Genomic DNA, 72,089 nt, shown 5'->3' with positions numbered 1-72,089 from the left:
GGCATGTCAGCTATGAGAAATGGTACGGTAAAAAATAAACTAGGGCAGGGGGTATGCAGTGCGTGGAAGTGGGAGCTATGATGAGACAGGATTTTATCGAAAAGCTTTAGGATACGGTGGTAAGGGAAGAAGATTCTGGAGCCAAAGGACCTGGGTTCTTATCCCATCTTTCCCATTTCCTGTGTGTCCTTAGGCAAGTCATTTAACCTCTTGGTGCCTTGGTTTCCTCATCTGTGAAACGGGAAGGATATTTGAACCTACTACGTTAATGATTAAATGAGTCTATGATATATTAAATATTTAGAACCATGCCTGAGCTCACAGTAAGAGCTCATAAAATGTTAGCTATTAACACTACTGTTGCTTCATTAAGTGTTTACATAGCACTCATTAACCTGATAGGTGCTGTAAGGTATATTAAGACAATATAAGATGCATTCCTGACCACTCAAGAAAGGAGTGCACACAAAAAAACACAATACAAGGTGGTATATACCCTCTAATCTTGCAGAGGGGGACATCACACCCATAATGTCGTTCTTTACAAGATTATCAAGGTGCTCTGAAAGCATCTTCTCATCCAGGATCACTGTCATGAGAAATACTATTTCCTCCATTGCAGCTGCAGGAGAACAGAAACACATAGTTATCACCTGAATCCCTCCCCAGCCTTAGTGGCTCAGCCTGGAGGGGCAGTTGAGGTCAAGTGGCAAGTGCACTGGCTCCGAGTATGACCTTTGACACTGCCCAAACCTGTATTTGAATCAAGGACTACTAATTCATTAGCTGTGTAACGTTGGACAAATGACTGCATCTCCCAGAAAAGCTCAGCTTTCTCATGGGCAAGGTAAGGACAATTAATCCTAGCTGCATCAGTTTCATGCAAGGATGAAATGAGAGGATGTATTTAAAGCACTGTGGAAATCATTCAGCCCATAATAAGCACCCAATAAAATGGTAGCTTTAAAAGAGAAAAAGACAAAACACCTCTCTCTCTCTCTGTCAGTTTGTACTTGGGGAGCACTTTGCATGAAGCCTCCAAGTCACCTTTAGATTCATGAGAGGTCACCACACATACAGCAAAGTATATAGAAATGAAATGCCCGAGTCCATGAGAATGCGTTCCTTCTCAAACCTATAATTTCATGAACTTCTCGTTTGTAGCCTATAGTGCCAAAAGACCACACTGTTTTTTATAGAGATAAGGTTTTTCTTTTTTTTTTTTTTTGAGATCTGCACTTAAGCTACATTAGCCAAAGATTCTGAAACAACACAAACTAAATAGTGCTTTTGTCCAAAGATGAGCTCTTGAAAAGCTGTGTGTAAATTGGGTTTTGTAAATCATCTCAAAGTTTCAAAGGAAACTTTAAACATAGAGAATCTTGGGAGTGAATCCTTTTAAAAAAGCAATGGGTCATTGCTAGGTTGACTGAATGTATTATTTCATCGTCTTTTAATGTATAGATTTTAAACATCTAGCTGAGCTAAAGTATCACACTTGACTTCAGTGGAAGCCAGAACTCTTTCTCCAGGAGAAAAGAACAAGGAGAGACTGCAGGGTGGTGGTGCCTCAGTGGGAAAATAAGGCTTGTTTTCAATGGCAGAATCAAAGCTTAGGAAAGTTAACTTCCACAATTTGGGGGAAGCTCTTTGTAGAAGACTTTGTGGCTGGAATAGGTTCTTAGAAATCGGCATCTGCTCTGAGATTATACACAATGACCTGGTACAAACTGCTCAGACTTCAGCACCCTGCAAATAACTGACATCAGTAACTCATTCCTGAAGTCCCCTTACATGTCTCAGCTTGCAATGGAAAAAACAGTGTGATTAGTAATACTTCCCATTCGTATCGAGCTGCCTGTGATCTTTGTGCGTTAGAGAAGACTTCGTGGAAGATGGAAATGCACTGGTCTGAACCATTGGCAGCATGGGCAGGAACCTAATTAAAAAGTAAGATGAAAGAGGAGACCTGATATTTTTACCAGGTTCTAGCAAGATGTGAAGATGCTGATGTAGAAACGGATAAGCAGAGCACACAGGAGATGTGTATTCAAAGTAAATTCTCCTCTAAGTGGCTTTGATGGTTCAGTTAAATGCAGTTGAGGCAATTGCCATTTAAAATAATCTTTGCCAGACCATATTCTTACCATGTTTTGCAACCTGCTAAATTGGATCTTTTTTTTTTTTTTAAGGCTTCTAGAAGCTGGTCTAAATTCCTGAAAGAAAAGGAGGAGGAGGGGGACTTGATGGGGACAGGGTGGACGGCTGAGGGAGGGGATAGAGGAAGAAGCTCAATCATTCTCTCACACACTGGAGGACACCTGCTAGGCTGCACTCCATCATCATGTGGCACTGGACTAGGCTCTTAGAGTACCAAGATGGCTCTTGCTCTTGGAATAATGAGGCCCTTCTAGCCAGGGGCTTCATAGAAATGGGTGGCTGCTCTGGTCACTAGTTGTCCTAGCAACAGCCTGGCTCAAGTCTATGGGCATTAGGGCCAGGGAGTCCAGGGTGTCTGGATCCTGGTTCCTCTACTCACTAGCTGTGTGATTTCAGGCAGGTTGGTTAACATCTGTAGTATCTGTCCTTTTCTAGAATACTGCAATCGTGACACTATACATAGGACCTCATAACTCTGTTGTGCACCTGAAGGAGATAATATACACACAGCCCATCGCCCAGAGCCTGGCACAGAGCAAGAGCTCTGCATGTCAGTAATAGGCATAGATGCCATTCAAGCAGCATCAGGGGCCCTCCACTCCATGGAGCCATTCCTGGCATAATGATAAAAGATAACAATCACAATACATGTTAAGAAAAAAAAAAAAGACAGGAGGGGAAGAATGAAAGGGAGTAAATCGGAGGGCGAGACGAACCATGAGAGATGATGGACTCTGAAAAACAAACTGAGGGTTCTAGAGGGGAGGGGGGTGGGGGGATGGGTTAGCCCGGTGATGGGTATTAAAGAGGGCACGTTCCGCGTGGAGCACTGGGTGTTATGCACAAACAATGAATCATGGAACACTACATCAAGAACTAACGATGTAATGTATGGTGATTAACATAACAATAAAAAATGTAAAGAGAGAAAAAGAAGATAACAATCACAGAGCACCTACTAAATGCCAGGTGGGCCATGTTCTGAGCGAGTTACCATGAATTAACTCATTTAATCTTCACAATGCCCCTAAGAGGCAGGTGTGATTGTTATAGGACAATTTTATGGAGGGGGCGACTCACCCCAGGTTAGTCTATAAGTGAGACAGAGGCAGGGTTTGTGCCCAGTCTGGCTCCAGAACCCATGCATATATCCTCAACACTGTGATACTGCAGTAACATGCCATTTACAAAAAATAAAACAAAGTGACACGTGGTGGTCAGTTTAGCAAGTGGGGTCAGTATGTGTGTCAGGTCAGTATATATATACAAACATCAAAACTCCATTCCTAGCATGGAAGAACTTGCACAAATCAACTAGCCATTTGTCCACAGCATGGGTGGCAATGGTTTCTTTAAACTATAATCTGAAAATAAGAGGAACATCCAGGGTGATTTCCTATGGTCCCTATGGCATCATCAGATGTCAACCACTTAAGTCACGGAAACCAGAAACCTAGCAGTCACTTTGAATTCCACTCCTTTGAATGTTCTCATCCTATCCTCCGGCATTCTATACATCTATAGATTCTGTATCCAAGATTTCTCTTGCATCCATCCCCTCTTCTTCACTCTCAACACCACTGTTTTTAGTTCAAGCTTTTCAATTCCTTTTTGGATAACTGGATCAGACTTGGAAACTCTCTCCCTGACAACATTCTTGCACAGCCCCACACCCAAGAAATCCTTCTTCCTTATGGTGTTGAAAAATCATTTTAAAACACAAGTCTTACAATGTTGAGTCTCTGCAGAAAGCCCTAGCATCTACAGAATGAAATCCAAACTCCTTGCATCCCTTTATGAGCTGACCTTTCCATCTCTTCCCACTCCCCCAGATATAACCACACATACTTAGTAGATGCTATTTCCTCTGAACAAAAGCCCTAGCCCTTCCACATGCCCTCCCCCATAGTTTCCACCTCCCATAGCCTTCATTTAGAAAGCCCTACTCAGTCATTAAGTCTCAGCTCAAATATCACCTCCTCCAGGAAGTCTTCTGTGATTCCCCCACGCAAAGTTAGCTAGCTGCCTTCACCTTTGTGCCTACAACAGCCAAATCGTAACTTTCCCCGACATTAGCATATAAGTTCTTGATGGGGAGTGCTGTGTATACACAATGTATTCTCAGCCCCAGAACAGTCTCTGGCACTAGAGGGAAATCAACACATATTTATTGTATTATAGCCTTGCCTATTGCAGTATAGTTGTTTGTTGAGGTGTCTGCTTCCTCTGCAGGAATGTTAGCTCCTAGGGGCAAAGATAATCTCTTTTGCTTCTGTATCCCTACACCTATCACAGTGCCTGGCAAAAAGTGAGTACTCAAAGTTTGTTGAATGAATTAATGCACAAATAAATGAATAAACCGCAGAGGCCTCTAGGATTCCCTTACTTGTCAGTATAACCCAAATCTATTGTTCTGGTGTTGTTTAGAAGGAGCACTCTCCAAAAGCAAGTCCACCTGGAAGATGCCATTAAAAAACAAACCAGATTCTAAGAGACCAAAAGGTACACTGGTTGCACGTGTCATGAACATAAATAAAAGTGTTTATATGTAAAATCCCAATTTGGAAAAATAATAGCTTTTGCAGGATGCCTATTCAGTGGCATTTTTTCATCTAAGGGAACTTCAAAGAGCTCTGATTGATGGGTGGTCTACAAAGGGCAGAAGTCCCACTCAGTTGAGGGCTTATAGGGAACTTGTTTTCACAACTGTTCCCGGGAACTTTTGCTTTCATTACATCATCTTGTGAAGCGGGTGTTAGGATCACCACTGTTGTGGATGAAGAAATTCAGGTTATAGAATAAACCTCCGGTATAGCAGACTCTGGGGTCCCATATTAGGTCAGGTGTCAGTAGACCAAATATGCCTAGTTATGTCCCCCAAACTCGACGGTGACAGAATGTTGCCCTAAGGTGGGACCTCATCTCCTGGAAGAGGTCTTGGTACATCTGCCACATGCATTTCTGCTCACCTTAACACTTGAGCTGGCTGTGGAAACAGTGGAGTTGTTCAATCTCATTTACTTCATTGAGCATCTACTATATTCATTATCTACTGTGTCTAGCACATAGTGTGATTTCTGTAAACGGCGAAGGGCAAAATGGCCCTGAAAAACAATGTATAAAGAAATGCGGGGGCACCTGGGTGGCTCAGTCGTTAAGCGTCTGCCTTCGGCTCAGGTCATGATCCCAGGGTCCTGGGATCGAGCCCCGCATCGGGCTCCCTGCTCAGTGGGAAGCCTGCTTCTCCCTCTCCCACTCCCCCTGCTTGTGTTCCCTCTCTCGCTCTCTCTCTCTGTCAAATAAATAAAATCTTTAAAAAATAAAAAAAGGAAATGTGTATGTATAGCATACTACTGTGATATAAGATGATATTCCTTACTCCAGCCTACTGCCAAAATATTTGAAAGCCACCAACCAAAAAGATTGTTATTATGAAATCCAATTTACAGATGAATAAACTGAGATTCAGAGATCTTAAATAATCCCAAGGCCACACAACTAACAAGTGGCAGGACCCATTTTAACAATGTATAACTGTCTCTGGGGGAAGCCAAGGCTTACTGATAAATAAATGAAAGATCCTCCAGAGAAGAGACACATGTGCTAATAATTGTTTTTTAATAACACTAGTTGAATGACAGTGTAATGCAACTTCCTAATTTTACTGAGACTTAACGTTTTCCAGACTTACTGATTTATTAACCCTCATGACCCTAGCCACAGTTTGAATTCCAGCTAAATTTTCTTTCCACTTTCATCACTCCTAAGCTTAGCTGGAACACTTATGCTGTGGCTCCATTTTGTTTTGATTTCTTTCCTTTGTTATTTCAGGCACATCATTTCACCGGGAGGAGCTATAGGCTCCCACCCTGGATCCCCCCAACTTTTCTGTGAGGTGCGGCCTTCCCGTGACTAAGCCCACAAGCCCAGCACACACCTGGCCATGTTGGCAGCCCTGGGTAGCAGAGCGTCTGAGTGGATACATATGCACATGAACGCTGCACCTGGACAAACAGGATTTGAACTCATTGGCTCCAAATGCAATATTGCTCTGCTGGATCATTTTACTGACTACAATCTTGGTCATCTCACAGAGAAATTCCTTCCCAACTCAGTGTCTGTAAAACCCCAAGAATGCCTCTCGTTAGCAAGACAGACTTCAGAGTGGTTTTGACAAGTTGGAAATACCTCTAAAATGATAGCTTAATGATTTTATGTGTGTTTCTTCTTGAGCCTCCACTATTTCTTCAAGACCTAGAGATTTATTTATTTTTTTTACTGTGGCAGAGCAGAGCCCTAATCTTGTCCACAAGATCCTTTTGCCTAATGAAAAATGATCAAGCAATAGTTCCCAAATCCCAAAAACTTGGAGGGAAAACCTTACACAGACCACCCCAGTCATACTCATAAAGCCAAGGAGGTTTCCACTTGAGGGTAGGCATTATTTTGTGGGATGGTGGAGCATCCTTGAATGAAGAGCAGTCACAAAGAGATGGGATTATGATAGAATAGAACTCCCACTAATCAGGTTGAATTTACTGGCCATGCTGTGGGGGAATTGGGAAAAGTTTTGGTCTCTGCTATAGGGGTAGTTGCTCTTTCAGTCTTGCCTTCTCTGGGAAGATATGGGCTCTAAGATGAGGCAGTACTGGCTACATAAACTTTCAGATGAGTGCAAAAAAAAAAAAAAGGTAAAGTCTCTTGTTGAAAAATAAGAATTTCAAGATGGCAACAACAGAACATTAAACCAGTCACAAAACACTTTGAGACCACACAGGTTGCATATCCATGAGACCCACCCTGAGGCTGAATTTTTAGCACTCACACTGGCCCTGTCACCTGGAAATTGAGGCATTAAGATGAACATTCCTCTTACCCCATCGCCTGCTACCATGTGTACACATTTTACATGGACACTGTGCTTATCATGCTCCAATATGATTATATAATGTTTACCTAGCATTTAATATATACCAGTTTCTGGACGAATCATTTTACATGCATTACCTTATTTAATCCTGACAAAATCCCTAGGAGATCAGAACTGTCATTCCCATTTTGTGGATGAGGAAACTAAGTCATAGGGACAATAATTTATTTGCCTAAAGTTATAAACTAGAAATTGGCTTTAAGAAAATAACAAATATCCAGGGGGAAATAAGTGAAATAGAGACTAAAAAGACAATAAAAGATCAATGAAACTAAGCTGGCTTTTGGAAAACACAATGGACAAATCTTTAGACTAACCAAGAAAAGAGAGGACTCAAAATTACCTTGATACCCAAACCAGGCAAAGACACTACAAAAAAAAAAAAAAAAAAAAAAAAAGGGAAAGAAATAAAAAAAGACTATAGGCCAATACCTCTGATGAACGTAGATGCAAAAATCCCCACAAAATATTAGCAAACAAAATTCAACAATACATTAAAAAGTCATTCATCATGATCAAGTAGGATTTATTTCAGGGATTCAAGGGTGGTTCAATATTTGCAAATCAATGTGATACATCACATCAACAAGAAAAAGGATAAAAACCATATCTCAACAGATGCAGAAAAATCATTTGACAAAACATAACAACCATTCATGATAAAAACTTCCAACAGAGTGGATTTAGAGGGAACATATCTCAACACAATAAAGACCATATATGAAAACCCCACAGCTAACTTCACACTCCATGGTGAAAAACTGAAAGCTTTTCCTCTAAGATCAGGAATAAGACAAGGATGTCCACTATGGCTACTTTTATTCAACACAGTACTGGAAGTCCTAGCTGCAGCAATCACACAAGAAATAAAAGGCATTCAAATTAAGTAAAACTGTCACTATTGGCAGATGAAATGATACTATATATAGAATCCATAAAGATGCCATCAAAAAACTATAAGAACTGATAAATGAATTCCGTAAAGTTATTGATACAAAATTAATATACAGAAATCTGTTGCATTTCTATCCACTAATAATGAAGTAGCAGAAAGAGAAATTAAGAAAACAATCCCATTTACTATTTGTACCTAAAAGAATACCTAGGAATAAGTTTAAACAAAGACATGAAAGACATGTACTCTGAAAACTATAAAACATTAATGAAAGAATGACACAAACAAATGGAAAGATATTCTATGCTCATGGATTGGAAGAATTGTTAAAATATCCATACTACCCAAAGAAATCTACAGATTCAACGAAATCCCTATCAAAACACCAAAAGCATTTTTCACAGAACTAGAACAAATAATTGTAAAATTTGAATGGAACCACAAAAGACCCCCAAGGAGCCAAAGCAATCTTGAAAAAGAAGAACAAAGGTGGAGGTATCACAATCCCAGATTTCAAGATATACCACAAAGCTGTCGTAATCAAAACAGTAGGGTACTGACACACAAACACATAGATCAATGGAACAGAGAGTCCAGAAATAAACTCATATTTATATGGTCAATTAATCTATAACAAAAAAGGCAAGAATATGTAATGCAGGAAAGAATCTCTTCAATAAATGGTGCTGGGAAAACTGGACAGCTATATACAATAGAATGAAACTGGATGACTTTCTTACACCATATACAAAAATAAACTCAAAATGGATTAAAGACCTAAATGTAAGACCTGAAACCATGAAACTCCAAGTGAAACACTCTTCAACATTGGCCTTAGCAACTTCTTTCTAGATATGTCTCCTCAGGCAAGGGAAACTAAAGCAAAAACAAATGGGATTACATTAAAACAAAGAATTTCTGCACAGCAAAGGAAACCATCAACAAAACAAAAAGGCAACCTACTGAATGGGAGAAGATATTTGCAAATGATATATTTGATAATGGGTTGGTACCCAAAAAATATATAAAGAACTCATACAACTCAACACCTAAGAAACAAATAATCTAATTAAAAATGAGAGGACCTAAATAGACATTTTTCCAAAGACGACCTGCCATTGGCCAATAGACATATGAAAAGATGCTCAACATCACTCATCATCAGGGAAATGCAAATCAAAACCACAGTGAGATATCACGTTACACCTGTCAGAATGGCTAGAATAAAAAAGACAAGAAATACCAAGTGTTGGCAAGGATGTGGGGAAAAAAAGGAACCCTTGCAAACTGTTGGTGGGAATGTAAATTGGTGCAGCCACTGTGGAGTTTTCTCAAAAAATTAAAAATAGAGGAGTGCCTGGGTGGCTCAGTCATTAAGCAGCTGCCTTAGGCTCAGGTCATGGTCCCAGGGTCCTGGGAAAGAGCCCCGTGTTGGGCTCTCTGCTCAGTGGGAAGCCTGCTTCTCCCTCTCCCTCTGCCAGCCTCTATGTCTACTTGTGTGCTCTGTCAAATAAATAAAATCTTTAAAAATTTTTTAAAAAAGAATCACCACATGATATAGTAATTCCACTACTAGGTATCTGCCCCCACCCCCCCAAAAAAAACCCAAAACACTAATTTGAAAAGATATATACGCCCCTATATTTACTGCAGTATTTATAATATCCAAGATATGGAAGAAACCCAAGTGTCCATTGATAGATGATGGATAAAAAAGATGTGGTAAATATATAATGAAATATTACTCAGCCATAAAAAAGAATGAGATTGTGCCATTTGCAACAACTGTTTGCAAGTGAAATAAGTTAGAGACAAATACCATGTGATTTCCCTTATATGTGGAATCTAAAAAACAAAGAAATGAAACAAACACAGACTCTTAAATACAGAGAACTGGTGATTTCCAAAAGGGAGGTATGTGGGGAGATAGGTGAAATAGCTAAAGGGGATTAGGAGGTACAAAATTCTGGATATGAAATAAATAAGTCACAGAGATGAGAAATGCAGCACAGAGAAAATAGTCAATAATATTGTATAATGTAGATGCGACAGATGGTGACTACACTTATTGTGGTGAACACTGAGTAATATACAGAATTGTTGAATCAGTGTTGTATACCTGAAGCTAACATTTTGTTAATTATACTTCAATTTTAAAAAGATGAAAAAAATTAAATGAAATTTTAAAACAAGTTACTAAGAGTAAATCTTAAAAGTTCTCTTCACAAGAAAAAAATAACTATGTGTGGTGATCGATGTTAATTAAATTCGTTCTGGTAATCATTTCACAATATATACATATATGAAATCACTATGTTGTATATCTAAACAAATACAATGTTATATGTCAGTTATATCTTAATTTTTAAAAAAGCAAGGGTTGATGAGGTTTGGAGAAACTGGAACCCTTGAGTATTGCTAGTAAGAACGTAAAATGATGCAGCCACTTGGAAACAGTGTGGTGGTTCCATAAAAAAGTAAAACACATTATATGTTGGCTAACTGAACATAAAAAAAAAGTTAAACACATGAGACACCCAGGTGGCTCCGTCGGTTAAGCGCCCGACTCTTGATTTCGGCTCAGGTAATAATCTCTGGCTTGTGAGATTGAGCCCGGCATTGGGGTCTGTGCTCAGTGCGAGTCTGCTTCTCCTTCTCCTTTCTGCTCCTCCCATCCCAGCTCATGCATGTGCTCTCTCTCTCTCAAATACATAAAATCTTAAAAAAAAAAAAGTTAAACATAGAAATACCACATGAGGGGGTGGGGGTGGGGGGATGGGTTAGCCTGGTGATGGGTATTAAAGAGGGCACGTTCTGCATGGAGCACTGGGTGTTATGCACAAACAATGAATCATGGAACACTACATCAAAAACTAATGATGTAATGTATGGTGATTAACATAATAAAAAATTAAAAAAAAATACATGATCCAGCAATTCTAGTTCTAGATGTATACCCCAAAGAAGTGAAAAGCAGGGACTCGAAGAGGTGTTTGTATACCCATGTTCATAGCAATTGTTCACAATAGTCAAAAGGTAGAAGGAGTCCAGTGTTCACTGACTGATGAATGGATAAAGTGGGGTGTATACATACAATGGAATATTATTCAGCTTTAAAAAGGAAAAAAATTCTGGGTGGTGCAGTCGGTTAAGCATCGACTCTTGGTTTCAACTCAGGTCCTGGGTTCCAGCCCTGTGTTGGGCTTGCATGCAGTATGGAATCTGCTTAAGAATTCTCTCTCTCTGCCCCTCCCCTCCTCTCTCTCAAATAAATAAACCTTTTAAAAAAAGAAAAAAATTCTGACATATGCTACACAATATGGATCAACTTTGAAGATATTATGCTAACTGAAATAAGCAGTCTCATCACAAAAGGATAAGTAACTATACGGTGTCACTCATGTGAGGTGCCTAGAGTTGTCAAATACAACACAGAGACAGAAAGTGGATTGGTAATTGCCAGGGGCCATTGGGGAGGGAGGAGGGGAGGAGTTATTAGTTAATGGATACCGATACAGTTTAGGAAGATGAAAAGTTCTAGAGATGAATGGTGGTACTAGTTGCACAGCAATGTGAATGCACTTAAATGCCACTGAGCTGTACATGTAAAAATGATGAAAATGGTAAATTTCATATTAAGTAGTTTTGCCACAGGAAAACAGCACTGTTTTTGGGTGGGAGTGGCATTCAGCCTAAGTGTGGAGTATGGGGTGGGACTGGGGGCAGGCAAGAGAGGCACATGCCATTGGAGAAAAATTTAAGGGGACATAAAAGAACTCACTAATCAAATTTGGATTTAATGCAATCTTTAAACTTTTTTGAGATAATTGCAGATTTGCATGCAATTGTAAGAAATAGTATTCCTGGTACCCTTTCCCCAGTTTCTTCCAATGGTAACCTCTTACAAATCTATAATCAAATATGACAACTAAGTTATTGATGTTGATACAGTCAATATACAGAACATTTCTATCTGCACAAGGATTCCTCATGTTGCCCCCACTTCCCTCTTCCCACCTATAATCTAAAAGATCCCCAAAGCCCCACCTCCCCACCTGGAGAATTAGACAATGTGGCAGGATCCATTCCCTGAAACACTTTGTATCTCTGATGTTATTTCTACCTCTGGTAATGTGATTTATATGCATTTCACAAGAAAAGCCATTGGAACACCTCTCTGTTAATACGAGGACTATTGTCAGGGTGATTATTCCTTCTCCTTAAATCCTTCACTAGAGCCACAGCACTGTCACTGCCCAAATTTGTGGCTGTAGATGCCGCTCTGACCCCGTGAAATAGACACTGTTGTTTGCCTACCCAACATATATCTGTGCACCTGCCATTTCCTCTAATAGAATCGTATCTTTTGTTGTATTTGTACTTCTCTGAGCATCTTGTTTCTAGAAAGGCTAGTCTCATTCAAATCCACAGAGAATTCTTTTTTATCTGGCTAAGCCAATCATGAGGACCCATTTCTTTTGCTTTGGGTGTAGACATGAACATGTGATGAAATTTGGGCCAGTGATTCATAAGAACCAAAGCCTGGAATAAGTGGCCATCTTGTTGTGACTCTGAAGACAAAACTAACATAGATGAAGGAAGAACTCAAAGAAAGAAAAACAGAAATGAAGCCCAGACATCCAGTGCCTAGAGTTGCCCTCTCTCTGGACAGGTGGTAGGTGAGAGAATCAATACTCCTATTATTTGATATGGTGGGGTTGTAAGTTTTTTGTTACTTGCAGCAAAAAGTATCTTATCAAATAGATCCTAATATCCTATATAAGGTTTGGACCCAGGCACAGAAGATTCTGTATCCTTTTTTACTCTGACACCACAGGTATATCTGATACCAAAGTCCATATTAAGCCTCTCTATTGATCAATACACATTACCAATTATTATATTTTAGGACTGTTTAAAAAATCATTCTGCAAATCTTATTTAGTATTCCTTCTAGGTGTTACAATGGTTGGACATTTCCCTGGCTAGCAACAGTTTGAAAACTATATGCTTCTTAATAGGAAAAGAATCACAACAATCCTAGATGCAAGTCCTCACAGGTGATTTGTGTAGAATGGGAGAAAACCTCACAGGTAACCAACAAAATGATACTGCATCACGCTACCTTCACCCTTGTCTGCCCATTGTGTTACTTTAATAACAAACATATGAAAGAACAAATTAGTGGATTCTCTAGGGTAAGCCAAGTAGGCACAGAGCCCAAACCAGAGAAATTCCAGATTTACTCAATAAGGCCATATTTTCCCGGGGTGCTTTAGGCAGCTTATCGATGACACAGCTGCAGACCTTGGCTGTTTTGGTTTAGCTACCCCTACTGCAAGAAATCGCCAGGCAGAGGTAATGATCAGTTGGTATGAGTGTGGTTCTCAATGCCTGTGGAGTTGTTTTCCCTCTGTGTTATTGGACCACCTTCATCCATTCCCCTTATAGCTATAAACCCTGACTGTTGGCCAGTCAACACAAGCTTTGTTAACATCCACAAAATGGAAGGGGAGAAATACGGTAGTTATTAGAATAGTGCTTCTCAAACATCCACAGGATGCAAACCACCTGCAATGTTGTTAGAATCCAGATTTTGATTATGTCCCGAATAGGACCTAAGTTCTGCATTTCTAACAAGCTCTCAAGTGTTGCTGATGCTATTCAGCTGTGGACCACTCTGAGTAGCAAGGACTCACCTCACCAGTACCTGTGATTGAATTCCTTGGAATTAAGTTCAGGCTATGATGAAATGGGTTTTTTTTTTTTTTTTTGTTAGGGGGCTTGGATGGACCTGGTTAGACAGACAGCTTGTGGTCAGCCAGACCCTCCCCAGGGGAGGAAATCAAGACATGTGGAAAACTAGCAGGCCTCAGTGAGAGTACGTGAAAAGGACTGAAGATGGGCACTATTGGATTCCCTGGTTTCACTGGCTCCTGAAACCCTGCTGAATCCCATGAAGACTGTTCAACACTTCATCAAACTGCCAGAGCCAATAACTTCCTCTCATTGCTGAAGCAACTAGAGTTGGATTCCTACTACTTACAACCAAGATTCCTAACATTTAAAAGTTGTATAGTGACTAACATAATAAAAAAAAAACCTATATAATATACTGAAAATAGGAGCATTTTACCATAGTTAATTATACTTCAATAAAATTGACTTAAAACACACACACACAAGTTGTAATGTAATAGCTAAATAAATTATGATATATCCCTATAGAAGAATCATACAGCTTTCAAGAAGCATTATTTCAGAAAACATATTGAGATGGACAAATAAGGTTAAAGTGTTTTTTTCAATACAGAGAGAATAGAATTATATAAATGTTTGAAGAATATTAAGTCACTACTCAAAAACATAAATAGCACTTCTGTAGGCTAAATAATGGGCCCTCAATATATCCATGTCCTGATCCCCAGAAGCTGTGAGTGTAACCTTGTATGGGAAAAGGGACTTTGCCAGTGTGATTAAATTAAGGATCTTGAGACAGGGAAATTATTCTGCATTATCTGAGTTGACCGTGTGTAACCACAATGGTCCTTATCAGAGGAAGACAAGAGAGGAGAGCCAGAGGAGGTATTTGATGAAAGAAGCAAAATTGAAGTGATGTGACTTGAAGATGGAGGAAAGGCATCACAACCAAGAAATGTGGCTGGCAACTAGAAGTTGAAAAAGGCAAGGAACTGGATTTTGCCCTCAGAGCCTTCAGAATGAGCCAGCCCTGCCAACACCTTGGCTTTAGCCCAAATTGATTTCAGACTTCTGATCTCTAGAACTATAAGATAATAAATTTGTATTTCTTAATGCTGCTCAATTTGTGATAATTTGTTACAGCAGCAATAAGAAACAATACAGTAATTGTCTCCATACCTTCCTCTAATCAGCGTGTTACTTTTACAAGAAACAATTTAAGAGAAGGAATAAACTACTGCTTGCTGTAAAATACTAAAAATACTTTTTTTTTTTTTACATTTTAACATAGCTTGCTTACTGTTGTTTTCTAGGACTACAAAATACAATCACAGTGTAGTCTTATTTTGACTCATATTTCAGGAGAACCTCACTCTGTACTAATAGAATTCTGACCCCGTCATGCTGCTGAAAATCTCGTGACTTCTGCTGGCAATATCCGACAGTTGACTTAAAATTCCTAAGATTGACATCTGATGAAAGCCAAAAAACCCACTGACATATTCAAGTCACAAAGCACATCAAAGGTAGAGCAATGCCTAACACCACTTGGAATTCTCCACTCCCCTGTCAGTGTATTCCCAGCACTGTCACTCTGGAATCACACTTAGAATCACCAAGAACAACAAAGTGGCATGACCACCATATGCTTGCTAGAGTCTAGTGGAATATTAAAGATCTTGAAACTCTGAACACTGCTCATGAAACAACTAAAAGAGGCTGTAGAGTACTGATCTGGCATTCCCAGATCCAGGCTGGGATCACTGACTTCTCTTCTGAGCTCTCATAGTCCTCTGTGTACATTGTTTTTCGTTTTTTGTTGTTGTACTTAGTCCACTCTCTCATAATTATTTGTTTATGCATCCATCTCCCCAACTAGACTTTTATTTCCTCTAGGGTATATTTATTCCTTTTTTGATTTCCCAGCCTAAGACAGTGCCTAGTACAGACAGGACATTTCATAAATGTTTGGTGAATTAAATTGAATCCTAGCCTCAAACAGAACCTTAGGACTCTTACCCAAGATAATAAAAATTCAACTTTCTTGAATCTATATTCAAAGATACTATCACCCTAGCATTCTATACCTAACAAAAATATATTTCAAAAATGAAGATGAAAGAAAGACTTGTTAGATGAACAAAAGCTGAAATAATTCATCACCAACTAATCTGCAATGTAAGATATGTTAAAGAGCTTTAGAAAGGATGAAAGTGATATCAGATGGAATGTGAATCTAAAGGGATGAAGAGCTATGGAAGAGTGCTATGTGGGTAAATATAAAGATATTTACTATTTAAATCTCTTTAAAATATAATTTACTGTTTAAATAAAAACAACAAATTCTGGGGTTTATAACACAGAATTACATAACAATAATAGTACAAAGGCCAGGAAGTTTGTATAGTTGTATAGAGCTGAATACAGTTGTAAGGTTCTTCTATGATACTTGAAGAAGTTTAATACTTGTTGACAGCAGGCTATGAATTATTAAAAATGCATAATGCAAAACCAAGAGCAATCACTGAAATAACACAATAAAGAGTAACTGTCAACAAACTAATAAAAGGGATAAAACAGAATCATAAAAAATACTCAATCCAAAGAATGAAGTAGGGAAAGGGGAAGAACGGATGAGACAAACAGAAAGCAAATATATGCATTTAAATTGGTAAATTTAAGGGCGCCTGGGTGGCTCAGTTGGTTAAGTGACTGCCTTCAGCTCAGGTCATGATCCTGGAGTCCCGGGATCAAGTCCCACATCGGGCTTCCTGCTCAGCGGGGAGTCTGCTTCTCCCTCTGACCCTCTTCCCTCTCGTGCTTTCTATCTCTCTCTTTCTCTCAAATAAATAAAATCTTTAAAAAAAATAAATTGGTAAATTTAAAACTAACCATATCAAAAGTCACAGTAAATATAAATGGTCTAAACACCCCAACGAAAAGGTAGATGTTATCAAATTGGATACAAAAAGCAAATCTATCTATATGCTGACGAAAAGAAACTCACTTTAAATAAAAGACACATATAGGTTAAAAGTAAAAGAATGAAATGCACACACACCATGATAACATTTAGCAAAAGAAAGCTGGAGTGGTTATATTAATATTAGACAAATTATATTTTAGAGCAAATACATCATCAGGGATAAATAAGATAATTTCATAATGATAAAATATTAAGAAGACATAGAAATCCCAAATGTTTATGAACCTAGTAACAGAGCTTCAAAATACCTAACAGAATTACAAGAATTAGATAAATCTACAACCACAGTTGGAGATTTCAACGCCCCCTCTCCCAATATTTGCTAAAACAAGCAGACAGAAAATCAGTAGATATGATGGTTAATTTTATACATCAGTTGTACTAGGGTAAGTGATACCCAGATCGCTGGTAAAACATTATTTCTGGGTGTGTCGGTTAGAGTGTTTACAGAAAAGAATGGCATTTGAATCAGTAGACTTAGTAAAGAAAATCTCACCAATGGGGATGGACATCATCTAATCACTTGAGTGCCCAAATAGAACAAAAAGGTGGAGGAATGGTAAATTCCCTCTCTTCTTGGGCTGGGATGTCCCTCTTCTGTTGCCCCTAGACATCAGAGTTCCTGGTTCTTCAGGCCTTCAGACACCAAGACTTTTATCTGCAACCCTCTGCTTCTCAAGCCTTGGGACTCAGACTGGATTATACCATCAGCTTTCCTGGCTCTCCATTTACAGAGGCAGACTGTAAGACTTCTCGGCCTCTAACTGTAGAAGCCAATTCCAATACTAAGTCTCCTTTGTATAAATATCTTATTGATTCTGTTTCTTTGGAGAACCCTGACAAACACATTATGGATATAGAAGACTTGAACAACACTGTTAACCAACTTTACTCAGTTGATATTTATAGAACATTCCACAAAACAGCAGGAAACATCTTTTCTAGGGCACATGGAATCCTTACCAAAATAGACTATATTCTGTCCCATAAACAAGTTGCAATAAATTTAGATAACTTCAAAATATATAAAATATGTTCTCTAAACATGAGGGAATTAAATTAGAAATTCAAAAAAGAAATTAGAAATGCATAACAGAATAATACTAGAAAATCTCCAAATATTTGGAAACGAAATAACACACTCCTAACCAATTAAATGGGAAATTAGAGGGGCACCTGGATGGTTTAGTCAGTAAAGCATCCAACTCTTGATTTCAGCTGAGCTCATGATCTCAGATTGTGAGATCCAGCCCTGCATCGGGATTTATGTTGTCCCTAGAGCCTGCTTAAGATTCTCTCTCCCTCTCTCCCTGCTCCTCCCCCCACCCCTGCTCATGGTCTCTAAATAAATAATAGGAAGTTAGAAAGTGTATTCAATAAATGAAAAACAATGTATAAACATTTAGTAGGACACAGCTAAAGCAGAACTTAGATGGAAATTTATAGCATCAAACACCTATATTAGAAAAGAAAGTTCTGAAATCAGTGACATCAGCTTCTACCTTAAGAAACTAGAAAAAGAACAAGTGAAATCCAAAGTAACTACAAGAGTGGAATTCAATGAATTAGAAACCATAAAAAGAATTAAGAAAATGGATTACACAAAAGCCAGCATTTTGAGAATAACAATAAAATTAATAAATGCTAGCTAGACTGATTAGGAGGATGAAAAGAGAGAAGACACAAATTACTATTATCAGAAATGACAGCTGGCATTACTGCAGATACTACCAATATCACAAGAATAATAGCTTATAAATTATGAATAACTTTATGCTAATAGAGGCAACTTAGACAAAATGGACAAATTCCCTGAATGAACAAATTATCAGAACTTGCAAAAAAGATTATCTGAGCTTTTTTGAGAGAGAGGGAGAGAGAGAGAGGGTGGGGAGAGAATCTTAAGCAAGCTCCAGACCCAGAGTAGGCCTGATGTGGTTCTCAGTCTCACAACACTGAGATCATGACCTGAGCCAAAATCAAGAGTTGGACACTTACCACCCAGGTGCCCCTAGCTGTTTATCTCTTAAAGAAATTGAATATGTAGTTTAAAATCTTTCCACAAAAAAACTCTAGGCTTACAGTTTCCCTGGTGAACTCTGACCAAACATTTAAGGATAAAATAATATCAATTCTACACAAACTTCCAAAAATTGAAAAGGAGGGACTATTCTCTAGATCATTCTATAATGCCAGCATTACACTGATATTAAAACCAGACAATGCTATTGCAATAAAACCTTACAGACCAATATCACTAATGAACAGAGGCAAAATATCTTAACAAAATTTTACATATAATAGCTTCTCACATAGTTACCTTTGTGTGTGTGTGTGTGTGGTGAGAGCACCTGAGATCTACTCTTAGCAAATCTGCAATATAGAACACAGTTTCCACTATAGTCACCTTGCTATACATTGGAAGTCTAGAACTTATTCATGCTACATAACAAATTTATACACTTTGACCAATACCTCCCCACCTCTGATAACTATCATTCTACTCTCTGCTTCTATGAATCCCACTTTTCTAGATTCCACAAAGCTGGAAGCATCACACTTTCTGATTTCAAACTATACTACAAAGCTATAGTAATCAAAACAGTATGGTACTGGCATAAAAACAGAAAAGTAGACCAATGGAACAGAGTCAAGAGCCCAGAAATAATCCCCCACAAATGGAATCAACTAAAATTTAACAAGAAAGCCAAGAACACGCAATGTGAAAAAGCCTCTTCAATAAAAGGTTCTGGAAAAGCTGGATACCCACATGCAGAAAAATGAAATTCGACCCCTGTCTTACACCACTCACAAAAATGAACTTAAAATGTGTTAGAGACTTAAGCCTAAGACCTGAAACCATGAAACTACTAAAAGAAAACAGAAAAGAAGCTCCTTGACAATTTTTTTTGACAGGACACCAAAGCACAAAAGCATAATAAATATGTGGTACTCTACCAAACTAAAAAGTCTAGACAGAAAAAGAAACAATGAAAAAAATGAAAGTGCAGCTTATGGAATGGGAGAAAATATTTGTAAAGCATAGATCTGCTAAGTGATTACCAACCAAAATATATAAAGAATTCATGCAACTCAATAACAAAAAAGTCTGATAAGAACAAAAATGGGCAGAGGATCTGAATTGATATTTTTCTAAAGATGACATCCAAATAGCCAACAGTCATATGAAAAGGTGCTCAACATCACTAACTGTCAGAGAAATGCAAATCAAAACCACAATGAGTGGTTTTCCACACCTCACACCTGTTAGAATGGCTAGACTCCAAAAGATAAGTGTTGGCAAGGGTGTGGAAAAAAGGGAACAATTATGCACTGTTGGTAGGAATGCAAATTGATACAGCCACTATGGAAAACAGTATGAAGCTTCCTCCAAAAACTAAAAATAGAACTATCATATATATAATCCAACAATCCCACTTCTGTATATATACCCAAAAGAAATGAAAACAGGATATCAATGAGGTATCTGCTGCACCAGTGTTCATTGTAACATTATACACAATAGCTATGCACGCATATATACACAATGGATATACACAATGGATTGTTATTCAGCCATGAGAAAGAAAGAAATCCTGCCATTTGCAACAACGTGGATGGACCTTGAGGACATTATGTTAAAGGAAATAAGTCAAAGTCAAATGCTGTATGATATTACTTATATGCAGAATCTAAAAAAGCCAAACTCATAGAAACAGAGTAGAATGGTGGTTACCAGGGGCTGAGAGGTGGGGGAAAGGGAAAGATGTTGGTCAAAGGATACAAACTTCCAGTTAGAAAATGAATTCTGATGATCTAATGCAGTGTTGGAATTGTTGTTGACAATAATGTATTATATACTTGAAATTTGTTGAGAGTGGATCTTAAATGTCCTCGCCACAAAAAAGTGATGGTAATCATGGAACAGGATGGAGATGTTAGCTAATGGTAAGGTGGTAACCATTTTGCAATATGTAAGTGTATCAAGTCAACATGTTGTAAACCTTAGAGTTTCATCTCAGTAGAACTAAGGGAAAAGGAAAAGATATGAATATTTTTATGTAAAATTCCACAATGTTTAAAGTTGGCTACCAGATCAACATATTTAAATGCTGCCTAGGACCAAAAGACAAACTACAAATGTCTCCCAACACCAGCCTTGGCATTCCCTAGTTTGGGACAGTCGGAGACTGAAAAGCAATGAAATTCCAAGCGGTTTTCCTCCTCTTGGTTCCTCACTGAGAAACCCCCAGGTGTCAGACTTTTTCTTGGTCCCCAGGGAAGCCCAGCAAGCATTCTCCATTAGGTTGAGGAAAACCGGCTCAGCAAGCTTGTCCACACCTCTAAGCCATTACCCATACTAAAGCAGAATTCTGCTTCACACCCTCCCTAACTCTTACACATCCTACAGAGCTCAATAGGTATCACTGCTTCCAGAAACATTGCCTGATCCCCCAAATCCCTACTAACTGCTCTGTGTTCCAATCCTGGTATCAGTTTGTGTTTCAATTATGTTTTTAATTCATCTTTCTCTTCCAAGTTCCCATAATGGGGTAGGGACTGTGTCTTGGATACCACTAATCTCCAGTGCCTAAGCCAGTGTCTGGCAAGTAAAAATATATGGACTAAGTAAACATACACATCTCAAGCTATTTTCATTTCAGCTAGGTTTCTTTCTTAAACTCTCCCCTCAAAGATAGAAATTCAGCTTTCAAGATGGTTTCCCAGAGACTTTCCCTTAAAAAAGAACTATAGGTTTTTTTACTTAGTTATACAACTTTTAAAGTTATTTCCATAAGAAAATTGCTTTTGTTAAAAAAAAGTAAACACATGTCATCTGTGAAGAGTGAAAGTTTGACTTCTTCCTTGCCAATTTCGGTGCCTTTTCTTTTTGTTGTCTAATTGCTGAGGCTAGAACATCCAGCACTATGTTAAATGTTAAATAACAGTGGTGAGAGTGGACATCCCTGTCTTATTCCTGACCTAGGGGAAAAACTTGTTCCCCACTGAGGATGATGTTAATTGTATATATATTTATATATATATTTTTATATATATATTTATATATATATATTTTTATATATATATTTATATATATATTTATAAATATATATATTTATATATATATTTATATATATATTTATAAATATATATATTTATATATATATAGCCTTTGATATTGAAGTATGTTCCCCCTCTCCCTACTTTCTTGAGAGTTTTTAAATCAACAGTGGAGGGGCGCCTGGGTGGCTCAGTCAGTTAAGTGTCTGCCTTTGGCTCAGGTCGTGATCCCAGGATCCTGGGATCGAGCCCCAGGTCAGAATCCCTACTCAACGGAGAGCCCGCTTCTCCTTCTCCCTCTGCCTGCTGCTCCACCTGCTTGTGTGTGCTCTCTCTCTCTCTGGGTCATATAAATAAAATCTTAAAAAAAAGAATGGATGCTGTATCTTGTCAAATTCTTTTTCTGCATATATTGAGAGGATATGTTCTTTTCTTTTATTAATGTGATGTATTACATTGATTGATTTGTGAATATTGAACCACCCCTGCTGCCCAGGAATAAATTACACTTGATCATGGTGAATAATCTTTTAATGTACTATTGGATTTGATATGCTAGGTTTTTTTTTAAGATTTTATTAGAGAGAGAGAGAACAAGTGGAAGGAGGGGCAGAGGGAGAAGCAGACTCCCTGCAAGGCCGGGAGCCTGACTTGGGACTCGATCCTAGGCCCCTAGGATCATGACCTGAGCTGAAGGCAGATGCTTAATCCAATAAGCCACCCAGGCGCCCATGATTTGCTAGCATCTTGTTGAGAATTTTTGCATCCATGTCCATCAAATTTATGGCCTATAATTCTCCTTTTTGGTGGGATCTTTGGTTTGGAATCAAGGTAATGCTGGCCTCATAGAATGAGTTTGGAAGTTTTCCCATTTCTATTGTTTGGAACAGTTTGAGAGCAAGTATTAACTCTTCTTTAAATGTCTGGTAGACTTCCCCTAGGAAACCATCTGGCACTGGACTTCTGTTTGTTGGGAGATTTTTGATTGCTGATTCAATTTCTTTGCTGGTTATGGGTCTGTTCATATTTTCTATTTCTTCATTTGTTTTGGTAGTTTGTAGGTTTCTAGAAATTTATCCATTTCTTTCAAGTTGTCCAATCTGTTGGCATGTAATTTTTTATAATATTCTTATAATTGTATTTCTGTGGTGTTGTGATCTCTCCTCTTTCATTTTGATTTTACTTGGGTCCTTTCTCTTTTGTTTTTGATAAGTCTGGCGAGTCCCTTCTACTTTCTGTACACTTATATATCTTACATGTGTACACACACAAGCATCTTATTTTTTAAACATACATGGAATACTAATGTTCTGATACTTGCTTTTTTCTTATGTGACTTAAAGCTCTTCCTGTATTAATACACATATCTTTACTTAAACTTCTTCATGGCTACATAAATTCTATAGAAATGTGCCAAATTTGGGGCACCTGGGTGGCTCAGATGGTTAAGTGTCTGCCTTCAGCTCAGGTCATGATCCCAGGGTCCTGGGATCGAGTCCCACATGGGGCTCCCTGCTCAATGGGGAGCCTGCTTCTCCCTCTGTCTGCTGCTCACTCTGCTTGTGCTCACTCTCTCTCTCAAATAAATAAAATCTTAAATCTTAAAAGAAAAATGTGCTAAATTTTATTTAAACAGTCTCTTAGTGAGGACTTTTAAACTCTTGACTTTCATTTTTCAACTCACATTTCTATAGTTTTTTTTCAATAAATATGTAATGCTTTTTATGGGAAAAAGGAAAGGTTAAAAACAAACAAAAATAGGGATGTCTGGCTGACTCAGTCTGAAGAGCATGAAATTCTTGATCTCTTGGTCCTGAGTTCAAGCTCCACGATAGGTGTACAGATTACTTAAAACTTAAAAACATGGTCTCTCAAGAGCTAGAAGGCTGGTCATCCTCAAGCACGGGAAATGCCAGTCCCTGGCACCCCAGGAATATTAGTCATGGCATTCTCTTCCTCTGCAGGCAAGTCATTTCAATCATTCACATACTTCAAATTAGACCCTCCAGTTCTAACGGCCTTAAGCTACATGCGAATTTTAAGAGAAGTGAAATTGTTATAACCAATCTTGTCATTTATAAAACAAGGTTAATAATGTTCACATCATAGGGTTGTTATAAGAAGAGATGGCAGACATAAAGGGCAGCCCCTAAGATCTTTGGTGGCTGCCTCCCAAGAAAGCCAGGAACTACAGAAGGAAAGTCTAAGAATCTTTTATCTTTCTTAAAAGATTTTAGATTTAAGGTACATAAGAATCATAATCATCTGGGGTAGGTATTAAAATTGTACATTCTAGGCCTCACCCACAAAGGTTGTTATTTCTTTGGTGTGAGTGAAGCCAGGAATCTGCATGGTAAGCAGGTGATGCTCCAGGTGATGCTGATACAGCTGGCCCATAGACCCCACTGGACAAACTGGCTTCACCGGAGCTAAGTCTGAACAGGAGCTATGCTGCTGCTATGTGATGCCCAAACTTAACAAGGTGAGAATGAAGAAAAGAGTGGTCCAGCTCTCATCTTAGGCCTGTCCTGTGACTTCATGAGGAAGGACCTGAGAATATTCAGAAAAGTAACACCAAAACACAGTTCATCTTGAACAAATACTGAGAATGTAACCTAGGAACGTTTCTGGTCGAATACTAGGAAGTCTTTAGAGAGGACCTAACATAAAGGCTGGGGGTATGAAACCAAGGCTACTGGGACATGATCATAACTGTCAAACCTTGAGTGAAAACAATAGAACTATTTGGTCTATATTTGGTAGTGTATGCTGCATTCAGTTATTGATTCAGTTAACCAACTGTGCCTATTTTATAATGAAGCTTCAACGGGGCTTTTTCTACCAGAGTAAACATTATTTAAATAAGGTGGTCAACTTTTATACACACTATTATACAGGCATTAAGAAAGACCAGTGCTCCCTTATGCTATTGATTCATTTAAGAAACATTTATTGAGGGGCGCCTGGGTGGCTCAGACGGTTAAGCATCTGCCTTTGGCTCAGGTCATGATCCCAGGGTCCTGGGATCGAGCCCCATATCAAGCTCCTGACTCAGCAGGGAGCCTGCTTCTCCCTCTCCCTCTGCCTCTCCCCCGGCTCATGCTCTGGGTCTCAAATGGATAAAATCTTTAAAAAAAATTTTATTGATGGGGCGCCTGGGTGGCTCAGTTGGTTAGGTGACTGCCTTCGGCTCAGGTCATGATCCTGGAGTCCTGGGATCGAGTTCCGTGTCAGGCTTCCTGCTCAGCAGGGAGTCTGCTTCTCCCTCTGACCCTCCCCCCTCTCATGCTCTCTATCTCATTCTCTCTCTCAAATAAATAAAAAAAAATCTTAATAAAAAATAAACTTTAAAAAAATTTTATTGACTACCTCCTTGTCTTTGGTATACACCTTTACTAGGTTACTTTGAGTCTTTCTTCAAATGTCACTTCCCTTGCCAGGCTTTATGCTCCCATGAATAATGAATTTTTTGAAATGATTTATATATTTATTCATTTATAGTTATACCTTGACTTGTGCCCCCCAGAAATTCAGAAATTGATGTTAAATACTATACAAAGAATTTTATGACTTGAATTTTATTATAACACTAATCCCAATGTAATATAATTCACTATTTACATATCTGTTCCCCAGACAGATCACACATTTCATGAGACTAGCTTATTCATCCTTGAATCTCAACACATTAAATGTTCAGTAAATGAGTATAGACACACATCTGTAAACACGACCAAGTAAATGTCCTTCAGGGTAGTACCTTGGGATACAGCACATATTTCCAATAATGCTGACACTGTATAGAATCCCTCCCAAATTGGAGATGATCTTCAAAACAAATTTCAAAAGTATACAAAGAAATATTTATTTTCCTTAATGATTTTTCCCTAAAACATCTCTTTTTCAAAGTTGATTAGAAGTTACTTTAAGCCATTTCCAGTGTCGAATTCCTCAGAGGATTAGGAATCTCCACAATCAAAGGTGTGAATCTTGTTTAGATAGCCTCTAAACATTTTAAGCCTGACCTACCTCAATGACTTCCACCCCTGTCTCTCGTCCTACCCATGCCCAGAGAGCTACTCTGATTTATAAACTCGAGCTCAAATCCCAGTTCTGCAGCCTGTTATCTGTTTATTCATGGGCAAGTTACTTGAACTCTCAGAGTTTCAGTGATGGTTAATTTTACTGTCAACTTGGCTGGGCCATGGTGGTACCCAGATATTTGGTTAAACATTCTGGATGTGTCTGTGTTTCTGAATGAGACTAATATTTGAATTAGTAGATGAAATAAAGCAGGCTGCTCTCCCTAATGAGGAGTAAGAAAGAATTCACTTTCTCTGCCTGTTTTCTAGCTGAGACAATGGTCTACTCCTGCACATGGACTGGAACTCTACTACTGGCTTCCCTGGGTCTCCAGAGGGCAGATCATGGGACTTCTCAGCTTCCACAATCATGTGAGCCAATTCCTTATAATAAATCTCTAAATATTTATATCTGTCTAGATAGATATAAATATTTATCTGTCTAGATAGATAGATATCCTATTGATTCTGTTTCTCTGGAGAAATCTAATATACTCAGTTTCCTTTTCTGTGAAATAGGGAAAAAAAGAGCCATATATCTTAACACTGTGCTAAATATTTTATATGTATTATCTCACCTAATACTTTAGCCCTTATATGATGTAGGTACTATTAATATGATCATCTCATTACATTCCTGCTTATTGAAAGTTTTTGCTTCCTTGAGGCATCAACTTCACTTGGAGTGATAGCTCCCCGCCACTGATTGACCAATTTTCTTTGGATCTCATAGTCAAATCCCAAGGTGGGGGGCAGAATTTATTGGATCCCAGTTAGTGATTGGTCCCTTTGGGGAAAAATTCTCAGACATGGCTAATCAATGATCTGACCTATTTGATGGGCTTCTTTGACCAGATTCCCAAACCTAGGCCATTCAGCATCATTCAGGGAAAATTGGCAGTGGTGGGGAGATGTTGGCCTCATGTAACACAATGGCACTTTATACTTAAGAATCCACTCTTGTCGGAGGGGTAGGACCTAGACTCCTGGAGACTTGGAGGCTATGGACTTGGTAAGCTTGCTGAGGTTGGACCTGTATTTAGTCCGAAAAGGTAAAGTACACCAGGGTATGTTCTTCAGAAAACAGTGACCTCCTATCACTGGTCTACTGCTATATGCAAACCTCTAGAACTGTGCCTGGCACCTGGCAATCTGTAAAATAATGTGTTAAATGGATTGCTAAATCGAGCAACTCCAGGCCTAAGAGAGGCAGCTCCAAAGATCAATAGCACTGAACTAGTCTTTCTATGGCTGTATGGTCAAGACAGAAATCAACACACCTAGAAATATGTTCAGTAAATGTTTTTGCCCTTAACAGATTCTTCATTTTTTCTCTTGAGGTGGAATAACACTGAAGAGAATACTGATGAAACCTCTGGAGAAGGGTGGAGCTCCCTCTAGGGGTGAAAATAAAGTATCCTCAAAAATGCAGCACTGGCTCTGTAGGTAATTTTTTAAGAAAAATGTTTTACTGTCATAAAATATAGAACCATCACCAGAACAGCTTCACAGAGTGACAGATTTAACAATATTCCTTTGCCTACACAGTCATTCAAACGTTAAGTATCCATTATACACCAGGATGATATTTGCATATTTAAGTTGAGGATATGGGAATGTGGAGAAACAGGAACACTTGTACACTGTTGGTGAGAATGTAAACTGGTACAGCCTCCATGGAAAACAGTATAGCGGTTCCTCAAAAAACTAAAAATAGAACTACCCTATGATTGAGAAATCTCTTTTGTGTTCATATCCAAAGGAAATAAAATCAGGATCTCAAAGAGATAGCTGCACCCCCATGTTCACTGCAACATTATTCATAATAGCCAAGATTTGGAAACAACCTGTTAATTAACAGATGAATCGATTAAAAATAATTTAACACACAATGGAATATCATTCAGCCTTAAAAAAAGAAGAAAATCCTGGCATTTTTGACAACATGGATGAACCTGGAGGACATCATGCTAAGTGAAATAAGCCAGATGCATAAAGCCAAATACTGTATGATATCACTTATACGTGGAATCTAAGATAGTCAAACTCACAGAAGCAGTATTGTCAAAAAGAAATCACAGGCCTCAGATGGAGTCACTTATGCGAGACCAAATCACTAAGCAGGGGCTTAATACCTAAATCAATCAGTTTCATCTTCTCTCAGCAAGGTAGTCAGGAATTTTCTGGCCAGTACTACTGAGGTAGTCTGTCACATGCATCCTCTCTATCCCACAAAGGAAGAGGAGATAATCTGCATCAAACCCCCTGCTCTTCCCCAAAGGGAAAGTGACCCTGCCTGAAACAATTCTTTCTTCTTCCTAATAACTTTTGTCCCACTCTCCTTCCTATAAAAACCTTCCATTTTGTACAACTCCCTGCAGGTGCCCCCCCCCCCACACACACACACTCTTGCTAGACGGATGCTGCCCAATTTATGAATCCCTTAATAAAAATCAATAAGATCTTCAACTTTACTCAGTTTACTTTTTGTTCTTTAATAGAATGGTAGTTGCCATGGGCTATGGGTGAGGGGAAAATGCGTAGATATTAGTCAAAGGGTACAAAGTTTCAGTTATGCAGGATGAAGGAGTTCTGGAGACTGAATGCACAAATACAGTGACTATAGTTAATAACACTGTCCTGTATACTAGAAATTTACAAAGAGTAAATCCTAATTGTTACAAAAAAGTGTTAATTATATGAGGTGATGGATATGTTAACTAGCTTGATTATGGTAATAATTTCACAGTGTATATGATATAAAAATGTCACATTATAATGCTGATGTCAACATCATGGAAAATTAAGACATTCCTTTTTACCTCCCCTTTTCAACAAAGAATCAGACATCCAAACACAAAAACACCTTGATAGGAGCTGTGGGATACAGCAACATACCCAAGAAGAGTGTCTCCCACCACTCTCACCTCGGTATAGGGTAGAACCAACAGAGCAACAAACCTGTACCAACTCCTCTGATTGTGGTGGGGAGAAAACTTGGGGAGTGGTGACCTGGGCAGATATCCATGGTTGAGAGAGAAAATTCAGAAGTGCATCCTACCTGAGGAGAGATTCTGGATCTTCATTAGAACAAAGAATTTGGAGTAGCACAGAGATAAGAACCTCCCCCACTCCCACCCCACAGGCAACACGGCATGGAGCTAAACTCCCAGGTGGCAGCAATCTCTCCCACAGAGGAGGAAAGTGGTGAGTAACCCACTAGTGGTGCAGTGTAGAACGCAACTGAAGAAACCCTTTCTCTCTAGCAGCATCAGAGGACTGAGATGGGACCTCCATGATTGGGAGGAGGGGGGAAAAAAAGATCAAAGGTCATTAAAGACTAGCTGAGCAGGAAGTCCACCCACAAGCCTCTGGGAGTACCATACCCTGGGATCTATCGGTAAAGGAGATATTAAAACAAGCTTTTGGAAAACAAAAAAGGGGTGCCCCATAGTCAGCCTGGTGAGTTGTAAGAACCAGAGAAGACAAAAAAGTTTAAGAATTCTGCCACAAGAGGGAGCAAGAAGAGTGGAACAGGTATACCCACACAGAGGCAGAGAAAATCCCAGATAATAAAGCATCAGCAAACAGAATACCCCCACTGAAGAGAGTTGCCAAAAATTTAAAGTATGTTACTTCAGAAACAAAACTACAGAACCAACATAAAACTACAAGGAACATGAAGAATCAAGGAAACTTGCACAGATAGCCCCCATCAAATCAACCCAACAAGGTCCACACCAAGACATGGAATAATACAAATGGCAAAAGGTAGTGATAAAGAATTTTAAGAGCAGCAATTGAAAAGAAAACAGTTATATACAAGGGAAACCTCATAAGGCTATCAGCTGATTTTTCAGTAAAAACTTTGCAGGCCAGAAGGGAGTTGCATGATATATTCAAAGTGCTGAAAGGAAAATACCTGCAACCAAGAATACTCTATCCAGCAAGGCTATCATTCAGAATAGAAAGAGAAAGAGAGTTTCCCAAACAAAAAGTTAGAGGAGTTCATCACTATTAAACCAGCCTTATAAGAAACAAAAGGAATTCTTTGAGTGAAGTTATAATCATGATTAAGAAAATTCGCGGGAAAAATTCAGTTACATAAAACATAATAAAAGTAGATCAATTACTTATAAAACCAGTATGGAGGTTAAGCACAAAAGCAGTAAAATCAAGTATTTATAAAAAAAAATTAGGCAAAGTATTCACAAAATAAAAGGATGTAAAGTATAAAATATACATAAAACATGGGGGAGGTGGTAAAAACTTAGTCCTTTTAGAATGCTTAAGTGGCTATCGATGTAATATAGACTGCTATATGCATAGGATGTATGCATATATGTATACATATGTATAAAAACCTAATGATAGCAATAAAAAACCTGTAATAGATACGCAAAAATAAAGAGAAAGGGGTCCAAGCATATCACTAAAAAAAGCCATCAAATGACAAGGCATGAGAGCAAGAGAAGAAAGGAATAGAACTACAACAACAAATATAAAACCAGTAATGCAATAAGTACATACTTATCAATAATTACTTTGAATGTAAATGGACTAAATGCTCCAATCAGAAGACAGAGGGTGACTGAATGGATAAAAAAGACCCATCTATATACTGCTTACAAGAGATTCATTTCACACCTAAAGACACATGTAGATTTAAAGTGAAGAGATAGAAAATATTTACCATGCAAATGAAAGTGAAAAAAAAATACTGGGGTAGCAATACTTAGACAAAACAGACTTTAAAACAAGACTGTAATAAGAGACAAAGAAGAGCACTACATAATCATTAAGGGAACAAGTCAGCAAGAAGATATACCAATTGCAAAACATTTATGCACTCAACATAGGAACACCTAAATCCCTAAGCAACCCTTAACAGACAAAGAAATCGATAGCAGTACAATAAGAGTAGGGGATTTTAACACCCTGCTTACATCAATGGCTAGACCATGCAAATAGAAAAATCAACAAGTAAACCATGGCCTTGAATGATACATTGGACTAGATGGATCCAATAGCTATATTCAGAATACTCCATCCTAATACAGTGGAATATACATTTTTCTCAATTGCACATAGAACATTCTCCAGAATAGATCTCATATTCAGCCACAAAACAAGTCCCAACAAATTCAGAAAGAATGAAATCATATCATGCATCTTTTCCAGCCACAACAATATGTAACTAGAAATTAATCACAAGAAAAAAATCTGGAAAGAACACAAATATATGGATGTTAAATAACATGCTACTAAACAATGAATAGGTCAACTAAGAAATCCAAGAGGAAATAAAAAACTACATGGAGACAAATGGATATGAAAACACAATGACCCAGTACTTAGGGATGCAGCAAAAGCTATCCCAAGAGGGAAGATTATAGCAACATAGGCCTACCACAAGAAGAAAAATCGCAAGTAAATAAACAACCTAACTTTACACCTAAGGAGCTAGAAAAAGAACAAACCCAAAGCTAGTAGAAGGAAGGAAATAATAAAAATTAGAGTAGAAATAAATGATAGAGACTAAATACAATAAAACAGATCAATGAAACCAGGAGATAGTTCTTTGAAAAGATAAAACTGATAAACCTTTAGCAAGATTCATCACAAAACAGGGGTGCGGGGTCTCAAAAAAATCAGAAAAAAAGGAGAAACTACTGACGCCACAAAGAATTATAACATTATGAAAAATTATATGCCAACAAATTGGAAAAAAATAGAAGAAATAGATAAATTCCTAGAAACAAACCTAGAACATAACATAGAAAATTTGAACAGACCAATTACTGGCAATGTAATTGAATAACTAAACAAAAGCCTCCCAACAAACAAGTCCAAAACCAGATGGCTTCACAGGTGAATTCTACTAAGGACTTAAAGAAGAGCTAGGGGCACCTGGGTGGCTCAGTCTGTTGGGTGTCTGCCTTTGGCTCGGGTCATGATCTCAGGGTCCTGGGATTGAGCCCAATATGGACCTCCAATATGGAGGTCCATATTGGGCTCCCTGCTCAGCAGGGAGTCTGCTTCTCCCCTCTCCCTTTCCTTCTGCCCCTCCTTCCTGCTCATGCCCACTTTCTCTAATAAATATTTTAAAAAGAGCTAATACCTACTTTTTTTTTTTTTTAAAGATTTTATTTATTTGAGAGAGAGAGAGAATGAGAGATAGAGAGCACGAGAGGGAAGAGGGTCAGAGAGAGAAGCAGACTCCCTGCTGAGCAAGGAGCCTGACGTGGGACTCGATCCCGGGACTCCAGGATCATGACCTGAGCCAAAGGCAGTTGCTTAACCAACTGAGCCACCCAGGCGCCCAACTAATACCTACTTTTCTTAAACTATTCCAAAAAACAGAAGAGGAAGGGGCTTCCAAATTCATTCTATGAAGCCAGCATTACCCTTATACTAAAATCAGATAAAGACACTACAAAAAAAAAAAAAAAGTACAGTCCAATATCTCTGATGAACATAGATGCCAAAGTCACCATAAAATATTGGCTAATCAAATTCAAAAATATACTTAAAAATCATTCACCATGATCAAGTGAGATTTATTCTAAGGATGCAAGCATGGTTTAACATTCACAAATCAATGTTATATATCTCATTAACAAGGGAAAGATACATCACACAAAAACCATATGATCATTTCAATAGACACAGAAAAAGCACTTGGCAAAGTACAATATACATGATAAAAAAATCTCAACAAAGTAGGCTTAAAGGGAATACACCTCAACAGAAGAAAGGCCATATATGAAAAATCCACAGCTACCATCATACTCAATGGTGAAAAACAGAGCTCTATCCTTAAGGTCAGGAACAAGACAAGAAGGGCCAGTCTCACCACTATTATTCAAATAGCACTAGAAGTTTTAGCCACAGCAATCAGACAGGGGGGAAGAAAGGCATCCAAAATGGTAAGAAAGAAGTAAAGTGGTCACTGTTTGCACATAACATGATACTACATATAGAAAAGTCCTAAAGACTCCACACACACACACAAAACTACTAGAACTGGTCAATGAATTCAGCAAGCAACATTGCAAGATACAAAATTAATATACAAAAATCTGTTACGTTTCTATACACTAATAGTGAAGGAGCAGAAAGAAATTAAAACAATCCCATTCACAACTGCACCCAAAATAAAATACATAGGAATAAACTTAATCAAGGAAGTGAAAGACCTGTACTCTGAAAGCTATCAAACACTGATGGGAGAAATTGAGGATGACACAAACAAATGTAAAGATACTCCATGCTCATGGATTATGAGAAAAAAATATTTTTAAAATGTTCAGACTAGCCAAAGCAATCTACAGATTTAATGCAATCCCTATCAAAATACCAAAAGCATTTTTCACAGAAAAAAAGACAAATAATACTCAAATGTGTATGAAAAAACAAAAGATCCCGAATAGGCAAAGCAATTTAGAAAAAGAACAAAACCAGAGATATCACAATACCAGATTTCAAGATATACTACAAACTTTAGTAATCAAAACAGGTTATTGGCACAAAAATAGGCACACAGATCAATGGAACAGAATAGAGAGCCTAGAAATAAACCCACACTTCTAAAATTTTATTTATTTTATTTATGAGAGAGAGAGAGAGAGAGCGTGCGCGCGCACACACAAGCGAGAGCAAGCATGAGCAGGGGGAGGAGCAGAGGGAGAGGGACAAGCGGACCCCTCAATGAGCGCAGAGCCAGATCTCACAACCCATGAGATCAGGACCAGGGTTGAAATCAAGAGTCGGATGCTTAACAGACTGAGCCACCCAGGTATCCCAAAATAAACCCACACTCTTATGGTCACTTAATCTAACACCAAGAAGGCAAGAACATACAATGGGGAAAAGACCGTCTCTTCAACAAATGTGTTGGGAAAACATGACAGCTACATGTAAAAGAATGAAACTGGACCACTTTCTTACACCATACAAAAAAAAAAAACTCCAAATGGATTAAAGACCTATCTCTGAGACCTGAAACCATAAAAATCCCAGAAGAAAACATAAGCAGGAATCTCTTTGACTTCAGCTGTAGAAACATTTTTCTAGCTATGTCTCCTGAGGCAAGGGAAACAAAACAAACAAACAAAAAGGGATGAAAAATCTTCTGCACAGCAAAGGAAACCATAAACAAAACAAAAAGACAATCTATGGAGTAGAAGATAACTGCAAATGATGACATATCTATTAAGGGGTTAATATCCAAAATATATTAAAAACGTATACAACTCAACACCTAAAATCAAACAGTCCAATTTAAAAATGGCAGAGGGGGGCGCCTGGGTGGCTCAGTTGGTTAAGCATATGCCTTTGGCTCAGGTCATGATCTTGGGGTCCTGGGATCGAGCCCTGCCTTGGGCTCTCTGTTCTCCCTCTCCCTGTGATCTCTCTGGCTCTCTCTCAAATAAATAAATAAAATCTTTAAAAAAAAAATGGGCAGAGGATCTGAATAGACATTTTTTTCCAAAGAAGAAGTACAGATGGCCAACAGACACTTGAAAAGATGCTCAACATCACTCATCATCATGGAAATGTGAATCAAAACCACAATAAGATATCACCTTGCAGCTGTCAGAATGGCTAGAATAAAAAAGACAAGAAATACCAAGTGTTGGTGAGGATGTGGAGAAAAAGGAACACTTATGCACTGTTGGTGGGAATGTAAGGTGGTGCAGCCACTGTGGAGGTTTCTCAAAAAATTAAAAATAGAAATACTATATTATCCAGTAATCCTACTACTAGGTATTTACTCTAAAAAACAAAAACACTAATTTGAAAAGATATATGTACTTCTGTTTATTTTAACACTGTTTACACTAGCCAACATATGGAAACAACCCAAGTGTCCACTAATAATGGATAAAAATTATGCAGTATATATGTAGAATGGAATATTACTCAACCATTAAAGAATGAAATCTTGCCACTTGCAACAACATGGATGGATCTAGAGAGTATAATGCTAAATGAAATATCAGAGAAAGACAAATACATATGTCTTCACTCATGTGGAATTTAAAAAACAAAAGGAAAAAAGAGACAACAACAACAACAAAAAAACCACCCTTAAATACAGAGAAAAAATTAGGGGTTGCCAGAGAGAAGGTGGGTGAGGTGATGGGTGAAATAGGTAAAGGGGATTAAAAGTATATTTATCATAATGAACACCACATAATGTATAGAATTTTTGAATCATTATATTGTATACCTGAAGTTAATATAACACTGTTAATTACACTTGAATATTTAACATATATATAAAAATATTAAAGAAAAAGAAAGAATCAAGATCTGTCATTACCAAAAGACAATTCTTCAATAACCAAACTCAAAGGCATGGAATTTTGTCTTCTAGCTGATGAAGAATTCAAAATGGCTTTTCTGAAGAAACTCAACAAGCTATTTAAAAAAAAATGGGGCGCCTGGGTGGCTCAGTCGCTAAGCGTCTGCCTTCAGCTCAGGTCATGATCCCAGGGTCCTGGGATCCAGACCCACATCAGGGTCCCTGCTCAGCAGGAAGCTTGCTTCTCCCTCTCCCACTCCCCCTGCTTGTGTTCCCTCTCTCGCTATCTCTCTCCCTGTCAAATAAATAAATAAAACCTTAAAAAAATAAAACTAAGAAAAATATCATGAAAAAAATACAGTCTCAAAAGGAGATATTTACCAAAGAGATAGAAGCCATAAAAAAAAAGAACTAAACAGAAATTCTGAAGCTGAAGAACTCAATGAATAAAATGGAAGACACAGTACAAAACATCTGCAGCAAAACAAATGAAAGAATAAGTGAGTCAGAGGCTAAGGATTTTGAAATAACCCAGTTAGAGAACACGAAGGAGAGTGAGAAAGAATGAAGAAAGCCTCTGTGATCCATGGGACACCATTAAAGAACAAATATTAGAGTAATCAGGACCCAGATGGAGATGAGAGGGAGAAGGGGGCACATAGTTGATCTAAAAGCCTGATAGCTGAGAAGTTCCTAAACCTGGGGAGAGAATCAGACATCCAGGAGAGAGGAATGATATATCCAAAGTGTTGAAAGAAAAAAACTGCCAGCCAAGAATACTCTCTCTGGCATAGTTATTCTTCAGATATAAAGGAGAAATAGGGGCACTGGAGTGGCTCAGTTGGTTCAGAGTCCGACTCTGGATTTTGGCTCAGGTCATGATCTCAGGGTCATTGGGTCGAGCCCCACATCGGGCTCCAACCTCAGTGCAGAGTCTGCTTGAGACTCTCTCCCTCTCTCTCTGCCCCTCCCACTGCGTACACGTGTTCCTTCTCTCTCCCTGAATATAGACAAATGAAATCTTTAAAAAGAGAAATAAACACTTTCCTAGACAACCACAAACTGAGGGAGTTCATCACCACTAGATTTGCCTTGTAGTAATGCTGAAAGGAATTCAAGCTGAGAAGATGCTAATCAATGACATAAAAACATATAAAAGTATGCAATACAGTGAAGGTAAATACACAGTCAAACTTAGAATACTCTAATTCTGTAACAGGATGGGTATTAGCCACTTAACTATAGTATGAAGGTCAAAGGAAAAGAATATTAAAAATAATTATAGCTACTGGGGTGCCTGGGTGGCTCAGTTGGTTAAGTGACTGCCTTCAGCTCAGGTCATGATCCTCGAGTCCCAGGATTGAGTCCCCATCAGGCTCCCTACTCAGCGGGGAGTCTGCTTCTCCCTCTGACCCTCCCCCTTCTCATGCTCTCTCTCTCATTCTCTCTCACATAAATAAAATCTTTAAAAAAAAAAAGGAAAAATAATTATAGCTACTATAATTGTAACTAATACACAATACAAAAAGAGGTAAATAATGACATCAAAAAAATAAAACAGGGGAGTAAAAGGGTGAAGACTTTGTAAATGACAGAAGTTGCTATCAGCTTTAAACGGGCTGTTCTTATCTTATGTAAGCCTCACAGTAACACAAAGCACAATTTTAGAGTAGAGACACAAAAGATAAAGAGAGATGAAACAGAGCATACCACCATGGAAAATTCACCAATTTACAAAGGTATGCAGAAACAGTGGGGGAATACAAAATACCCAGAAAAGAATTAACAGGATAGCACTAGGTAAGTCCTTCTATCAATAATAACTTTAAATGTAAATGGATTGTATTGGCCAAAATGCACAGAGTGGCTGGATATATTTTAAAAAATAGACTCAGATAAATGCTTCCTGTAAGAGACATTTCAGTTCACAAGCTCAGAGTGAAGGGACAGAAAAAGATGTTTCATACAAGTGGAAACCAAAAGAAAGAAAGCAGGGGTAGGAGCTATATACTTACATCAGAAAAAAAAGACTATAAGCCAAAAATGGTAAAAAAAAAAAAAAAAAAAAAAAAGAGAGAGAGAGAGAGAGAGAGGCCAATATATAATGATAAAGGGATCAATTCATCCAAGATGTAACAATTATAAATATTTACATATCCAACAGTGCAGCACCAGAATATATTAAGCAAATACTAACAGATCTGAAGGGAAAAAGAGACAATAATACATTAATAGGATATTTCAGTACCCGCTTTCAACAATAGATAAATCATCCTGACAGGAAATCAACAAGGAAATGTCAGGCTTGAACCATCCATTAGACAAATGGGCCTAATCGACATTTACAGAACATTCTACCCAACAGACGCAAAATATACGTTCTTCTCAAGCACACATGGAACATTCTCCAGAGTAGATCATATAATGGCTACGGAATAAGTCATAGCAAATTGAAAAACATTGAAATCATACCAAGTGTCTTTTCTGACTGCAGTGGTATGAAACTAGAAATCAACAAGAAGAAAGCTGGAAAACCTACAGATATGTGGAAATTAAATGACACAGTATTGAACCACCAACAGGTCAACCAAAAAATCAAAGAGAAATAAAAAATATCTCAAACCAAATGAAAATGGAAACATACCAAACCTAAAGGATGCTGTAAAAGTAGTTTCAATAAATGCATATATTAAGAAAATAGCAAGATTTCAAACAACCTAACTTTACACCACAAGGAATGAGAAAAAGAAAAACTAAGTCCAAAGTAAGCAGAAGGAAGTAACTATGATCAGAGCAAAAAATAAAGGTAGAAACCAGAAAAATTAAAAACAATTTTTTTTCATAAAGATAAAGAAAACTGACAGACCTTTACCTACTCAAAAAAAAAAAATCAGAAAAGAGACATTACAACCAATACTACAGAGATACAAATATTATGAGAGATTACAATGAACAATTAAAAGCCAACAAATTGGGTAACAGTGAAATAAACTATCAGAAACATATAATTTACCAAAACTTAATAATGAACAGAAAATCTGAATAGACCAACAGCCAGTAAGGAGATTAAATCAGTAATCAAAAACCTTCCAACAAAGAAAACCACAAGACCAGATGACTTCACTGGTGAATTATATCAAACATTTAAAGAAAAATTAAAACATCAATTATTGTCAAACTCTTTCCAAAACATAGAAAAGAAGGGAACACTTCAAACTCATTTTATGGGGCCAGCATTACACTGATAGCGAAGCCAGATACAGACAACACCCCCCCACCAAACAAAACAAAAAAACTATAGACTAATATCCCTGATAAATGTAGATACAAAAATTCTCAATATATTAGCAAACAATTCTACAACACATTAAAAGGATTATGTGCCACGACCGAGTGGGATTTATCCCTGGGATGCAAGAATGGTTCAACACACACAAATCAGTAAATACACTACACCACATTAATAGAAACATAAAAATCTACGGTCCTCTGAAAACATGTAGAAAAAGCATTTGACAAAATACAACATCCTTTTATGATAAAAAATGATCAACAAATTGGGCATAGAAGAAATATACTTCAATATAACAAAGGTCATACATGACAAGCCCACAGCTAACATCATACTTAACAGTCAAAGATTGAAAGCTTTTTCTCTAAGATCAGGAAGACAACAACGGTACCCATTCTTACCACTCTCATTCAACATAGCGCTAGAGGTCATAGTTTGAGCTACAACTTTTTTTTTTTAAGATTTTATTTATTTATCTGACAGAAAGAGAGATCACAAGTAGGCAGAGAGGCAGGCAGAGAGATAGGGGGAAGCAGGCTCCCAGCTGAGCAGGGAGCCTGATGCGGGGCTCGATCCCAGGACCCTGAGATCATGACCTGAGCCAAAGGCAGATGCTTAACTGACCGAGCCACCCAGGTGCCCCGTAGAGCTACAACTTTCCAAATGAGAAAGGAAAAAGTAATACCGTTATTTACAGATGTTTTAATCTTACATATAGAAAACTCTGTAAAGATTCAACCAAAAAAACCATCAGAACTAATCAGCAATTTCAGTAAGCTAACAAGATGTGAAATCAACATCCAGAAGTCAGTTGAATTTCTATATACGGTTACTTTTCCAGATGTTTTGTTATTAAAACTACCCCATTCATAACAACATCAAAAACAATAAAATATGCTAAGCGTCTGCCTTCGGCTCAGGTCATGATCCCAGGGTCCTGGGATCCAGCCCCGCATTGGGCTCCCTGCTCAGTGGGAAGCCTGCTTCTCCCTCTCCCACTCCCCCTGCTTGGGTTCCCTCTCTGGCTGTCTCTGTCAAATATATAAATAAATCTTTAAAAAATTATATCATATAACTCAGTGGCAAAAAAAGTAACAAATAGGGAGAGGAAATAGGTATTTTTCCAAAGATAACATCCAAAAGGCCAACAATTACCCAAAAAGGTGCTCAATATCACTAGTCATCATCACCTGTTAGAATGACTATCATCAAAAAGAGATGACAAGTGTTGTCAAGGGTGTGGAGAAACGGAACCCCTATACACTGTTGATGGGAATGCAAATTGGTTCAGCCACTATGGAAAACCGTATGGAGGTTCCTCAAAAAGTTAAAAATAAAATTGCCATATGATCCAGCAATTCCACTCTTTCATATCCAAAGGAAATGAAAACAGGGTATCAAAGAGGTATGTACACTCTCATGTTTACTGCAGCATTATTCACAATAGCCAAGATGTGGCAACAACCTAAGTGTCTGTCAAAGGATGAATAAGGGAGATGTAGAAGACATATACAATGGAATATTAGTCATCCGTGAGAAAGAGGGAAATCCTACCATTTGTGACAACCTGGATGGAACTTGAGGGCATTATACTAAGGGAAATAAGTCAGAAAAACAAACACCGTATGATATCGCTTATATATGGAATCTAAAACAGCCAAACTCAGAGTAGAATGGTATTACCAGTTAACAGATGAATGTCCTGGAAATCTAAAGCATCTATTATGATTATAGTTAATAATACTGCATTATATACTTGAAGGTAGCTAAAAGAGTAGCTATCCAATGTTCTTACCACAAAGAAATGATAATTATATGGCATGTTAGATAGAGGTATTAGCACTAGTCCAGTGGTAAATCATGTTGCAATATATAAACATGTCAAATCAACATACTGTATACTTTAAACTTATACAGAGTTTTATGTAATTATATCTCAATAAGTTTTAAAAAATCACATTCTACACCTTAAATATGCAATTTTTGTCAAATACACCTCAATAAAGCTGGAAAGAAACAGTAAAAATATTAATGTTTTAATATTTCACATTACCAGAATGACCTCACAGATAAGAGATTTAACATTGCTTAGATTACATAGTCACCCAGCAAATATTAAGTATCAATTATATACCAAGAACTTTGTAAAGTACAGTGTATTTGGATGTCTAAGCTGGCTTTAAAAAAAAAAATCACCCTTATGTTGCACATTATGTAATGGCATCATTCTGTGTATACTTTTATGGGATATTAAAATGAAACTGAATCTCAAAAGGCATCTATTTTTACCAACCAGAAATCCCTAAAATTCCTAAAATTCTCCATATTAATCATTGCTAACAATAAGATCATGGCAGAGCTCTTTGTAATTTTTTAAAGATTGATTATGAGAGAGAGAGAGAGAGGAGGGGCAGAGGGAGAGAGAGAATCTTGAGCAGACTCCCTGCTGAGCACAGAGCCCTGCATGGGGCTTGATCTCATGACCCTGAGATCATGACCTGAACCGAAGTCAAGAGTTGGACACTTAACTGACTGAGCCACCCAGGCGCCCCCCCACCTTGTTTTTAATTTTAATACCAATACACAAAAATTCTTTGCAATATGATTTCTAAAGTAGACCGGGAAGAAAAAAAATTTAAGAGTTTTCTTTAGAAGGTAATCCTACAGAAAAGCAAATGAATTTGTCATGGTACTCCTAAATTTATACACATTTCCTATAATTTCACCAAGGGACCAAAGTCAGATGAAAGAATTGAAAAGGAGCAGCCGTGAATGAAGGTAAGTTGCAAAATTCTTAATTTAGATAGTTGAGTATGGCCTTCATATGATGATGAACATAAAGGACCAGTTGATCATACTGAGAACTAACAGGAAGTTACACCTTATTTTTATACAAATTCTGATGAGAATGAAAAGAAATAATCCAAGTGAAAATGTAATTCCCCCCAAAAAAGAAACTGTAATTCAACTCTAATGTATAGATATCAGTAGCAGCAGTTCCTTACCTGCCAACTTTTACCCTTCTGATAGCAGTGTTGCACTTTTCCATAGGGAAACACTTCCTAGCTATTCTCCATTTCTGTAGTTCAGATGGAGTTAACTCCACTCCCAGAGCCAGAGTTGGGCATGTGGCATCAATCGCATATTGTTGGCCCTCATTGTTGGTTCAGAAATGTACACAGTCTTGGAACTATTGCGGGAGTAAAGTAAGAGGGGATTTCTTTTCTGCTCCAGCTTGAAACTCGGAGGCCACCAGGTGGAGGACACCTACCTACCTACCTAAAAGCGGAATAAGCAAAAGCAGAACTGAGAGATGAAGTAGGAGAGAGGTCTGAATGAAATTGAGTACCTGGATCCAGCTGAGACTGAGGCTAAATCTATCCCTGGACTTTGCAGTTATGGGACCCAAAAGATGTTGCCCTTATAAAGCCAGTTTTTGTCACTTGCAATCATAAATGCCCTCACTAATGTAATTTCCATTCTTCACGGCTGTAAGTCTATGGATTGCTCCCATTCTAGGTCCCAGTGGCTCTAAACCTAGCCTATTGTTTCCAACCTAAACTCCAATTAGGACTAAGATAATGGTATGCTTCTACAGCACACAACTTCATTCATAATAAGACCAATAGCTTTTAAATTAAATCCCATTAGTAAATTTATGATTAGCTTATTGAACTTTACTTCTGCTGTAACTACACGTTTTATGGGCAACCAAATCACAGACTACCCTGAATTGAAATTCAGTGTGACCTCTGAATAAATGGTAGGCAGAACATAAGATGTATAAATTTGTAAGTGGTTATTATGAATGCTAAAGAAAGGAAGAAAAAATATGCAATGTGAACAAGAATACCTAAAAATAATTGGATTTTGATTCAGTTCAGGGTCATAAAATGATACCACGAAGACATCAGATTTCTTCTTTAGGCATGTGAAAGAGCTCTGGGCATTTTAGAATTTTGATATAAATAGGGTAGCTAGCAATACAAAGTTTTCCAAAATAGCCACAAAAGATGATTATCAGTAAAGTACTGGTAAGTCTGCCTCTTTTTTGTTGTTGATTTTGACATTTATTGTGTGCCTACTACTAAATAGGGACAGTGCTTAGGCAATGTAGAGTCAGCAGGCAACATAGAGAAAATTCCTGACCTTAAGGAGCTCACAGACCATAACTTCAAAAAAATAAGAGTAGTATAGGGTACCTGGGTGTCTCAGTTGTTTAAGTGTCTGGCTTTGGCTCACGTCATGATCCCAGGGTCCTAGGATCGAGCCCCACATTGGGTTCCCTGCTCAGCGGAGAGTCTGCTTCTCCCTCTGCCACCACCCCACCAACTCATGGGCTCTCTCTCTCTCATAAATAAAATCTTTTAAAAAAATAAGAGTATTATAGTAAGGTAACTGTGTAACTTAATAGATTTATATCCAAGTGGCATTATGAGACATAGGAAGGAATGATCAACTCTGCTTAAGGGGGTAGATGCTTATTGAAGGTTTTATAAGAGTTATACTTGAAGGATTTTAGCAGAGGCCCTTAGGAAAATCCACAAGGGCTTGTGACCCTTCCATGAACACTCCAACATGAAAATGTCAAAATGTTTCCTTCTACCAGAAAGCAGTTTGGATTAACAGACCACAGCTACTATGTGGTCTCTTAGAATTTCCTACCATCACTATAACTAGAAGTACCTTCCAGGCTATGTAATTTAGTGGTTAAAACCACAGGTTCTAGGTTCAGATCCTGGTTTTCCACTTCATAGCAGAACAACCTTAAGGAAGACATTGAAGTATATAACTCTAAAGGTGGATACACCCTTTTCAAAAGGCTAAATTATATATCTATAGGAGAGCTAATTCCCACAAATCCTCTGATGCCTTTTTTATTAAAAATCTTGCTTATTCATCTGAAGTATATCTTTCTATAAATCAATACACATGCCACTTTGAATCCAAATAAGGTTGATGAAACTTGCAACTCAATCTCCATGGACCTATCATTTCTGCCCCAGGAAAGGCACTAAAAATAGTTCAAACACCCAACCAATCACCATCACCAGGAATGCCTTAGAGAGCATGTAATTTAGTGACTGTTCTACAGACTCTAGGTTCAAATTCTGGCTCACCACTTGCCAGCAGAGAGACCTTGAACAAATCAGTAAACTAAGTTTCTTCATCTGTAAAATAAGAACCTTCTGCTTGGTGGTATAACAAATAAGATAATGGATGTAAAGGATTTAGACCACTGCAAAATTACATTGTAAACCCTCAAAAAAAAAAGTAAACTATTATGGTTATGATTATTTGATGGATCACCTGGTTGGCTGGGACATACACTCTCCCCACACTATATCATCCTGGGGCAGAACTGGGGAATGATTAAAAAGTCTCATCTTCTGGCAAAGAGATAAAAGCAGTGTGTTGCTTGGCTTTTGATAGAGAATATAGGTAAAGTGAATCCCTTTACTATGATTGCAAGCAAGAGAATCAAGGATGATCTGGTCCAGAGATATGGGACATCTGTCATTTTGGCATATCCCAAAAGAAGATATTCCTTTTAGGATGTCCATCTACCTTTCTCTACCACCAACTCATTCCATACATATGTATACAGTGTTCAACACAGGCACTTTTCACAACATAGTGGATTTTAATCTCCATGGAATGGGGACTTTGCTTCCTGAAGTATCTATAACCTAGGAGAGCAACTGGAACATGGTAGGCTCTTGATAAGCATTTGTTTAATGAGTGAATATGATCATTTCCCTCTTACACACAGCTGATTAGACCAAGGGTGAAAAATTTCAGACTCTGGGCCAATCAGATTCCCTCTTGCAAAAATCTGCATTCAGGTTTTGGAGTTTGGATTTATGAGCAATCAGCCCTGACTTTGTAATGGGATATAAACTCTGAGGCTAAGCGCACCGTTGAACGATGGGGGAGGTGGCGTGGGCAAAGAGGGCAGAGGCACCTGGCCAACTGAGAAGGGGGAATAATTGAAGCAAATATGCATAAAAAAATGCAGAGACAAAAGACCTTGCAACTCTAGAGAGAAAGACAGAGTTGGAAAGAGTGGCTACGTTAGATATGTATTTCCAAGTCCTGATTCCTGATCTGCATGAAGCTCAGCTTTGTTCCCTTCCCTAGGACTTTAGGACATACTCCTGTGTCCTTCTTTGAATTCCCCCTTTGTCTAGTCTACATGCACGTGAACTGGTTTCAATTTTTACAATCAGATAGGAATAGGAATTTGCCAAGGTGTACAAAGAAAGATTAAAATGTTTGAATCTGATTCAAAGCTAGGAACATTTAGTGACTTTCAACTGAAATATTATAATGGCTTGGGAGCCCACACCTAATTTACATAATGAGGTAAATGTTTACTTTGACTCATCCCCTAAGAGCCATCTCTGCCTTTCTAAAGAATTCAAAAGGCTCTTAAAGATTTTCAAAGAGCTTTTCCTCCCTAGTGCCTAATCTACCTGTTGTACTAAAAGTGAATTTGCCAAAAAATGTTTCTGACAAAAGTGAAATGCAATATTTAGAACTTCCTATTAAATAGTTTAAGAGTTTTTATTCAGGAGGCTAAATAACTGTTTTCAGAATATATAATTTGATTTTCCCATGAGAACAGTTACTCTCAGGGTTCTTTCGCCATGATGTGTATAATTTTGAAAGATTTTAGCACTCCTCTCTTCTCAGTTGTGGGACAATAAGCTGGTTGACTCTGGATAGGACTGGAATACCTTGGAAATTTTGATCTTCCCCCCAAAAGTGCTCTGTCCGTAGCCCTCTCCAATTTGCCTCAAAGCAACTGCATCCTTCCAATCACTCTGGCCAAAAACCTTGGTCATCCTTAACTCCACTCTTTTCCTTACACTCTGTTTATGGGCTGAATTAGGTCTCCTAAAAAGATTTGTTGAAGTCCTACCCCCAGTACCTCAGAATGTGACATCATTTGGAAATAAGGTTGTTGCAGGTGTGATTAGTGAAGATGAAGTTGTACTAGAATAGGGTAGGCCCTTAATTCAAGATGACTCGTGTCCGTGTAGAAGGAAAAGAGATACACGAGAGAAGAGCACCATGTAACGACGGAGGGCCACAGCAGCAAGCCAAGGAATGCCAAGGATAGCTGTCAAGCCACTAGAAGCTAGGAAGAGGCAAGGAAGGATTCTTCCCTACACCCTTCAGGGGGAGCACCGCCTTCCAAAACTTTGATTTCAAACTTCTAGCCTCCAGAACTGTGAGACAAACTTCTGTTGTTTTAAACCACTCAGTTTGTAGTACTTACTTCTTTAGGGCCACTCTAGCTAATGTAAACCTACATCAGGGTTGTCGTGCAAATCTTCTTGGCCCTACCTTCAGCATACATCCAGGATAAGGCTACTTCTTGCCAACTTCAAACTGGTCTAGTCTCAACATGGAAGCCAGGTTGGTGCTTTTAACACCTAAATCAAAGGATGTTTCCATCTGCTTCCAATGCCTATTTCTTTTGAGTAAAATCCATAGTCCTCACAATACTCTAGGTCTTCTTATGCCAACACCCTCCTGTGACCTCTCCCTCACCTAGAGTCAGTCTCTCTTCCCCCTCCATCCTTTCCCGCATCTAGCCACATTGCCCTCCCTGCAGTTTCTTGAATAAGCCATGCAGCCTCCCACCTCAGAGCCTTTGCACTGTCTGTCTGCCCTCCCTCTGCCTAGGGCACTTCTGCCCTAGAGGTCCTCCAAATCTCTGCTCAATCTCTGGTCCTCTTTTAGAGACCCACTTTGACCAGTCCATTTAAAATTACAACATCTCCCACATTCTCGATCGCCCTGGTCCATTTATTCTTTTTTATAGCACTTAACTTTCAGTAAATTAAAGAACTTGTTAAATAGGGTTTAGTGTTCATCTTTGGTCTCCACCTCCTCAAAAGAATTTAAGACCCACGACAGTACGAAGGTTTGTATTTTGATTCCCTAGTGTACCCCAAGCACCAATATAGTAGGTGCTTGATAAATACCTGCAGGATGCATGACTACCAAAAGGAGACATCAGGTCTACCAGCCTAGCCCCGCGCTGGGCTAGTCAGTGCTGTGCCAGAGACTCCCCTCAAAAGCCTGCACCTCTTGCCAGCTCCCTGTTTGGGAACATCACATTGGTAGCTTGGAATCAGCCATGGTAGAAATAGTTATAACACAAACATTGACAAACCCTGCCAGTCAGGACTTTTTTGCTTCTCTTCTATCTTCAGGAGAACTGATAAACACCAGTACATCACCACTGCCTAACACTGACAAATGTTACAAGCATAACAGAGTTTTAGCTGTGAGACTAACCGATAAATCAGAATTTAGCTCATTTGGCTTGCTTTGTTCATCAGAAGCTAAATACTACTGAAAATAAATTCCACGCCCTTGTTAGGGTTGACATGACAATGTTTATCTATTATGATCACCACCAAAAAGAGCAGTGGGTTAAATATGGTCATGATCAAGCAATGTATTATAGCATACTACTCCTGAATCCATACTGAGGACACAAATACTTCAGTGGGCAATCTATCCACATTTAATTTCTCAGTTTAACTCTGCTGCTGAATATAATAGCAAAATTATTAACTTGGTGTTAAACTTCAGTTTAATTGAAGACATGCTTGACAAGGCCCAAGCATTGCGATAAGGAATGATGACACTAAGGTAAACAAGATGTGGCCTTTGTTCTCAAGGTGTCCAAAGCCTAGTGGGGGGAAAAATGGCAAGCATATTATGTGGTAGGAACTTAAATGATATACATAGGAGAATTTAAGAGACAGAGACATGCAAATAATCAAGATGATTTTTTGCCACCTTTTAATTTTTTTGCTATTTTCTTTTCTTATCAACACAATATAGTAAAACACAAGCCTGATGAGGACAATTTGGATATGATGCAAATAGTCATTGGGTCCTGCCTTCTGCCCACCCTAAAAGGGGTCAGGCTAATATTTGTACGTTTTGAGTGGAGATGGAGAAACAGAAGGGAGGTAAAGTAGGAAAAGGCAGGGCTTGGAACCACCCCATCTCAGGTGGCAAGGCAGAGGATGGATCCACAGGACCCTGGCTCCATGTTTCAGAATCAGACCAAAGGACACAAACATCAGCGAACTAGGAGATCCCAGAAGTCCCAGCCACACACAGAATGAGGGGTATTCAGTTTGTTGGGACCATCCTCATTTATACCCTTAACCCTCATCTTTTCCCCACAAGCCTAAAAATATTGGCCCATTTTTCTGGCCTTGTCTAGAGACCCTGCCAGAGAATAAAGCCAGTAAAAATACGTGAGGCAGGATGCAGAGATATGGAACAAAGACAGCGTGGTGGTGGATGAGGTTATAGAAGTTGGAGCGAGCTGATAATAGGGCGTCTAAGTCACGTGTTAAAAAAACTGAACCACATTTAAGGTTCCACATCATCCTCAGAACCTTATTCTGAGGAAGATACTACATAGCTCTCAAAACTGTTCCTCTCCAACCTCACGGCTACGGCCTCTCACTCCAGGCCACCCCCATCTCTCCCCTGGACTACCCCAACAGTCTCCTCCATGGCCCATCTCCACAGTCCACCCCCTACTCTTAACCTACGTGTCCTCCCACACTCCCCAGTTAGCAAGGGATTTATTCGAAACTCAAGTATTCTCACCTTACCTTCCACAGTGGCTCTCCATTGCCTACGGGTCAAATGAAGGTAAAGATCTACAAGGCCTCCCAGAGCCGACTCCTACCTACTTCCTTCAACATTCCAGCCCTCTCTACAGCCACACTCCATTTGTTCTCCCAACCCCAGCCCCACACAACTGTCTACTCCAGAGCCTTCAGTGCTGCAGTGCCCGGTCTCAGTTTTAGAATGACCTCTTCTGTGAAGCCATGTGACTTCCAAGACACCCTGAGGTAGAACTGAACAGGTCTGTCCACCTGTCACACTTTATTGCCTTCTTGGTCAACGTGTATCTTCCTGCAGTATTAGACCAAAGCTTTTCGAAGAGCAGTCCCTTGCTGAGACTAACCTACCCCTTGTACCCTCTCCATCCCTTCAGCGCACCCTTCCCCTCTTCCCCCTCAGGTGATTCTCTTTCTTCACTCCTGGCCTCCTCAGCCCTCCTCCAGGAAAATCTTTGGTTCTAGTATTTAGTAAGCTTTGGTGGTAATGAAAGCAAAGGACTGCATCTGGAATCTGTGAGAGCGCTATTATTAATCTTTTCTTCTACCAGAAGAGAACAATTCCTCTTACAGAATTTCCCCAAACCATTTCCATGGCTTTAGGATATACCATTTGCATTACAAATACTATTCCTTTTAGCCCTCCAGTACCCAGCAGAATATGACTGGATAACTACAGTCAAACAACGCTGAGAGGCATTTTCTCAAATAGGTTTGTCTGTTCTGCGTTGGGCAGTTACAGATACCCGACTAAAATGAAAGCGTGAAAGTAATTCTTTGAAGCTAGATTTAATTCCATGCTATAAATGAATCTTTGATTATAGCGGTAACCAACTTCACTATTTCATTAGTCAAAAAACGTATCAAACACCTATTTTTATCAGAACCGCTTTTTCCTTCTGAGTTTTATCAGAATTGTATTTTTTTTGGTAAAAAAATATATTTTTGGTCAGGTTTAGTGAGAGAATTTATATACAGTAAGATTCATCAAATGGAGATGTACAATCCTGGGAGAGTTGTCAATAAATACAATTCTGTAACAACCACATAAGATAAACTTTCCATCACTCCAAAATGTTTCCTGTGCCTCTTTGTCATTAATCTCCTCTCACTCCCAGCCCCGATCAACCAGGGATGTGTTTCTGTCCCTATAGTTTTGCTTTTTCCATAAGGTCATATAAATGAAATCATAAAGTTTGTAGTTTTATTCTGGCTTCTTTCACCTAGCATAACAGATTTATTCTTGTTGCTGCATGTATCAGGAATCCATTTCTTTCTGTTGCTGAATAGCATTCCATCCTATAGAATGTGTTCATCCATTCACTGGTAGATAGACACTTCAGTTTGTTTCCAGTTTTTAGTGCTATGAATAAAGCTGTTGTAAACATTTGCATACAAGACTGTGTGCGAACATACGTCTGTATTTAACTTCAGTAAATACTTAAGAGTGGGATTACTGGGTCTCGTGGTTAAGTGAATGTTTAACTTGACAAGCAAATGTCAAACTATTTTCCCAAGTAGCTGTGCCATTTTGCTTTCCCACCAGCAATGTCGGAGACTTCCCAATGCTCTACACCCTTGCCACAGTTTGGTTTCTTAAAATAACAATTTTAATAGGTGTAGAGTTGTACCTCATTGTGGTTTTGAATTTTACTAGTTTTAATCCTTAGATTGGAATACTACTGAAGCCAATGAGTCAAGTCCAGAGATCTAGAGAGAATACTGCTATGAACCCAAGAAGTGATTCTCAGTTGTAATTGTGGGACTTGAAGGAAGCATTTAGTTTTTTTTTTTTTAAGATTTTATTTATTTGACAGAGAAAGACAGCACAAGTAGGCAGAGAGGCAGGCAAAGGGAGAGGGAGAAGCAGACTCCCCGTGAGCAGAGAGCCCAACGCCGGCCTCCATCCCAGGACCCTGGGATCATGACCTGAGCTGAAGGCAGACACAACCAACTGAGCCACCCTGACGCCCCTGAAGGAAGCATTTAAAACACTAGACAAATTTGAACCACTGAATTTTTAGAAACATGTTTTTTTCTTATTTTGTTACTGAGAAGGACTACTCTCTTCTCCCTTAGGAAAATTACTAACCATTGTTTTATAGCATGCCAAAAATTCAAAAATCAAAGCAATACTTATTGAACCCATGTTATACAAGGCTATATGTATAGATTATTACTTATTTGGTCCCCAATATACATTCTTCTCTGCTTTCTTAGTAAGAAACCTCCTGACTTACCGGGGTTTGGAGCTAACTGGAATGTTAGCTCCAAATAAATCTGTCGAATAAATAAAATCTTTTCAGTCTCCCTTACGACTAGCTACAGCCACGTGTTGTGGAAGGGTCACGTGGCAACTTCTAGGCGCCTCCCTTAAATATAGTTGGCAGGAGCCCATCGCTTTCTTTCTACTTTATCCCTTCCTCCTACCTGTTGGCTAGAGCTAAAGAAGCCACCTTGACAGTGATACAATTAGAAGCAACCTGAGTTCCTGAGAATTTTGTGGACCACATCAACCCTGGGCTGCCTACCTCTGGCTTTTTATAGGCAATAAATATTTATATCTTGTGGTAGATTGCAGATGTATCCCTAATTCTTCACTTCTCCCTATATCCATATCCTTGTCATCATCACGGGCAGAATGTATTCTGCACCCTCTGACTTCAGGCTCAGCCGATGTGAGCACTTCATGGGTAGAAGCAATGGTGAGCTGGTTCTGAGCCTGAGCCTTAGGAGGCTCAGCATTTCTGCTTGCCATTTTTGTCCCTTCCTTTACCGGAAGAACAGTCCTGGTTAGCCTGCCCCTCACTCTCCAATCCGAGGAGGAAGGAGGCCTTCCGAGGCAAACGACAGACCTGCAGTGTGAGAAGCAGAGTTGCCTCAGCTGCCACAACTAGAGAAGAATCCAGTCAAGCTCAGCCTAAGTCTGCACAACCATAGCCACTAATTGTAAAAGATTATTCATTTAAGCCAATGAGTTTTGGCATGTTTTGCTATTTAGAAATACCTAACTGATACACTTGTTCAAGCTACTGTCATTTTGCCCACTATTTAGAAACTAACCAAATCCTAATTCAGATACAAAGGAGTCTAAGATAAAGTCCAAGCCCTCCAGGAGTATGCAATTAAATGGGAAATAGGAACAAAGTTAACGAGGAAAGGAAAATCTTTTCTTTTAAAGGCTGCTTTAACAACTGGATATATCCATAGAGAAAAAAAAAAAAAAAAAGAAATTTGATCCCCTCATCCCATACACAAAAATTGAAGAGGGACCTTAGACCTAAACAATAAAACACAGTGTTAAAATACATTTCTAGACCCAAGATGGAGCTGCTTCTGCCCAGCTTGCCACATCAGTAACCTGAGACTTAGGTAACTTTCCTGTCCCTGTAAACGCTCTGCCCGAACCAAAAACACAGTATATCCAGTCAACCGATCCCTAGACACCAAGCCAACTCTGGACTCTCTGCTTATTTCCTTGTTCCTTCTCACCCCAAACAAGGTTCACTACGTGGTCCAGCCAATCAGATATTTACTTTTCTCTTCTTTGTTCTCTACTCTTTATTCCGTACAAGTCTTCTGCCTTCTGCCCCATTTTGCAGTTCTTCCAAAGGAGACAGATAGTCCACTTCGTGAAGTGTTGAAGCTTATTTGGATCACCTAAATGGTTTTCTTTCACCATTTTTTAACACCAGAAATATAAAGGTTGTATTTCCTAATTATACTGAGTGTTCACAATATGCTGCCTTAATAAAAGTAATTCATAGAATTTACTAAATACTTCTGTGCCAGACATTGAAAAACACTTTCACCTATATCATTTCTTTCTCAAAAACCATGCCGTGGCTCTATATCCCTCTGTGTTTATAGGGGATAGCTATGTGTTTTTTTTTTTTTTATCTAACATTCTTTCCCCTTATTTTGGTAACAGCACCTGAGTTTCCTTGGAGGGCTGGCTTCTCTCTTATACTTACTTCTTTGTGGTTTACTCCAGCGTTGGCCTCCATCGGGTTCCTGTGTCAAACATTTGAAATCCCGATGACATCGCCAGATTCCTGGAACTACCCTCTCTCTTACTCTAGTGTTGTTTTTATCCAGATATGTGGTTCCTAAATTTTAGCATGCACAAGAATCACCTGGAGGGCTTGTTAAAACAGAAGTTTCTGGACCCCACCCCCAGAGATTTTGACTAGTAGTTCTGGGGCAGGGCTCACAATTTGCATTTCTAACAAGCTCCCAGCTGATGCTAATGTTGCTGGTCATAGGAGCTGGAGCAAGGAGGTGGATGGAACTAGGTAGGGGGTGTTATGTTAAGCGAAATAAGTCAGTCAGAGAAAGCAAATATCATATGATTTCACTTATATGTGGAATTTAAGAAATAAAACAGATGAATGGAGGGGAAGGGAAGGAAAATAAAATAAGATAAAAACAGAGAGGGAGGCAAACCATAAGAAACTTTTAACTATAGAGAACAAAGAGAGGGTTGCTGGTCGGGGCATGCGCTAAATGGGTGATGGGCATTAAGGAGGGCCCTTGTTGGGATGAGCACTGGGTGTTATATGTAAGTGATGAATCACTAAATTCTCCTCAAACCAATACTACACTCTATGTTAACTAAATTGAATTTAAATAAAAAATGCAAAGTCTGGGCCCTACCCTAGACTGACTGAATCAGACAGTCTGAGAAAGACCCAGAAATCTGAGTTTTAATAAAATTTCCAAATGATTCTTGTGCACACCAAGGTTTGAGAGCCACTGTTCCATTAGTGCTCTTGAACCCTCACTACCTATTGGAATGATTTGGGAAATTTTAAAAATATTCAGAAGCTCAGGCACCTCCTTTAGAGAGTTTCATCTGATACTTGGAAACATCTCGCTAGAGACAAGTTTGCAGCTAAGGGTTGAGAAGAGCGGCTCTGAATCATAATGTTTTCCTTAGAAAGGAAAATAGGCCCACGTATGTGCCTGCAGAAATTGGGGGAGTGGAGAATGGGGGTAAGGGAACATTTATTTACTTAGATCATTAAGTAGGCTTCTTGACATATGAGTTTTGATGGCTACATAGTATTCCATTATAACCTATGAACTTTTTATTGAACATACACTAAGCTCCAGACACTGTCTTAGTTACAATCTGTATTAACCGTTTTACCCATAAAAAAACGGAGGCTGAGAGAAGCTCTGTTAATTGTTTGGACCTGGAACGGCCTGACTCCCAGACCCAAATTCTTCTCCATACTGAGGTTCTCTGTCTGGTCGCTTGTGAGAAACACCTGAGTAACTTTGAAATGACATAAATCTGAGCTTCCCAGATGGTAGACATGTGGAGATTTGGGGAGAGTGCCATACTCAGAGAGGACTTGGAAGCTCCTGCCCTTTCCCCATACCTTGCCCTATGCATCTCTTCCATCTGGCTGTTCCTGGTGACATCCTTTATAATAAACCCATAATCTATTATGTATATATGTATGTATGTATAGATGAATGAAGGAGTGAATGCCTGGATTCCACAGGAGACTAAAGGAATCTAAACCTCTTTGGCGGGAGTTGGGCATCTATTTGTTTTTGGCTTTCTTTCTTTCTTTTTTTTTTTTACTATTCCCCATGACTCCAATTCAAAGTAAAGGCTAAGACCCACTGCCCCACAGCATTCTGCTTCTCATGTTGATGGTATATATGCCTATTTCCGACTTCCTTTTTCCTTTTTTGCTTTAGCAGAATCCCTTTCTTCTCCCTGTTTTGTTACTTCACCAAAGTCACAAAGAAAACATTCAGAAGGTCTAGAATGTATTTAGCTAGAAGGTGGTATGGGCCAGAAGATACATGATGAGGGCACCTTACATTCAGAAAGGCTAGAGTACTTTCTCATTGCAGTGAGAAGTAATGAATGCGGTGGTAAGGGGCTGTCCTCCCAGGAGGTCAGAACAGTGTGTGTATCAGTGCAAAGGGTAAAGACACAGTTGAAAGGACACTGAATCAGATAGTAATTTTGAGTGTGGTCTGGGGATGGTTCCCTTATAATCAGCTGTTTTTAATCAACAGAGACAGAAAGGAAAGACAGTGTATCTCTGCCTCCTGTGAATTAGCAATGACCTCTGGGAAACAGAGCTTCAGAACTGATGAGGGGCCCAGCCAGTAGCCTCATACTGTAACCACGCTTGTTCTAAAAAATAATGTGTTTTATGTGCAACAGACACTACACAGTGCACATGCATGCAGTCTCTCTCCGTACTCCTCCATACACATGCATTAGATTACCCGAATCAGAATCATTCATAAAACAATGAGGAGAAAACTAGTAATAATGTTTAGAGGCAGATAAACTCAACAATATTTCAGTTGGGGTACATATTTTGCCAACCAACATATTTCTAAATATTTCTTCCTTTTCACCAAAATGTAAGTTTTTTTTTTTCCTTATGGTTGGCTATTTCCAAATTCCAAAGGAATAAATGAATAAAATTTTGAGCAATGTGTGTGCTGTATTGACAAGTTAAATTAGATGAACCCAATTTTGTCAGACATCAAAGAAACAGTGAGACTGAGAGTCATGAGTTAAGAAGGCTGGAGACCCTACAGGTATAATAGAAGAGTTCATTTCATCCAATTTAGTTACATTCATTCATTCATTCATTCATCCACTCACTCATTCAACATTTATTAAGTACCTAAGTGCCAGAAATGACTTCAAGCATCACCATGAAAACAAGGGTGGAATAAAAAAAAAAAAAAATGGCTTTGAAGAAAAACCTAGTGACAGCTCCGAGTGTCTAAATGTATTGTTTCAGGAAATGATGATGAGACAGAAAAACCCAGAAACTGTCAGGATTAGGGGCTGCTATCTACCTGACCCACGCTCTGCGCTCACCGCCATTCTAAGGGGAACGCCCATATGGACACTACGTGCTACCAGTCAACGTGGGTCTCTAAACTGCTAGGCCATTTCTTCACAGTTTCTTTTCATGCCTCTGCTCTTTCTGAATGTGGAAACTCTATCAATGGCAACTGTGAATGTTATTACATCATATAGTTAAACAGCATTTGCTCATTTTGCTCACCATGTGAGAGATTTACATGTGGTATTTCAGTTTCGGAGATCAAAATGTTTCATTACCTAGGGATTATCATTCTCGCCTCAAGTTGAACAAAACATCATTGTGAAATAGTTGTGCAAGGTGATGAGCGTTCGGAAGGCTTACCTTTTCAGCATTTTTTTAAAGGATTTTATTTATTTATTTGAGACAGGAGAGACAGAGTGGGAAAGAGCACAAGCAGGGAGTAGAGGGAGAAGCAGGCTCCTCGCTGAGCAGGGAGCCCGACATGGGGCTCGATCCCAGGACCCCGGGATCAGGACCAGAGCCAAAGGCAGACGCTTAACGACAGCCACCCAGGCGCCCCCCTTTTCAGCATTTGCTACCTGTAGAAAACTTTGGATAATTTGTAAAATTTTGGCAGCTGAAGGGAAGAGATGGCACCTTTCTGACCACATCGGGGAGTGGACAGGGAGCATTGGCCGGTTGGCAGAGATGCACCTGAGATTAATTCATAGGAGAAACAGAAACGAAGCATTAGCACCCAAATAGCTTGTCAATAATTTTCTTCCTTAAAAGAAAATGGAAACATTCATACATATCTTTTTCTTTTTTAGCTGCCACTAAAAACATCTAAGGTGAGAAAGTACATTTTGTTCAATTCACTCAGGTACATGATGAATTCATAAATAAGCATGTAATATACACCTATGGTATAGATTTTAAAAACAGCTTTGTTGAGATGTAATTCACATAGCTCAATCCACCCAAAGTGTACAAATCCAATGGTTTAATATGTTCACACTGTTGTACATCCATAAGCACAATCAACTTTAGAGTTTTTTCATTACCCTGAAAAGAAACCTGACACACCTTACCCCCCAATCGCCCTCATCTTCCCCAGTCCTGGGTATCTACTCCCCTATGTCTGTCTCTACAGATTGGTCTATTTTGAATATTTCATATAAATAGAATCATATATGATCCTTTGTGATTTGTTTCTTTCACTTAGCATGTTTTCAAGGTTCATCCATGTTATAATATGTATCACTATTTCATTTGTTTTGGTTACAAAATAATATTCCATAGTATGGATACACCACATTTTGTTTATCCATTCATCAGTTAATGGACTGTTGGGTTGTCTCCGCTTTTTGGTATTATGAATAATGCTGCTATGAATTCTCCCGTGAAAGTTTTTGCATGGACATAGGTCTTCGTTTCTCTTGGGTAATACCTAGGAGCAGAATTACGAGATAATATGGTAGTTCTATGTTTAACCATTTGAGGGTTTGCCAGACTGTTTTTCAAAGCAGCTGCACCATTTTATATTCCCACCAGCAGCATCTGGGTTCCAGTTTCTCCACATCTTTGACAACACTTGTTATTTTCTGTCCATTTGCTCATGACCATCTTTTTTTTTTTAAGATTTTATTCATTTATTTGTCAGAGAAAGAGAGCACAAGCAGGGGGAGTGGCAGGCAGAGGGAGAAGCAGACTCCCCACTGAGCAGGGAGCCTGATGCCAGACTCGATCCCAGAACCCTGGGATCATGACCTGAGCTGAAGGCAGACGCTTAACCGACTGAGCCACCCAGGCGTACCAGCTCATGACCATCTTTGTAGGTGCGAAATGGCATCTCACTTCCATTTGTCTTTTTACCTTTATAATGATTTTTATTAAGCAGGTTTTTAGAGGGCAGAGAAAGGTGGTGAGACAGTGTTTTATAAACTCTAAGGACTGTCTTAATGTTTAGATGTGTTTTGTTTTTTTTTTTGCTTGATCCCTCCCACCTCTCTTTGTAGTAGGACACCATGTTTTTCTTTGGTGGACTATCCTTTGTCCAATCGCAGTCTATATAATTTGAGTAGAGCTGACCTCTTCCCCCTACTTCCTGAATGGGCACATGAAGCAAGCTGGCTAGTTGGAACCCTTGTATTAGATTGGGGTCTAGTCGGGAGAGAGAAAGCACACCAGTTATGTAAACAGAGAATTTAATATAACCAGGTATTCATAGGTATCAAGTAATTAACCAGGTAACTAAATAGGTAAAAAGAGAACTCTAAGAATTCTAGAGGTAGCAATTGCAGGAAGCAGCTTCTGCCCTTAGGGCAAGGGGAGAAAGGGAAGAGGTTAGAATTATTAAAACTTAAAAACTTGGAGAAGGAGCCCTGTGGAGCTGAAAACTCTGAGGAGGTAGGCTCTAAGTAATTGGTGCTGACATCTCTCAGTTCACGGGAGGAGCCCCATGGGTCTGCTACCCGGGCAGATCTCAGAAGAACAGGCTCCAGCCAGCTAGTGCTGATATCTGGTTCTCTGGCTGGGGAAGAGGGGTGGAGGCAATGCAGCTGTGTTGGGAAGTTTTGCAAACTGGATTTAGGGACCATTGGTAGGAAATTGCTACAGTAAAGCAGTGACACTCACAAGGGCCTCAAGGAGTCTACAGTAATCTCCCAGGAAGAAGCATGTTCTTCTTTCCTCTCCCCTCCTTCCAGGGCCTGCCTGTAGCTCCCCTTATTGGCAGACTCTAAGAGAAAGCAGCTGCCCCCAGAGAACTGGTTTGCAGAGTCCCAGCCCCATCATCACCATGTAGAGTATAGAAAGGTGGGCTTGAGTTGGCCCATTAAACCCCTTTGGCTATTCAGCATCCGCACACACCCTTCTGTACAGATTGTAACTTTCATGGAACAATGAAACAACTCCCCGTGTCACCTACTGTGACGTCACGATCTTTCATACAAATGAAGATATTTTCACCCTCTTCACAAAATGAGAAGATGCAAAGTCCTCACCGTCATTGCGGCTATCTCTGAGCTATACTAATTACCCCCAAATTTCAGTCTCAGTCCCATCTGGAATTCTGTTACTTTAGGAGTAAATACACCATTTCTGAATCCAAACAAAGTGGACAGCAAGATGTATTGTTCAAAGTTCTGTCAATAGGGGCATTTCCCTCCATTGCTCTCTTTCTGCGCCATCAGTGAGTAGGGCTTTAATGCTGTAGCCGTTCACTTTTGGTTTGGGGCAGTGTATAGTATGAAAACATCTATAAGCCGGGCTCAAGCTTTTTTCTCCCTCAGTCAATGGATCATAGGAAAACTCGTTGAGGTCATAAGTGTGAGTTGGGGGAAAGATGGCAATGCGGCACAGGTTGGTGTCAAAGAAGTATGAGAAAACTCACTCACGCACCTTCCTTGTACGGGCTGTGCCTACGTAGGCTGGATCTCTTATGCACCATTCCCACTTGATGCACATGCCCAACCTCATGGCTTAATGGGCAGATAGCATCCAGTTAATTTCAGGAAGTTCAAGTTGCCTGGTCATTCGATGTCCTTTGGCTAGGACCTAGTAGCAAGCTTATAGCTCTTTGTCAAAGGATAATAATTATCTGCAGACAAGGATATTAATCTTTTCCAAAACCTTAGAGGTGTGTGCCATAATTCTTCTACTGTACTTGCCAGAGACTTCACACTGCTACAAAAACTTTGAGTTCGTTGGATCCAGTGGCCCAACCCAAAAAAACAGCTTGCACTGTAGCCTAGACTTGCTGCAGGGCCTTATTTTGCTCTAGACCCCATTCAAACTCTCAGTCCTATGGGTTACTTAGTATTTTGGTCAAAGTAACGAATTAAAATATGGCATGTGTTGCCTCTAATACTCAAAATAGCCTACTAAGCTTTTGTGCCCCTCACCCCTTCTTGGGTGATACATGGTTGTGGTACAACAGTGTGTCATCAAGAGGTTATTCTGACATGCTAAAGAGCACTGGACTCTCAGGAATGTCACTGAGGTGGCAGACCCCTGAAATTTCATAGGGTCTATCTCCCACCCTCTAGCTCATAAAGCTTGACAAAGACATTTGTAGTACTTGCTACTTCCTGCTCATCAGATTTTATGTGCATAATGCCATCAACGTCGTGGGTAAGGGTGATGTTTTATGTAATGTCGAGATGATCAAGATCTCTGCAGACTGTATTATGGCTGAGAGCAGGTAAGCTGACTTAGCATGAAGCAAGACTGTGAAGGTGTACTGTGGATGCTGTCAAGGAAACACATACTGCTTTTGGTGGTCCTAGCAAATGGTTAAAAACTAGGGGGGCAGGGAAGAGGAAAGCATTTTCCCTATCAGGTTCAGGGAGCTGTGTGGATTTGTTCCAGCAAAGAGAATACATCTGGAAGAGCTGTTTCAAATGAGTCACCCTCTGATCAACATTAAAGTAATGTAGCCATGCTTTAAAACCCATCTGCCTCCTGCACAGACCAAATAGATGAGTTAAATGGAGATGTAATAGGAATCAACACTTCTGCCTCAATCAAGTGTTTGATGATGGTAGTAATCCCTGTAATCATTCCAACGACATTCTATTCTTTCGGTTCGCTATCCTGGTAGGGAGGAAAAATTCCAACAGCTTCCCCTCGACTTTTCATAGCCTAGTGACCCTTAGTCCATAAATGAGGGGACACACCAGTTGCCTAGTATGTCTTTCCCAATTATACATTCTGGAGCTGGGGAGAAAACAAAGGTCCACAAGCCCAATGGGATTCAAACTTGGCCTATAACTCAATGAATCACCTGATCCCTGTAAATCCCTACTCTGAATGTCTGAGCAGCAACATCTGGGTCCCTAGCAATTAGGATCATTTGAGAACCAGTATCTAATAATCCCCCAAAGTCTGGGTGTTTTTATTCCCCCATGCACATTCACTGTAGAAAATGGCCACAGGGAAAATCATAGCAGCGCTTCAGTGTCTTTGCTCAAAAGAGAACCCAGCCTCCACTTAAACTGAAGGGCTCTGGGCCTCTGAACTCATTTAGGTCTGGAAACTGGATGAAAGGCTATGGCTATCCTTTCTGATGGACGTGAGCGACTTCGTTCTCACGTATTTGACAAATATGCATTGAGACATTCTACTCTTAGTACACTCCTTTTTTTTGTTTAGCACACTATCATAAATATTATAAAGGAAAACCAATGATCTAGTCAGATCTCACAAAAAAATGTAATTGTAAAAAGGACTTCAAGTGGATTCATATCTAATATTATCGATAAAACTTCTGTCTTAAAATATTAGCCTCATGAAGCCATCTAAAGGCAAAGATTTTAAAATAATTTCTTTACCATCCTTTACATTTTGGGTTTTTTTTCCTGTGTATATTTTATAATGTACAGTAGTAAACCTATGTAGTTTATAAACACACATTTACAGGCATACACAGAAGTTCTTTTACTGACAAGAATGTATGATTAAAAATTCAGAGGCCACCAATCTAGGATCATATAAGAAATCACTTCCTAAGCTCAGTCCAGACACTTCTTTTGCCTTTATTCCTAATTAGTTCTGGATCTCAAAAAATATAGACAGAGTTATACCAAGTTGTTGTATTTTTTCATTTACATCTAAACTAAGAACTCTTAAAAGCTATAGTATGATGACATTTTTTAAAAAACATTTTAAAGAATACAAACTACTCATTCTATCCACCCATGAAAATCTATTCTTTAACCTGTCAAATCACAGACAACTTGCTTTACCAGGTGCAGAGACATAAATTACTGTCTATGCATAAATAGAAAACAGGAAATTTTACTTTTGAAACTCAGCTCCTCTGAAATGACTTCTAGTTTTAATCTACATACCCGTGGGGATGAGAAATGGCTGCAGGGCTTCAAAAATATAGGGAATACAGACTCCTGCCCAAACTCAACTACAAATACTTTTTTGAAGTGTTCATAAAAAACAGTGGTTTTCAGAAACACTATTTTTCAGTCTGGCAAACTTCAGAGTTCAAAAGCACATGGACTCCACGTTTATCCCCAACAAAGCTAGTAGCTACCCTCTAAAGCAGAGGTTCTCAACATTTTCTTTTTTGCCAACCTGCAAAATGGATTGCGCTATGTATACACTCCCATGGTGCCACGCGCCCTTCCCTGAGTCGTATGGAGAAAAGCAAGGAGTGCTAAGGATTTCTGGGGTGGTGTTAGGAGGGTACTAGTCACAAAAGAATTTTACAAAGGTATGAGATCCTTTTGTTAAAATATTTTAAAAGTAATTTATAAATATATAAATATATATGACTAATCAGTTTTAAAATATTAAATAATGTATTATCCTAATACATTATTTTTAATATTTTAATTTGAAAATTGCTATTTTATAAAAATAAGTTGACTTCTCTAGCTCTCCAGTTCAGACACTATTAATAGGTGACCAGATAGCACTGAATAAATATAAATATTTTGGTTTCCTGGACCCAATTTCAATGCGTATTGGGGGTTTAGACCTTACACATATAAGCAGTGCCCAGCTGGGCGTCTCACAATTCAACTCAATTCTGGCATTATCTACTGGGAGATGGTATTAGATCCCACAGGTTAAGGGTTCAGTCCTTCAACTGCCACCTCCCCTGCCCCCTCGCCCCTTCAGACCCATACAGGCTGTTATCCATGCTTCTGACCTCTGGCTATAAATCAGAAGTTCCCACAACACTCTTCTCCATTAAATTAACTTGCTAGAGTGACTCAAGGAACTCAGAGAGGCATTTTACTTACTACATTACAAGTTCATTATAAAATGATGTAACTCAGGAACAGCCAGATGGAAGAGATGCATAGGGCAAGGTATGGGGAAAAGGCAGGAATTTCCAAGCCCTCTCCAGGTGGGTCACTCTCCCCAGTCTCCACTCATTAACCTGGAAGCTCTCCAAACCCTGTCCCTGTGGGATTTTATAGAGGCTTCAGTACATAAGCATGATTGATTAAATCAGTGGCCATTCTCCTTCCCCTCATTCCCCCCCCCTCCCGCCCTCCCCGCCGCCGCAGAGGTTGGGGGTGGGGTGGGGACTGAAAGTTCCAACCCTCTAATCACATGATTGGTTCCAAAGGTAACCAGCTGTCATCCTTAGATGTTTTTCAAAACCATCTCATTAACATAAGAGACACCTTTAAACTCTCATCACTTAGGAAATTCCAACAGTTTTGGGATCTGCGAGCCAACAACCATGAACAAAAACCAAATATATATATATACTTATTATAAGTCACAATAATCCTTGTTAAAAAGACAAATACCTAAAGTTTATTCATTTTAGCATATTGAAAATATCATCAGTGTGCATTTCACTTGCTTTATCACTTTGTCTGCATTTGATTTGGTAATCCTCTCATTCTTAAAGATTTTATTTATGAGAGAGAGCACAAGCGCATGGGGGGGAGGGGTGGCGGCACAGAGGGAGAGGGAGAAGCAGAATCCCTGCTGAGCAAGGAGCCCGAAGTGGGGCTCAATACAGGGACCCCGAGATCATCATCTGAGCTGAAGGCAGACCCTTAACCGACTGAGCCACCCAGGTGCCCCGCCTAACGCTCATCATTCTTTTTATTTATTTATTTTTAATTTTTTTTAAGATTTTATTTATTTGACAGAGAGAGAGAGATCACAAGTAGGCAGACAGGCAGGCAGGCAGAGGGAGAGGGAGAAGCAGGCTCCCCGCTGAGCAGGGAGCCCGATGCCGGGCTCGATCCCAGGACCCTGCGATCATGACCTGAGCCAAAGGCAGAAGCTTAACCGACTGAGCCACCCAGGCGTCCCTCTTTTTATTTATTTTTAAAGATTTTATTTATTTGTTTGACAGAGACAGACACAGCGAGAGAGGGAACACAAGCAGGGGGAGTGGGAGAGGGAGAGGCAGGCTTCCCGCGGAGCAGGGAGCCCGATGCGGGGCTCGATTCCAGGGCTCTGGGATCATGACCTGAGCTGAAGGCAGACGCTTAGGACTGAGCCACCCAGGCGCCCCCTAACTCATCATTCTTGACAATTTTTTTTCCCCTCACAGAAACTATAGAGCTATATTCGCTTTTTCCCAGTATCTTTTCCTTCTTTTTAAAAAAATGTTCCTTTAAGAATTTAAAACAGAATCATGAAAGGATAATCAAGCCCTAACCTGACTTGCTAGGTAACACAACCTGTGTGTTATTCCTAGTGTACTTTTTTAAAAAGATTTTATTTATTTATTTGACAGAGAGACACAGCGAGAGAAGGAACATAAGCAGCAGGAATGGGAGAGGGAGAAGCAGGACTCCGCCAAGCAGGGAGCCTGATGCAGGGCTCGATCCCAGGACCCTGTGATCATGACCCGAGCCAAAGGCAGACACTTGATGACTGAGCCACCCAGGGACCCCCCCTCCCCCTAGTGTACTTAAGGCTAGAACTTCACTTTCTACCCAAAAAAAGCATCTCTGAATTCAACTGAAAATATTCCTGTAGAAAATGGAAATGGTCTCAAATTTGAGAAAGATCATTTATTTTAGCCATTACAAGACTTTGTTCATGATGTACTTCATACCTGATCGTAAAACCCTAATGATAGATTCAGAACCACTACTCAAAGGTGTCCCAAGCAGCACAAAGTTAGGAGCTAATCATCAGCTTCCCACTTTTCCAACTTTATACTTCAATATTATAGCACAGAAACATTGCAATTTTGGTCTGATGAGTAACTCAAACAATTGGGGAGAGGGCTGAAAAAGACGTTTGATTATTCAATTCCTAATATAATCAGCCCTTTAGACATTTTACTAAAAAACTTAAAATGTATATACTACATAATGTTAAAGTTCTGGTGATCCTTTAGACACGTTTTAAATAACATTCGTAGCCAATCTTAAGAGTGTTATTTTGGAATTTTTGCTATTGAATTTAACATTCACTTTTAAAGAAAATCATCCTCCTTAGTGGACAAATGGAACTCAAAAAAATTGTTTTTCCCCCAGGACCCTATAAACAGTTAAGAGACTCTTTAGGGGAACTGAGTGAAATGATCTTTAATCAAGAATTATCTTGCTAGGGGGCGCCTGGGTGGCTCAGTCGTTAAGCGTCTGCCTTTGGCTCAGGTCATGATCCCAGGGTCCTGGGATGGAGTCCCACATCGGGCTCCCTGCTCAGTGGGAAGTCTGCTTCTCCCTCTCCCACTCCCCCTGCTTGTGTTCCTGCTCTCACTGTCTCTGTCAAATAAATAAATAAAATCTTAAAAAAAAAAAAAAAGAATTATCTTGCTAGGGGAGCTTGGCTGCTTCAGTCAGTAGAGCTTGCAACTCTTGATCTCAGGGTTGTGAGTTCAAGTCCCATGTTGGGCATAAGAGATTACTTTAAAAAAATTTTTTTAAAAAGGAATTATCTTGCTAAATTATTAATGCAACAAATATGAGGCGAACACTGGTTGAGCCTCAAAAAAATGCACTTCCTACACAATCCCTGCTTCACGACAGCAAAAAAGAAAACCAAGAGAGTAAAACAAAGAATGTAGGGAACAGAAATGACAAAGCAAATTTCTGGATAAGGGCAAGAAGTGTGTGGATGACAGGGGAGCAACATATGTGGCAGAACACCTTTCCACATCGGAGGACAGAGGACTCTAGGATAAGTATCTCCAGGGGTGAGGAATTATCCCATATTGTCGTATAGAAAATTGTAAGTTCCTTTACAAAATTATTGGAAAATGTGGCAAAACCAAGTAAGATGCTTAAAGAAAATGAGGACATTATTAACTTCTGGAATAACAACAAAGTAGTATAAGAAATAAATTTCTTATATAAATCATAGCATGGCTACTTGGTTCAGTGGGGAACAAAGTTTATAGTTATAAAATGCAAATACTTTATCTGGGATGTATAAAGACTGAACTATTGTATTAGAAAAATGGGAGTCATACAAGTAAGCAAAGTTTCCACTTTCTAACAGAAAGTCAAGTAATTGGACGATGGACCAAAAGGTAGCAGCATACTCCTATTATTTGGAATATAAATTCTACAACTGCTACATGAATTACATAAGAAATTTTCCTCTGTGAATGTTTTCCTCTGTTGTATGATTTGATTTTTTTACACTATTTGCATATAATGTTGGGGGGTAGGGGCAGTGGTAAGACAGAAAGAAAAAACAGTTTTACACTGAAAAATAATCTCCAGAATGCCTAAACCCATCCATCCTGGTTTGTTCTTTTCTTCTTTTTTCTTTTCTTTCTTTTTCTTTCTTTCTTTCTTTTCTTTCTCTTTCTTTCTTTCTACAAATAATTTTAGGCAAAGGCTTATGGGTCAATATTTATTTATAAAAATAGCAGTCTTTTATTGTAAGTACTTCCACAGTTTTAAAAAGAAATCTGTTTTTCACATTTGAATGTCTTTAAAAGTATTCAAGGAATTCATTCCTTATCATTCTGCTTTTCAGAAAGTACTTTTGAGGTAGATCTGTTCCGGATTCTTTTTCTTTTTCTTTTCTTTTCAGAGGCAGGTGATTTTGTATCCTGTGCTTTCTTCTTTTTCTTCAAACAGCTAAGAGGATTGGGGCCACTTATTTTCTTGTGTTTTTTTCTTCTTCTCTTTTCCGGGTTTTTCACTAAACCCTGTTCTTCTTTGAGTTGCTTGATACTTTGTTTCTCGTGCACTGAGACAAGCTGACCTGACTCTACTGCTTTAACAAAAGCAACAGTTTTGGGAGAAGGTTTGTCCAAGACTATAGTGTTCTGAATAATAAACATGAGTGGAACTCCAGGTTTTTTCTTTACTTTCATAGACAAATTCTGATCCTATTGAAAGTAAAAATAGAATTGTTTAGTTCAAATATGCCAATTATATAAGATGCCTTAAGTAGTAAAAATAAAAGAGATCACAAGTTTTACTTTTCAAATCAGTATGTCTCACTAATGGGGATATACTTTATAATTTTAAAAAAGGAAGACAAAGATGAAATCTGAGCACAGTTAAGTGGAAACAATGTGAACTACACTTATCAATGTTCTAGGACCACAAATTACAAACTAAGGCAATGGTAAATATGTGGAGGCAATGTCCCATGTTTCTACTCTAAGACATGCTTCAAAAAGGGTTAAGAATGTTAACAGAGGTTGTAGGAATAGCAATAAAGTAAGAATTAGCTGACTCACATTCTAGATTCAGCTCTGCATCTAACCATGTGATTTTATAATTCTAAAAGCATATTTAAGCAAATCTGTATGTACATGAGCTCATTTGATAATATCAACACTGAGAGTCTCTCTTTCCCCCTCCTGGTCTTTAGAAGTCAGAAACAGTTCCATATTGGTAGCACTTTTTCAAATAATACGAAACACGACTTTTTGAGGGAAAAATATGAAATAAAGGAACACGAGAAAACTCTGATGAACACAGATAAAATCTTTGCTCTACTTATTTTCCCTTCAAGAACCCTGAAACATACAATCACATCTCTCTGTCAATAATTTTACTTAAAAAAAACTTCAGAAAGAAGAAAAATCAATATGTTTAAGGTTCTCTTCTCAAATTCTCCAATGACAACTGCTTTCACTGACTGCAAATTAACTTAAAAGCCTGCATTTTAAAAAGTCGAGACATTTTAACAAAGCACTTCCACCTAATTTTTTCTGATTATATGTAGCTCCATACGAAGCATAGAAATGATTAAAATTGACTCTGGTTTTAAAAGCAGTATCACCTGTGTTGCCACAAAATAATGATGAGGATTTCCCTCTTCAACCATGGAGAGCAGACATTCTGATCCACTCACAGCATTCTTGAAATGGGGACAATTTCGGACTTGGCATTTTTGTGCAATCAGTTTTGCCCCATATAAGTCTTTTCCCAATGTTTCTAACTCTTTTAACACACACCTGGAAAAAAAAAAAGTTATTAACAGCTCACAATTATTATAGATACATATCGTTGTTCACATAAAACAAGTATTAAAAAAATACCCAATTTTTAAGAAAGTAAAACTATACCATTACAATCTGAATTTGTCATGTGTTGGCCCCAATCATATGGCGGCCAGTTTACTCTTTAAAAAATCTGGAAAATACAACCATTGAGTAGAAGGAATCACAGTTAAAATTTACTGAGCATTTACTATGTGTCAGGCAGCATGCTAATTGCTCTTTACATAACTTCTTGCTTAAATCTCAAACCAGCCCTGAGTTAGGCACCTTACTTGAAAATTACCCGTATTTTAGAGCACCTCACTCTGAGAGATTTCAAGCAACATGCTCAAACACAACTAATAAGTGGTAGAAGTGTGAATCCAAGTAGTTGACAACAGATGCCTTGCCCCAACCTTACTAATATATGCTTCTACTTCAAGTACAAATTGGTACACTTTAAACTATTTTCAGTACAGAAAAGAAAAAATTTTCAAGTCACCAGTTTAATAACAATCACAACTTCCTTTTTCACTCTGCATTTTCATATTAATATAAGTCAGTGTTTTTCCAAGTGTCAGCTAAAAACTACGCATATCAAAATGACATAGTGATAATCACATTAATTTCTACTCCTTTCTCATTCCCACATCCGCACCTCTTGAGGAGCCAAATATTAGCATTTTAATAGGCTCCCCAGGCACTTCTTCCATCACAGAAAGGAAGAAAGGAAGAACTAATTAATTATAAGTACTGAGTCAAAAATTTCTTAAGCTCTAGCCAGCCCTTGTCAGACTCTACCTTGCCTCACTCTCTTTATCATCCCTTTAGTTTTTGTTTAAGAAGAGATTTTGCTTTCTAGTCATCGGTTCTGAACTCTTTTTCGGAGTTTCAGGCCCAAACTGCCAAGTATTTATTGAGTATTTCCTATGGATGTATATCAGCTCTTTAAATTCACATCTAAAATCTAAGTATTTCCCTGCCTCCAAAATTCTCCTCCAGGGCATGCTATCTCTTTGACTATATGAGCTTCCCAGACGCTGGGTGTAAGTCAGAAATCCTAACTGACCTTTTCTTCTTCACCCCTACCCCCACCCCTACTCCATCAGCTGTTAGTCCTATCTCGGCTGTTGCTATCTATCTCATAATGTCTCTTTGTAGAACCCTTGGGTTCCTGCCCTCCCTCTCTGAAGTTCAGGCTCCCATTATTTCTTGATTGGACGACCACAAAATGAGTTTGCCTGCCTTCACGCTCTTGCTTCTCCAACTTAGCCCTCACACCGTTAGCTTTTCTGAGAGACCGCTGTTGGGTCTGATAGCATTTATCTCTTCATGATGCACACCAAGAACTGACAGAGTAATATGCTTTAAAATAAACCACCAGTAAGCTGTGTGTGTGTGGGCAGGGGGAAGGAGGGAGTGGTAAATGAAACAAGACTGGCCATGTCAATAATTCCAAAGCTGGGTGATAGACATTTCATTATATTACTCTACTTTTGTGTAGGTATAAAATATTCTGGAAGTTAAATTCTTTAGGGAAAAAATGCTATAGAATGTAATTTCATGCAGTACTTTCCAAGCTTTTTTGTTATAGCACTATATTAAAAATGCGACTGTTTCTATGGCACACAGGGGTCAATGAACAGGTTTTGCGTAGCCAGAAGTGATGAACTCCAGGCACAAGCCAACTAAGGACTTGTCTGGCAGCCCTAAAGGCTAAGGGGATAAAAAACTGTGGGGTATCTATAACCATTTTGAGGCGCTACTTGACTATGGAAAGCTGTTCATGAAGCAGTATTATGTGAGAAAACAGGCCAATGATACTGTGTGCCCAGTAAGAGCCCATTCCTGTGTGTGTGTGTGCGTGTGCATGTGTATATATAAAGAACTGGATGAATGACACAGCACGTTGACAGTGGTAATTCACTGGTGTGGTATTATGGGTCATTTTCATTTTCTTTTTCTACTTTTTTAAAGTAAATAATCGACCATGAAGGGGAAAACCCCTACGTTCCTTAGTAGTTCATGTTGTAAGTTCGATTTACTTTCTTCCCAGCTTCACTTCCAATTATACCCTGTGCTCTAACCTCTCTTCCAGGCATTTTACAACTCCATTTCTTTATTCAAGAGGCTCCACAAGTCATTTCTCTCTTTTCGGACACTCAAAATAGTCCTTCCCCTCAGAACCAAAAGGTGACTGGGCTCAAAAGTTACCTCCTTTATGAAACCTTCCTTGATTCCATCCCCCCTCCCCTCTGCAGGAGGTTCCATCCTAAGTGTTCCCACACGGAGGGAGTGCCAACACACCCATCGAGAGTGACTGCTGCACTCTACTGGCCACGAGGGCTGGAAGTCTGTCCTGCTCACCAAGTTATCCTCAGCGGCTCGAGCAGTGCCTGGCATCTGGCTGGTACTTCATAAAGACAGCCGAATAAACAAATGACCCTGGGCAAAGGTCTTAACCTCGAGTTCTAAATTATCTTTCTGGAAATCGAAGATATTACCTCACAGGGCAGTTGTGAGGCTTGAAAAATTTTCATTTACACCAGAAAAAGCTGCCATTTAAAGGGGGTGGGTTTTGCATACCAGCAAGTGCCCTACGTACACTATACCTCGTTTGATCCTTACAGCAACTTTATTCGTTACGGTCTCTTCCTTACAGATGAGAAATCCAAGGCCCAGAGATTAACTCACAGAAAATCACAAAGCTGGTAGGACTGGGACCTAGATTCGAAGCCAGGTCGCACTACAAAGCACTGGTCTTATCTGCCAGGCCAACGAAGCGAGTATTTGCAGGGCAATGTTACTTTCTACCTACATTGCAGGCACTCGCCTGACCTCCTTAGTGCCTCCACTTCACTGTCAACTCCTCGTGGGTGGGGCGTTTTGCACGTCGTGGCCTCGCCTCTACCACACCCGCGGGATCCCCGGGCCTCCTCCCCGGACCCGCCTGGCCCACCTGGTGGTGCACAGCTGTGTCTCGCCCATGAGGTAGCGGGGCAGCTGCTCCCGCAGCTGGATACGGCCGCGCAGCGCCGCCTGACAGAAGGTACCGTCCAGCAGGATCTGGTACGGCTCGCGAACTCCGAAATTATTGCGGAAGAAGCCGAGATGCTTCTTGACATGTTTCTGCCTCGTGATCTTCATGCCTGGCTTACAGGGACCGAGACCCAGGGAGGTAGAACACTCTCACCCCGACCGCCCGCTCCTCCCGGAAGTAAAGCGCCTTTGCCCCCGGAAGCAAACGCCCCCATCTGCCGGGCCTGCCCCTGGTTACGTCACGCCCGGACCAGCGCGCGTTTCATTCACAGTGCCCGCGCTTTAAGGTGCGCGCCCTCGGGTTAGTGCTTGCGTCTGGCGCGTTACTGTGCGTGCGCTCCGCCTCTCAAAGATTGGCAGTATAATAATAACCAACGAGAATATGGAACCTTAATATGCTACGGGCATTATTCTAAGTAATTTACCATATATTATTCCCTTTAGTGTTTATAATTCTCAAGTGGGGAAAGGAAAGTGATCAGAGTAATTGGACAACTCCGTCTGACTGACCAGGTTTGTCCCAGTTGCCTTCCCTCAAAGAAGTTAAGCACGTTTGGTAAGGGCACGTGGTTCTTTAGTGTTAGAACTATCACTGGAGACCAGGACTGAAGTTAAGGGCTGCCTGTAGTTCCAATGTTCTTGCTACCCACCCTCCATACGTACTACTGTTCCTGAGTGCCAAACTTAGGGCAGAAGATCGCACCATTTTGCATCTCCGCCCATTAAGACCATTCTAAATCACTTACACAGGGTGTTTTAGGAAAAAATGCTCAAGGGCTTCGTTTTCTAAGTGTCGGAATCCCTAAACTTGAGCCCTAGTTCTGCCAGGAACCCAAGCCGTTTCACTTTGAGCAACAATTCAAAAAAAGCTGGGTTCAGTTCCGCACTGTCAAACTGGTTGGCAGGACTAGACTATTTTTAAGAACCTTTATATGTCTATGGTCTCTAAGATATGAAGACTACACACTGGACTCCAGTAACAGGAAGGGAAAAAGATGACCGAAAGTTTACAAGTTACTTGGTCAACTCCATTAATGAAGAGTTAATCAGAAAAATTTGTTCCCCGGCAGCTAATTGCCAAGCATCCGCTTCAATTCAGAGCAAGATAATCAAAGAATGGGGAGAATAAAATTTTGCATTTTTGTCCTGGCCTGGAATCTGTCCCAGATCTAGTTTTGGCTAACGATTGAGAGAAAGAACCAATACAGAAAAGTGATTTACAAAGTGATTGAGATGTATTATTTGCATTTGGGATTTTATTTCAAGGTACAGGTTTATGGAATTGGAACTAAGATATTCTATAATGATTCTCATGTCCTGATTCCCAGCACAATGTCACTTAGATGGGTGCTTTTATTTCACTGAAAATAAATTTAGGGATGGAAGCTGTAATGTGTTATTATAGGATTGGATTCATGCTTCTTGAGTATAGTTACTCACTGCTTTCCAGTTTTATCCTTCTTTATTCCTGCATGCCAACTCCCCACCCCAGCTATACTCCCACCACAGAGAAATTATACCAGCCTCGTCTTGCAAAACAGTTAAAAAAAAAAAATAAGATTCACGGATTTATCTACCAACTCCATTCCATTGGTCATACTGGGCAGAAAGAACTCTCACACCCTACTACTCTTATTCAATAACAGACCCAACAGGAAGAGACTGACCTTGTAGGTGGATACTACTTTACTACTTCAGCAGGAGGAAGAAAGCCTTTCCTTATCCAATGCCCCGCCAACAGCCCAGCCAATGAGAGACGGTCACAACTTGGCCAATGAGAAGCCACTACAAGTTTTCAGTTTACTCCAATGGACTTTTTGTTTATACCAGTCTTTCAAACCCCCTGATTATCTTGTAAAAGAGCAGTACCTCTTTGTTTCCCAGATTTGCCTGTAGTTGTGCTGCAGCTCACTTGTCTGGTATTGCAATTGTCTGCTATTCCTGAATAACGCCATCTTTTTACTTGGTGAAATAACTGGCTTAAAATAACTGGTTCGATTTTTAAGGTTAACTAGGGAGAAAAATGTGGTGCAGGAATAGAGATGTGAGTCCTATTCTAGTTGTTGTTGTTTTTTTAAATGTATTAAACTACAGCATAATTACTTTACAAGCTCTATGTATATGACAGTGCCATTTGCATACCAGATCTTTATTTCACAAACATGAAAACAGTCTATAACAGTGTTTACCAAGTCTAAAACAGTTTTCTGTTACAGCAGCATTTCTCAAAACATGATCCTGAGACATGC

At 39.1% G+C, this 72,089-nt stretch overlaps 1 protein-coding gene across 1 annotated transcript; it reads right to left on the bottom strand.

Annotated features, from left to right (window-relative positions):
• Nucleotides 1-64,177: 64,177 nt before the first annotated feature.
• UTP23 (UTP23 small subunit processome component) lies at nt 64,178-70,020 on the bottom strand. Its single transcript, XM_027617055.2, has 3 exons — nt 69,761-70,020; nt 66,603-66,777; nt 64,178-65,697 (listed from the first exon to the last, which is right to left on the bottom strand). Exons 1-3 carry the CDS (start codon nt 69,946-69,948, stop codon nt 65,314-65,316), a joined length of 747 nt encoding a protein of 248 aa, XP_027472856.1. The 5' UTR covers nt 69,949-70,020; the 3' UTR covers nt 64,178-65,313.
• Between the last annotated feature and the right edge of the window lie 2,069 nt (nt 70,021-72,089).

Source organism: Zalophus californianus, chromosome 4, assembly GCF_009762305.2.
Source record: "Zalophus californianus isolate mZalCal1 chromosome 4, mZalCal1.pri.v2, whole genome shotgun sequence".
NCBI lineage: Eukaryota > Metazoa > Chordata > Mammalia > Carnivora > Otariidae > Zalophus > Zalophus californianus.
The sequence above is the reverse complement of the archived record's forward strand: the minus strand, read 5'-3'. Positions and strand labels throughout refer to the sequence as shown.

Bases quoted from the DNA above. Each gene is read 5' to 3' on its own strand.
- UTP23 (XM_027617055.2), bottom strand. From the start codon at position 69,948: ATGAAGATCACGAGGCAGAAACATGTCAAGAAGCATCTCGGCTTCTTC. The intron at 66,778-69,760 runs GTGGGCCAGGCG...TTTTTTTTCCAG, and splicing joins ACACAGCTGTGCACCACCAG to GTGTGTGTTAAAAGAGTTAG. The intron at 65,698-66,602 runs GTGATACTGCTT...TACTTTCAATAG, and splicing joins ATTATTTTGTGGCAACACAG to GATCAGAATTTGTCTATGAA.